The following is a 72,089-nucleotide window of genomic DNA, read 5'->3' as shown; positions in this document are numbered from 1 at the left end:
TATAACTTGGAAAGTCTTTCAAACATCTAATTCTTTTGATTGTAATTCCATGGTCACCTGGTAGTCAGCAGTTCATTCCATTCCTTTTATTCAATCATTCATTTAAGTGAATACTTATTCAATGACTGTCAAATGTTGATCGCAGTGCCTGGCACATAGATGAGGAAGGAATGACACCCGCAAGGTATTGGGCTCCCTGAGGACAGAGACTCTATGTAATATCTTAAGCTTGTTAATAAAAAAGAGAATACACAATTCGTATACAAGTTTTCTGATCCACAGGGCAGTTAGGGTTTTCATTGCAAATCAAAGAACTAGAATTCTGGTAAATATGTGCCTTTTTGAGCGAGAAATGACCCATCTCAATGTGCAGTCATCCAAAATACATTTCCTAAGTGACATAAGCTGATTTTGGAGGAAGGAAGGTATGAAGACAGAGAGAGAGAGAGAAATGAAGAGAAATGAAGCAATTTCTATACTAATGGAGCATGAAGTATATGCTGTTTCCTATTCTTTGATGAGGAGGATAAAAAGTGGAAACATACCAACAGTGCTGAATGAGGCATGAACCATTTTTTTTCTGGAGTTGGGTGGGGATGGCAATATTTACATTTCCCAAAACCCAAAGTTAAAATAGTCCCTACCAAAATAATAATTATCTTCTATAGATTATTGTAAAGGAAATATAGTAACGTGTAATATTGCCACCTGTGTACCATGCAAAAAAAAAAAAAAAAGAGAGAGAGAGAGAGAGAAATTATTTCCTTGCTCAAATATTTTAGAGTGGTAACAAACCTCCCTCACTTTTTGTTGACTAAATGATATGACCCAGTCTCCATTTTTATTTTTTAAGGTTTTATTTATTTGAGAGAGAGAGAGAGATAATGCAGGAGCATGAGGGGTGGAGGGAGAAGCAGATTCCCCACTGAGAGGGAGCCTGATCCCAGGGCTGGATCCCAGGACTTGAGAGCCCAAGGTAGCCACTTAACTAACTGAGCCACTCAGGCACCACCACACAGTCCCCGCCCCCACTATCTCCATCTTTAGTTCAGTAAAGTCTTTCTGGGTCTAAAGGTAAAACAATAATGTACATAGTGTCTTCTGAAAGACCGAATTGAAGTCATAATTAAAACCCTGTAACTTTAAACAGGATAACAAGCCATGAAAAATATAGAGCATTATCTCCTGGGCTAGCAAGAAATAATTCACCTAATTTGTTCCCTATTAAGTCTAACTGATTCTATTAGTTAACAGCCTTAGGGGGGTTTTATGAGGGGAGCTAGAAAGTATTATTTTGGATTTTTCTTCTGTAAACATTTTGTAGATTAAGGTAGTGTTTAAGGCAGTGGAATACTAGGTGATTCTGAGTCACTTAGATAACTAGAAAAGTAGAATTTTAAAAAAGTCTGAAGACATTAGAAGATACCAGTCAGGTAAGTGAGGAGTTAAGGGATCCACTCTCAGGTGGGAGTGAAAGCGGGGAGCAAGTCCCGCCTATGGTATGGCATTTGCAACGAGGCACTGATGATTTCCAAATATCAGCAGAAACACAGAGCTCAGTGGCTTCATGTGGCTGGAGAGACACAGAATTCTGGGCTTCTGAAGAGGAGGGGACTTGGTGGCCCCATCATGGTTTCAGTTAGAATCCCAAGGGAAACCCCATGGATGCTAAGACAATAAGGACTAAAGTAGTTTGGGAAACATGTGAAAGACAGTTTTGAATCACCTGAAATATTAATTGGATGAACGTAACACGGAATTACTAGAGCCCATAGTCCTGTTGCTAGCCAGAAACAAACATCGATTCCCTCTAGAAAAACATGCTCTCATCCACAGTGGTCAAACTACTTCTACGATATTGGCGTACATAAGGCTCCAATTTAAGTTAGGCAAACATACATGAGAAAAAGAAACAAATAATGTGACAGAACACAAGAACCACTAAAAACAAAGAACTGAAACCTAAAATAAATAAATAAATAAATGATTTTATTTATTTGAGAGAGAGAACAAGTGGTGGGGAGGAGCAGAAGAGGAGGGTGAAGCAGGCTCCCCGCTGAGCAGGAACCTGATGCGGGGCTCCATCCCAGGACCTGGGATCATGACCTGAGCCAAACACAGACGCTCAACTGACAGGTACCCCACAAACACATAAAACTTAATAGAAACAGAAAGTTAGGCGGATAAAGAGAGATGTAACAGCAGATAAGATTCAGCTAAAGAGCAAATTAGTTAATTTAGAGGAAAATTGGACAAAACTATGCAGAATGAGGATATAATACAGTTTTGGGAGCACCTGGGTGGCCCAGTCGGTTAAGTGCCCAACTCTTGGTTTCTGCTTAGGTTGTGATCTCAGAGTTGAGATCAGAGGCTGGGCCCTCCCCCAGGCTCGATGCCCAGAGTGGAACCTGCTTGAGAGCTCTCTTCCTCTCCCTCTGCCCCTCCTGCTTGTGTGCTCTCTCTGTAAAATAGATACCTCTTAAAAAAAAAAAAAGAGAGAGAGAGAAGACATATAGTTTGGTTAACTATTAAAGCTAAATATATACACACCCTATAAACTTTGGTTCTACCCTACGTATGTGCATCACATAGGTATGTAGATACGTATACATTATGTACAAGGTTATTTATATGATTATATTAGTAGTACTGGTAACAGCCAAAAATCTAGACACAAGTTGGTATAAACTATAGTCTGGATAAGTTAAATCTATAATCACACAATGAAGAGTACACAAAATAAAAATAAACAAAAATGGAAATACACACCACTCCGGATAAACGCCACAGACATATTTATGAACAAATTAGCCACTAACAAAAGATACCATACTCTGCGATTCAACCTCTATGATTTCAAAACCAGGAGAAACTAACCTATATTTTAGATAATAAAAGAGCAGTTAGTTTGGGGAAGAGCTGGGGGAATGATTTGGAGAGGGACAGCTGGGATCACTGGGTGCTTATGACGGGAGCATTACCAATCTGTGAAACAGCACTGAGCTTACACTCACGGTTTGTGCACTGTTCTGTAAGTATGTTTCATATAGATAAAATATTTTATTTATAAAAAAAAAGGTAAATGCAAAGTACAAATTAGGAAAAAGTTCTTAAGGAAGTAGAATATAGTTATGGGACTTAGACTGTCTGGAATCAAGACTGATGTGAGAGCACTAAGAGAGAGTGGTCCTGGCCCAAGGATAAGGTAAAGAGACCCATGGAAGAAAATAGACAGAAATAAACAAACCAGCATACCTAGTTGCTTTTTCATGACAAAGATTACTTTGCAAAACAGTGGGAAAGGATGATATTTTCATAATGTTGTTGGATTAATTCATTATTGAAAATGGAAAAAAAGGAATTTGATTACTACTTACCTTGTACTATGCACACACATATATACTCCCCCCCCTATAAGAAAATAATGAACTGTAGGTAGATTTTAGGTCTAAAATAATAAAGCCACTACTAGACAAATGGCTAAACAAGGCCTCTGACTTTGAGATAAGTAATGTTTTCTTCTTAACAGGACCCAAGAAAAAAAATCAATCATAAGGTAAAATATGTATAAATTGGACTACATTAAAATTAACAATGTCTATTCATTCAGAGTACATTAAGGAAGTGAAAAGATAAACCATACAGTGGGGAAAAGGCTTGTAACAAATATAATCGAAACAGGCTCTATTTCATTATATTTAAAGAACTTTTACAAAGGAATATAGCAACCTAAGTTAAGCACTGGAATAGAGACTTGAATGGCTCTTCATTAAAGAGCCCTACGGTAGGCATTGCATCAATACTTGCTAGATTTGTAAATGAAAAAATAATAGTTATAGGATAGATAAATGCAGAGACTACCAGAAATCTCCATAACCTGCCTTTCACATGGGCTATCTCTCTGAGGCATGGAGATCCTCTTCCTTTTTATCTAGGGAAGAATTTGGTACTAGAAAACTTCTCTTGCCAACCTCTTCTGCATAATGTGACCCTCACTCTAGCATCCGGGTCAGGCGCCCTCTGCGAGGTGTAGGTCCGGAGGCCAGCATGAAGCTCAAGTCCCTTTTATTACTCTAAGTTTACCACCTTAATAGAGGCCTTTTGTTGTTGTTCAAATACACTATCACCCTGATGCACGGACTAACTGCCACACAAACTGATATATTTTGTCAATCTACGTAGTAACGTGTGTGTATCATAGGGCTTCCACACCAGTGATCTTACAGTGCACCAACTTCTCTTTGATACACGATATTAATTGATCTCATAAAGAAGCAAAGTCTCAGATATTTGGCTAAGACCACTCTAGTGTGACGCTGTCAGACTCCAAGATTATTGCAGTTTCCATTCCACTATGCTGCTTATTCAGGAATTAAGATGAAGGGACAAGAGGAATAACAAAGTATGTATATAATCTATTTACTGCATAACAAATTGCTTAAATATCCCTAGTTTTTTGAGATTTATCAACACTGACCTGAAGACTTAACTTTATTATTATTGTTACTTTTTTTTTTCTTTCCACCCCCAATGTCGCTGTCTGTGACAAAAGCCCATGAAGAAGTGAGTTAGGAAATAAGGATCGGAGAGGAATGTGGAGGGAAAAAAACCCAAGAGAGTAGCCAGATAATCCATAAAATGAAACAATCAGCCCCTAATTGAATGCACATGTGTAAACTGAGCTGCTTCCCTAATAGTGAGGCAGTAGGCAATGATTAATGACGGGGAAAAATCAGTAAAAAATTCTTCCTGAGGTCTGCATTGTGCCTTGAATATCAAAGTCTGCTGGAACAGGTGACATGTCGCCAAGGGTTCTGAGGAGCAGACGGAAGAAATTGCAGATCTGCCAACAATTTATTTCCAAAGACAGAGAGAAATGGTGACGTAGCAATGTCACAAAATAAAACAGAAGGCTTTTCTTTATTTTTCCTTCTGTCTGAAGAATAGTGAGCCAGACTATAGTTTTATTATCTGAGCTACAGAGAAAGACAAAATGCAATAATTAAGAAATCCGAAGACTGTCATAAAAGACAATATAAAGCAGGAAGTTGAACAATTACTTAAAGTACTCAAAAAGCTCTGCTCAGAACTTCACTGCTCTAAGTGTTTCGGGGAAAATGAGGAGTTATCTCAGGAAGTAGGAAATATTAAATTCCTAGAAAAATAAACATGATTGCATAAGAAATTTCAGTCATCCATCAAATATATATTGAAACCCTACAAAGCCTTCAGATGTAAATTTTGCAAGAGAAGAAACCTGAAGAAACCGGTCCTTCTCCATCCACTAGAAAAGAGTCTATTACATAGAAGATGCTTCAAAAACGCCTAATCAAAAAATGAATAAGGGGGTGGCACCGCTCCCGTGGAGTTTACGAAGGAGTAAGACAGATGTTTGGTATAGTTCTAGATTTTCCTTGTGACTTATGTAATTGTAAAGGAGAAGGAGAGGTACGTGCACGTGCACCTCATACCTACCCACACATCCGGATCACCTGGAGAACCTTGTAAGTAATACCAATGCCTATTCCTCGACCCTCATGAGCTGGATTTCATGTGGCTGCATTGGGCCTGGGCAGGGGTATTTGAGAATCCTAATGTGCAACGAGGGTGGAGAAACACATGTGAGAGAGGAACTGACCTAAGCAAGAGGTTCTGAGAGAACAGGAAGGGTAAACCGAGGCACATGTAGCGTGTGGGGGTGTAGAAACCCAGGCACAGTGACAAATACGTGCAAGGACCCCGTGGCTGGAGAAACATGGCACTGTTAGCTGACTTTAAGGGCAGCCTGGATAGGACACAGAGGGAAGAGGCGCGGGATGAAGTTGATGATAAGACAGACAGATGCGGGAATGCACAGGTTTCTGTCTAAGTCTCTAAAACCTTAGTGTCTTGTTATTAGGATCAAGGAAGTAGGCGGTTGCTGAGAGGGATCTTGGTTTGAGAGTCTTCATGTTGCCAGCAGATTTGAAAACAGAATAGGAGGGGTAAATATTTATAGAAAGAACAGTTAGGAGACCATTGCATTTTTTTTTTTTTTTTTACAAGAGCTTGGAGTGGACATAAGGTGGAAGTGAGCAGTATTGCTCGGTATGAGTCCCAGGTAACGGATGTTCTGGGTCCTAGGTGCTCTGTTCCCCACCAACTTCGCTCTTCCCCAGAGACCAGCCTTCCTCAAAGGCCTACCTCCTTCCTCCCTACGATCTCCGAGGGAGGTCCCATGACTGGTGCGAAGCTGCGCCGAGGGGCTGCTGTTCGTAGTAGATGGTGTGATCACATACACGTGCACTAGCTCCTTGAGATGCGGGTTAGAGCACAACAAAAGTAGATTAGGCTTTGGGGTAAGGGTCAGACCTGTAGCTCATATATTCTGAGTACAATTTTGTCAGTGTCCCTGCACATACAGTAAGGGCAGGTCTGGCAGGGAGGAGACAGAGAGATAATAGACAAGTCCATAATTCATGGAAAGGCCAAACACACAGCAGCTTCATCCTTTGAAATAATCTTTAAAAAAAAAAAAAAAGCAAAAACAAAACTCAACATTTGCAATATCCCAAGCTATTTTCTTACTCGTATTTTCACCAATTATTCTTGCAACAGTCCAATAAGTTAGTCAAGACAGGCGTTATTTCCCCCATTTGCAAATGAAGAAATAGATATTTCTATAGATTAGGGATTGGAAGACGCCTTTTTCGATAAAAGGCAAGATAGTAAATATGTTTGGGTTTTCAGCCTCTGTGCACTCTGTCATCTCTGCCATCGAGGCCGCTCATTTCTGACACCGGAGCTCAAAAGTAGGCAGACACACGATGCAAACAAATGGGCGTTGTTTAGGCAGAGGCAGCGGGGCAGGTCTGGCCTGTGGGTTTGCAGACTCCTGAGGAAGGTGGTTATCAGTTCACTGCAAATAAGCAGCCCGTGGTCGACTAGAAGTCGGATCCGTTGGCTTCTGGTTTGTTCCGGCTGCTTCAAGCGCTTACATGATGGAGACATGGAATGCCACGTCCAAGGGAAGCAGAAATCACCTCACCTGAACTTATTTTACAGATGAGAAAACTGAGGAGCAGAGCAGAGAAGTGATCAAGTGAGTTGCTCCCCAGGTTTTTCGGGGCCTGAGTAGCCTGAGTAGAAGCATGAGCAGCACTTAGGGCTTTTTAATCCTGCTCGTGCTCTTCAACCCACAGCAAAATCAGCGACCCCGTAAGTGAGACCTGAGCCAACCTTGGGCTTGCTGTCGTGTTCTTGTGTTATGATGTCTCCTTAAAGGAGGTGAACCAGAGGCTAAAGAATACGAGAGCAAAATAGCAACAGACTGGGAAGTTGGGAAGGACTTTTTTTTTTTTTGTATCCTCCAGGTTCCCCAAGTGGTTCGTTCTGGCTCTGAAATGCCTAATTCTGCTAGTACTTAAAAAGTACTTTTTAAGCTAAATCAGTCAGAAAAGCACTTCAGATTCCTATTTCCTTGAACGCCTGCATTTTATAGCAGCCTAGGTTTCCCTTGTTGTGTCTGTATCTGCTGTTGTGCTTGTGCGGCTCTGACTGAATGAGACAGCCGCTCCTGCAACTTCCTTCAAGCTGTAGACCCCTTGATCCAAACTCCGGGCAGAGCTGCGCTCTAGAAGACACAATCAGGAAGGTGGAAATAATTCCGAGTTAGCCCAAAGGTTTTGCTTCCACGCCCCAAGCATGATATAGGGGACCTTTTTCAATTTCATCATTTTCTCTTCATCACTTTCCACATCAGTCCATGTGTCTATGTCCCGTCTCTCGCCATCGCATTTCTTCATCTTCCTGCTTCTTCTGTTTCCAGATTTTGCATCAAAATGCAAACAGGAAGCAGTGGCAAAATACTTTGCAGAGAGGGGGGGGATGGAAATAAACAGAGGAGGTAGATAAAGCCAGGATCTTCTTTAGAGAAGAGAGAAGATAAAGGCCGGGATTACTCATACCCAGATAATGTTTGCCCAGACACATTTAAAAAAATTACCCTTTTACTTAGAATGCATCAACGTTCATAGTTGTTTTAATGAATGTACCAAAGGCCTCTTTTTGGAGACATCGGGTCTGTTGGCTGACGTAGAGCATTTGATAATAAAACTTGAGAATGTCAGACATAACTGATAGCCTTCCTTCCCTCTTGTTATAGTTGGAAAGCAATTCAGAAGGTGTAATTTATTTAGAGTTTAGCAAACCATTCAAAAACGTTCTACTGGGAAATCTAATACAGAAATTAGAGGCCTTCTGTCTGATTGAAACTACCAGCGTCTGTCCACATAAAACTGACTGACAGACAATAAAATAGGTAATTACCGTCAGTACAACATCAAATGTAAGATAAGAAGATTAGATGAGAACAGCCACCTGCAACGGTAGAACTTGGAATGTAAAATGCATCTGTAGCCAGACAAATAACCATTTAAGAAACAATTTTATATATTTCACTTCTATTAGCAAGTGAAACACAATGAAATACCAAGAAAAATGTTTTCAGGTTCAAGATTTTTCTTAAGAATAAAAAGAACAAACAAACAAACGAAAAAGAACTAAAACCATGTTCACACAAAAAATTCCACACAAATACTTAGAGCAGGTTTATTCAGAATCACCAATAAATGGAAGCAACAAAGAAGTCTTTCATCAGTAAAGGGATCAAACAAACTGTGGTACATCCATACAAGAGAATACTAGTCAGGGATAAAAAGGAATGAGCTTTCACGCCCTACAAAGGCATGGGTAAATCTTGGCTGCATGATAGTAAGTGAAAAACAAAACAAAAAATACATCTAAAAAGGCTATGTACTCAGATTCCATTTATAGGACATTCTGAAAAAAGAACTCTGCGGCCATAGTAAACTGATCTGTGGTTGCCAGGGACCAGATGGGAGAGGCTAAAACCCCCTGAAGCACAGAGATTGTGGTGGCACAACTGTTCTACATGATGCTGTGTTGGTGATACAGGCACTGTATTTGTAACACCCAGTGAAATTTATAGCAAAAGAGTGAATCCTAATATATGCAAATTAAAACAAAGAGTCATTTAGAAGATTGAGGAGTCTCAGAATGGAATGTAGAAGCGCAACCAAGGCGTTGAACTGTAGCAGAAACGTATAAACAACCTCATTGATGGGGTGAGGAAAAGGAGGCTGGTCTCAGTAACTCTGGAAGTAAACGGAGTCTGTAAGAGTACAGGCAGACAGAACCATGCGAGCACTGTACTCTAGTTGATAGAGTCCCTCCTTCCCCACGGTGGTGTGGGTGACATTTCTAAAAACGATGATGCGTGCATACTGGAATTGGACGCTTAAGTGAACAGATGGTGGCTGGTAGGGTCCCGGCTCCCACTGCTGGAGTGAGAGGTTGCAAACAAGCAAGGATGGCAAGGGAGAAGGATCTAGGTAGGAATGGTTTCGAGGTGGAAACATCAACCTCCACTCCCGTGTAGTCTAACGTACACACGGTGATACCTACTGACACGTGGGTTAGCATATATACTCGTATCCCTTCACTCTGTCAGCTGAGAGATCCTACAAGCAAAAACATTCCAGTAGCAATGAACATGCTAGTGTCTAGAACTTTCTTTCTAATACCACTTTCCAAAGAAGGGAGCCCAGGGGTCCTTGAGGAAATGGCCGATTCTAAGATGAGGATGGGATAAGACAAGATGAATCTGGAGCATCTTATAATTCCAGAAAGGAAGTGAGTGTTCATCCGTATATGATGGTGGAAGTTTGACGAAGGGATACAAATGCCAACTGAAAGAGCTCTCAATGGCAAAGTTAGGATCATTTGAACAACAAAATAAATAAAGCCATATTGGATTATGACCCGAAGTATAAAATAAGTACCCGGGAGTCTGTACTGTTATAAATAAATGATTGAATTTCCAAAAGTTGGAGAAAAGACAAAGGTCTCCCATGTAGAAGTACTCTAGGTAAGGTATGCCGATAGCTCAACCTTAAGGAAGTGGAGCGGGGCATCTGCGTGGCTCAGTTGGTTGCGCACCTGCCTTTGGATCTGGTCACCATCCCAGGATCCTGGGATCGAGTCCTGGGCCCCCTGCTCAGCAGGGAATCTGCTTCTCCCTCTCTCTGCCCCTTCCCCTCTGCTCATGCGCACTCTCTCTATCTTTTCTCTCTCTCTTGCTCTTTCTCTATCAAATAAATAGATAAAATCTTTAAAAAAGGAAGTAGAGCATAACTCTCACTGTGTGTATTGCCTTCCTTCCAAAAGCACAGAATGGAAATGGAAGAGAAATATTAACTTTACATTGGCCAAGCCTCCCAAGCACTGCATCAGCCAGTAAGGCCGATGCTAACACCAACAGTGGTAAGTCACGTAAATAGGATGTGCACTTGATATAATATAAAGAGAATACGTTCCCATTATAATCTTCCTTCCAAAACTCCAAACACCGGTCGAATAATAACAAAATACCAGAGAAATCCCAGCTGAAGGACATGCTACAAAAACCTGATCAGTTCTCTAAATTCCAAGATCATCAAAAACTTTTAAAAAGCCTCAGAAACTATCACAGCCCTAGAGGAACCTAAGGAGAACTGAGAACTAAATCTAATGTAGCACTTTGGACAGGATCCTAGAACAACAAAAAAAGAACATTAGGTAAAAACTTTGAAATCTGAATAAATCATGGATTTCAGTTGATCCTGATATATCAATGTTGGTCAGTTAATCGCGACAAATATATTCACAGTAATGTAAAATGTTAACAATAGTAGAAAGGGTGTGAGGTGTATGGAGCCAACAAAACTGTGCCAACCTAAATCACCAACATAAATGTAAATCTTAACCTGTTGTAAACCAAAAACCTTACTGGAAAGCTATAGAGGATTTTGGTTCAGGTATATTTTTATTTCATAAACAACCCAAAGCCAGGTACTACGGAGCAATGTGTAACTAGTCCATAGGTCCTCTCTGTAGCAGGTGACAGTTTGGTTTTAGGATCTCTAACGTCCTTTCATCTGAGACATACATTTCAGGACAGTGGAATGTATCTTATCCGTCTTTATATCCTCACGGGTCTAGCACACTAGTTCACAAATGTAAATGCTCAAAGGTTTGGGGAGAAGTGAAGTAGCACATATTAATGGTCCCACAGAACTAGGTGATGAATGAATTGGGAGCAAAATGAGTATGAACATTCGTGAGTGCTGTGAAAATTCTAAGAGCGGTCGTTGATGTACCACCTGGGTTTAGTGGTCAGTACGGTGACCAAGGTCCCCTGCTGGCTAAAGCGAGATCACATTTTAGCTGGTTCCTCAAAGTGCTTCGAAAACATTGCCCAATGCTTGGTTCCAGAAAGAAGTGTCTCCTGTGTGTACCCGGCGCGCTTCAGTGAACGTTCACTCACACAGTAGACTTGCAACGCTCATCCACTTAACAGTCACCGTCCCTACTTCTGCAAGTCACTTGAAACATGTATGACATAAAGTCAGTTTGAGTCAAGTTGATGCCTCTGTACGCCTAAGAGCGTCGTGTGGTTGCCCAGCAGAGTTCTCGGAGCTAATCGGGGCGTCTAGCTCAACACTCGACATCTTCACAACAGACCAGTCTTACGCTAAAACCAAGAATCAGAGGCTTAACCTACTGAGCCACCCGCGTGCCACTTTTTACTTTTGTTTAATAGTCACATTGCCTCTTATACCTTCTGCTTACAAACTGTCTTCTGGGTCATTTCGGTGGATGTTAAGCAGCTTTACAAAACAGCAAAAGTAAGTTTTGCACACACACACACACACACACACGAAAAACATTAAAAGAAGTGCAAAAGTGTGTTCGATGAAAAAAGTCTATTTTCTGAAACAGAACCACAGCACACCTCTCTATATATAACCCCAATGTTTTATGTTCCCAGCCCATGCATAGAAACTTGATTTCTTTGAAGGTGGGTACGCTTCATTATTCCTTTTAAATAAATGGCTGTATTCTACTGTGTCACTATTTCCTAATTTATTTAAGTACGCCCCCAGCCATGGATACCTATCTTCAGTCTAATGCTCTTGCCAAGAGTGTGGGGGGAAACCTTCCTTTACTTACAAATACGTGTAAAGGTATATGACACATGTATATGCATCTGTAGGAAAATTAAAAAATGTTTTTGCTCGTAAAAGACCACATGTGCATTCTAATTTTGGAGAGATATTGCCAAAGTGACCTCAAAAGAGATTGTACTAATAAATAAATAAAATCTAAAGTCCAATGCTTGACTGTAAATACAGGACGGTGATCTCCCTGGGGCCTGTGAGCTCTCTCTCCACCTATTCATGGAACGGCTTACTCCACTGGCAGGAATTGACACTTGTATAGTGAAACATTCCTGTTATGGTTGATCCTTCATGACACCTCTTTTCTGGGTAACTTATGGTTCTTTTGAATAAATACAGTGGTGATCTGTAATGGAATAGGTGAACTAATCTTAGTCTACTGTCCTGCCAACAAATCATTTTCTGCACAGAATATTGGTTTTCCACCAAAAAGTGCAATAAAGATTTTTCAACTTTAAATAAGTCACATATAGGTGCATGTGTGTATACATATGTGTATTATATGTGTGTGCGTATTTTACTATGACAATAAAAATAAACAGATTGTATCATACAGTAAAATATAAATATATATTAACTCTCTTTAAGAACAAGCAAATGACATTGGACATAGATTTATTTCATTGCACCAGTAAGTACTGTTGGTTGGAGTATCAAAAATAAACTGAAAAATAAAATAAACTGAAAAATTCTTAGAACGAAGAGATCACTTTCACATATTGCCCCCCACCCCTACACCTTCCACTAATTTACACATGAGAAAATTCAGGAGATTAGGGTAAGAAACTCTGATTCTCTGATTTGAGAATTAAAATTGAACTTTACAAATATTTTCCCATGCAAAGGATCTAAAAGTAAAAAAAAAGGTGGGAGGAAGGGAGGGAGAGGTGTGAAATAGTCCAAAGCATGTCTGCTGCATTGGGTCGTTCGGTGGTGGAGAATGTGGACCCAGAGAAACCAGCTCCGCTGTGGGAAAAGATACTGCGACAGAGCAGAGAAAAATGTACCCTGAGACACAGGGAGTGCTTACCAGCTTTCTGGTTCTGGCCCCTGTAAATCCTGGTGGTACGTCTGTTCCCAAAGCTATAAAATATTATTGAAGCCATGTTCTCACATATATAATTGAGCAAGCTTCAGGGAGTTTCTAGTTTTGATATTAAAAGAGATTTGACTGATACAGAAGTTCTCTGTGTTCCCATCTGACATTTTTCCTTGTATTCTAAATTTTGGTTACACCAAATGTAATACTCCACCTTAAAAATGTCTAATTTTTAAAGAGATCTACAGCAAGCCGATAGAAACCCAAGAAAAATCCATGTATTATTGTAGACATTAGCACACGAAGCAGAAGTGACCTCCATTAAGAGTGTATTGGATCCAGACTTTTTTTTTCTATGAATTTTGCTCTATCTACTGCAAGTATTTTCTAAAATCCAATGAGCTTATGTGTTTGTTTGTTATTTTTAATTGTCTTTCCCATTATCATGTTATCATGTCCTAAAAAAATTTTTTTGAAGACAGGCCCTTTGGAGGAGTAGAATTACAGATCCAAAAGGTCTTCATGTCCTCTAACATCTTGTGATCATCATACATGTTTGAAGGCTTTGATGAATAGTCAAAAACAAGATTAGAGAACCAAGTTGCCAGGAGCTCTAAAATCATTTAAGTGCAACCTCTTTTTGAATTCAGCCACTATTCGATATAGTCAGGGTCTAAGAAATACTAAAATTTTAGAAAATCTCAACCATCCATCAGCTGGAAAGTAAAGGCTCTAAATTCTATGCCTGTTACTCTTCTCCTGGGTCTCCACCCACAGATTATATGGTAGTTTGGAGAAGGCGGAAACATGCTTACACTCTCATTTGAAAAAGAGAGAAAGTAAATGAAAGAAAAGGGGTGTGTGTGCTAGACTTGGAATGACTCTCAGGACTCTTGCAATACTTTCAAACATCTTCCATTCCCCTCAAAAGTTTCACTAATGATCAAAGGCTCAGAGAATGAAAGGCATTTCCCCCCAGGGTCACACAATCTTTTCTAATGATAAGATCTCAAGTCAATCTGGTTGCATGGCATGATTAATAAGGTTATGCGCTCATGCCAAGCCTGGATGGGTAGCACAGGTGCCATTTGACTCAGGTGTTTAAAACAGTCAGCTGCCCTATGCCTAAGCAGAAGTGGCTCAACGAGAAGTGTGTAACTAAAACTCATCCAACTATGCGTTTGGCTTTTGTTTTTGTCTTAGTTTGTGTTGTTTTCCCCCATTCTATCCTTCCACTGTATTACTTGGTCCCGATATTGAAAAAATAGAGGGATTGCCCATAAAAGTCTGGGTTTCTGGAGTAATCCCATCAACACCAAGCCAGCAATGCTGACTTTGAGGGGTAGCCACTCAGGTGAGACAGGAGATGCACGACCTCAGACCTCTGTGCTTCCAGCCTGCTTCATTCATCGTGCTTAGCACTGACATTTGATGTTCCCTCAGGTTTCGTAGTAACAACATCACATCACTTTGCCCTTCTACACAGCAGGCTTCTATAGACAGTGCACCACGTTATATTTTTGTGGCTAAGAATGCAGACTTTGGAATCAGTCTACTTTGATTCAAATTTGGACTTTCTCACTTCCTAGTTGTGTGAGTCGGGCAAACTATTTAACAACTTGCTGCCTCAGTTTTGTCATCTCCAGAAAGGGTTTTGTGACACCATCAAGCTCATTGGGTTATCATGGGTGTTCAGTGAGTTAATAAATAATACATTTGCCAGAAAATGTCCAGTATTTCTAAACATCTGCTTTTCTCATTTCTGCATTTATAAGAACCTAATATATGCACTGCACATAAATGGAGGCAGGAAAACACACAGAAGAGATGAACCTTAAACTAACTTTAAAAAAACAACAACAGCATTTTTTTCAACCTAGGTAATTCTGACCGAATATTGAGTGGAAGGGAATATTAAGACTTTTGATTGAAAGGAATTTTATGTATAGTCAATATTATGTATTTTTAATTATTCAGGTTCTGACAAACAAATCTGGAATTACATTTGACCTAATAATAGTTATTTTAGTTTGAATATATATATATATATATATTAGTGCTTTAATTTTTCTTTATTTTTAAAATATAAAAGCTTATCTCAATATGATACCAATAAGAACTGTCAATTTGAAGCATTACTGGAACTAGCATTCCTACAATTGGCTCAGGATAGCAAGTGGCCTCTAGTCTTCATTTCGAGTTAATGAGGGCAAATGCTTATCACTCACTTTGCTTGCTGTACCTCCAGTTTAATTTAAAGTAGGGCAACCAGTAAAGTCATAGATCAAAGGATCACAAGAGAAAGAGAAACATAAATCAGCAGCTTGCAAATTCTGGTATTGCCAATGACTCCTTTCCTCCTTTAGTCTTAATAAAACAACAAAGTGTACCAATGAGGGATTTTATTTTTTAGTTAACAATTCAGAAATTATTCTCAATATTGTGTTTTTTTTCTTTCAAGTAATTTTACACAAATGTACATGGCACAGATATACCTAACACTCTTCAGTATTTCTAAATAGGTAATAAAATTCTGTTTTTCTGAATCCAAAAGTGGTATGATCCCATAGGGAGCTACCTAGACTTGGAGCTAGAAGAGTACATTCTAGCTTGAGTATTTACTAGCTATGGGACGCTAGGGAAGGAATGAAGTTCCACATAGGTTCTTAGAGCAGAGACCTGGTTACTAAAGCCAGTTTACACAAAGCAAGGAAAGAATCCATTTACTCAACTTGGACTACAAGGCAGGATACGAAGGTAGGACTTTGCCTGTAGGTACAGGAGGGAGATGGGTCACAGTCTTCAGCGTCACCTCCTATACTGTCAGTACACGCACATACACATCCATTGATGTGATTTCCGTAAGACATAGAATGCATTTTACACAGGCAAGCTTTCTGTTCTTACAATTTCACAACAGAGCAGGAGTCATCACGGCATTTCTGCACGACTCCGTTTGCCTCTATCCTGGAATTGTTGTACTTTCAGGAAGGAGATTGTGATGATGTAAGATATTGGTTTTACATCCTTGGTTCAGTGGTTAGATAAGAAAATGTACAATGAATTAGAATTTTAACAAAATTGACATGATGATTATATACAAATGGGACCAAAATGGCTAGAAGAAAAAGAAACTGGTTTGTTATCCACAGTTTGAAAGGGGGCAACGTTGTGTACAAGTGACATGAGCTTAATAGAACCTGCTGGAAATTTTTGTACATTTTCCTAAGATACTATTGTAATGGACTTTGGATTCTCGGGTAGTGTGCTCAATAGTTCATAAAATACGGTATCAAGTGGAACTCAGCATAATTTCATTAAACAGAAATGAACACTTAAATGACTAAAAAGCCAAGACACATGGCTAGATGAGGAATCCACCACTCGTGGATATTTACACATTCTGGTAAACTCAGGGCGATAATCATCAAATGCTCTTTTCAAGGAGTTACAACCAATATGATGTGCAAGATTTGGAAAAAACAACATCGAACTGTTCACTTCAGTGGTGTCCTCAGGCTGACAAAATTCTTCTCGGCTTAAATGTTGTCAGTGTGTTTCCCTCTTATGCTTTATAGGTTTGCAGGTCATCATAAATATAGGGTATCCATTAAGCAGTCTTGCTGCAAATCAGACAGTACAGATGATATTTGAACATTTCCACTACCTAGTACTTAAAATGTTAATTTGTTCTTTCCCAGGAGCAACCGAAACATCTGGTGCTACTTCCAAGCGAAGTGACTGGTGCAGTTTGCTTTCTGAATGGGAATGTGCTAGGTGAGCGAGAGGGTAACCCAGTACCACACGTGACAGAAAGCAGGCACATTGGAAAAAAGCAGCAGGTATTTTTTAGTAGCATAGTTTCTATAAAAAATAGCTGAAACAATCACTAAGTTATCTCACTTGCAAATGATTCTCATCTACTTCAAACACAATTCTGTAATTTTGACCTATAAATATTAAATAAATAAATAATAAATTTATTTTCTGCAGTGAAGGCTCTAACAAAAGCACCATGAGGTGGCAATTTACATCTTCCTCAACGTATGGCTTTGTCGCCATACTCAAAGTTGGATACTTGAGGTTAGCCCCACTGTAAGAGACTTAGGCATTATTAGAGTAGAACTCTGAGGTTGCTCATATTCTCCGAGAGGAGAAAACAAAAAGAGAGCTTAATATTAAAGGTATGAAACATTGTAGATAAGATTAAAAATTAAGATATTTTTTCCATCAACTCACAAATCCACACTTCTATTTCAGACTGAGTACAGTCAGTAAGATGCATGCTTGTTCATGCAACACGTATCAGAAATCATGGGACTAAACCCTTGGAATTTCTGTAAAAATGTATTGAGAGCAATTCTATAGTATAGAAGTGGAGGACGGTCTTTCCAAAATAAGAAAGGAGCTCATTTATAGCTCTTTTTTCCAGCCCTTTGATGGTTGATGCTGTGAAATTATATCTTTAGACACTGTATGCTCAACAGTTTAATAATCATTTAAATTCATTAGTTTCTTAAATTACATAGAGAACAAGATTTGGAGTTACAAACCAAAGCTACAGCAGTACTAGCTTTACACTAATGTTTTCTCTTCTTTAAATGTATTAGTTTCTGAAATCATGGAGGAAACAAAAAGTGAACATACAAACCCCTGTTACAGTAATGCCACGTTTTGTAATGGTCCTTGCTCTTAGTTTTGTTGAGATCTTTATTTCTCCATACAGTTTCCAGTTACTGTCTAGTGTGTTTTCAGTTCACCTTGCAGGACTCCCTGGAGCATTTCTTGGGGGGCACGTAGAGAGGTTGGGGATTTCCTCAGTTTTTGTTTTTCTGCAAATGTCTTCATCTCTCCCTCACTTTTGCTGGATATAGGGTTTTTGGTTGACAGGGTTTTTTTTAAGCTTTATTTTTTGAGAAAGAGAGAAAGAGAGAGAGAATTAATACAAGCAGGGGGAGAGGCAAAGGGAGGGGAGACAATCCTCAAGCAGACTCTGCACTGAGCACAAAGCCTGACACAGGGCTTGATCCCAGGACCCTGAGGTCATGACCTGAGGTGAAATCAAGAGTTGGACATTTGACCAACTGAGCTACTCAGGTGCTCTAATAGGTTTTTTTGTTTGTTCATTTTTGCTTTTGCTTTTGCTTTTCCTTTAGCACTTTGAATATATCAGCTCCCTATTTTCAAGCTTCCAAAGTTTCTAATGAAAAATTTGTGGATACTCTTCCTGAGGATCCCTTATATGTGACAAGTTACTTCTCTCCTGCTACTTCCTAGACTCTTGTTTTTGTTTTTGTCTTTTGAAAGATGGGTTATAATGTGTCTTGGGGCAGGTCTCTTTGACCTTATCCTGGAGTTCATTCATCAGCATGTGCTTATTCATGTCGCTCATCAAATCTGGCAAGTTTTCTGCCATTGTATCTTCAACCATTCTCTCTGGTACCTTCTCCCCCCTTCTCCTTCTGAAGCTTTCACAATGCACATGCTGGTACTCTTGATAGGTCCAGAGATTTCTCGGGGTCTGTTCTGTTTTCTTCAATCCTTTTTTCTTTCAGTTCCTCAGTCTCAGTAATTCCAATTATACTATCTTCAACCTCACTGATTCTTTCTTCTGCCCAATCAAGTCTGCTTCTGAATCCCTCTAGTGAATTTTTTTTTAATGTTTTTTACTGTGCTTTTCAGCTCTGGGATTTCTCTTTCTTTTTCTTTCTTTCTTTCTTTCTTTCTTTCTTTCTTTCTTTCTTTCTTTCTTTCTTCTTCTTCTTCTTCTTCTTCTTCTTCTTCTTCTTCTTCTTCTTCTTCTTCTTCTTCTTCTTCTTCCTCCTCCTCCTCTTCCTCCTCCTCCTCTTCCTCCTCCTCCTCCTTCTTCTTCTTCTTCTTCTTCTTCTTCTTCTTCTTCTTCTTCTTCTTCTTCTTCTTTCTCCTTCCTTCCTTCCTTCCTTCCTTCCTTCCTTCCTTCCTTCCTTCCTTCCTTCCTTCCTTCCTTTTTTCTTCTTTCTTTCTTTCTTTCTTTCTTTCTTTCTTTCTTTCTTTCTTCTTCTTCTTCTTCTTCTTCTTCTTCTTCTTTTTCTTTCTTTCTTTCTTTCTTTCTTTCTTTCTTTCTTTCTTTCTTCTTTCTTTCTTTTTCTTCTTTTTCTTTTTCTCTTTGTTGATATTTCCATTGTGCTCACAAATTGTTTCCTTCATTTTCTCCACATCTTATTTTGGTTCTTTGAATATCTTTAAGACATGTGTTTTCTTTGTCTAGTATATCTGCAATTAGGCCTTTTTGTTTTTCAGGGATACTTTCCGTTTTGTTTGTTGTTGTTATTATTGCTTTTTTCTTGAATAGGCTATACTTTCCTGTTTCGTTTTATGTTTTGTTATTTTTCTGTTGAATACAGCATTTGAACTTAATATGTGGTAACTCTAGAAATCAGATTCTACATCTTCCTATGGTTTTCTGTTTTTTAATTGTTTTTATTTATTGTTTTTGTTTGATTTTTGTGTGATGTCTCTGAGCCTTTCCCTGAATGTGTACAGCCACTTTCTAATTTTCCCTGTATATGCATCTGATTTGATGGACCCAGTGTTTCACACCTAGCTTCTGAAAAGGCAAGAAACGGCAGGGGGTGGAGATGGGCAGTCCTTGAAGTCACTGGAAATACTTTAGTTCGAGGGAGGGGTGCTTGCAAAAATGGAGGGATGTGCAACAACGGCTGTCTGTGTCTCTGCACCTCTGTGATCAGAAGCAGCAATCAGTGATCAGAGCAGAAATCTCAAATATTTAAAGGACAAGGCCTTTTTTTTTGTCCACGCTGGTTCTCACAAGCTATGTGTAGGCTGCTCCAGGGATGTCTGTACTGCTTCCTGCCTGACATGTGGCTGATGTTGGAGAATGGGTAACTGCTATTTTGCCAAGACCTCAAACTGACCAAAACTAACCATAATTTACCATCAAAGCCTTTCCCTGGAAATTTCAAGCTTTTGACAAAATCCAGAGTTCCAAAGTAATTAGAAACATTGTGCTGGTGCAATTGTGGTCTAGGTGGGGAGACAGATTCCTCAGGCTTCCTGCTTTGCCATCTTCCCAGAATCCTTTCTACTTTCCTCATCTTTTAAGTTGGCATTTATCTGTGTGCATAATAAATGCTAGAGATGTGATTCCACAGGACTAAAAATAATTGGGACTGATCTCATCTTTTCATTTTTAAAACACTGAAGGTGGCCATTAAAAATCAAATGTAGTGGAATACAGTGTTAAGATTTCATTTACTGATAGTATCACCTAAATTTGGTTACCAGTTTAACAACAACACTCATATACTGCGAATTTCCAAGGTAGATGCCACTGAGTTCAAGAATATATATCTGTTTCCAGGAATCTTATTTGTCATAGCTTAATTGTAGAGATTGGTCTCTTAAAAGGAGAAACAATAATTCAGAGCTATATGGGCTAAGTGTTTAGTGAATAATATATGGTTCAAAACTGAGATGAATTTCAGAAGGCAGATTATTAGGAGAAGAATTTATTGAGGAAAGTGATGCTTGGTCCAGGTCTTAAAGGATACAATGTGGAGAAAGCATATTGCAAATGACATCTGAAGTATGCCACTAGTGTATAAAAAATGGCATTGCTAGATTGTTTATTGTATGCTTTCTTTCCTCCTTCAAAAAACAGAGTGTACTCTATTTTTTTTTCCTGTTTTACCATCACAAGAGTATCTTTTGTGTCTCATGAGTGACTAGCTAATCTTAAAGTACAGGGACTTAACAAAATAGAAATGTGAATTTAAATCAGGATTTGGCTGCATTTTGCCTGTGTTATCATGAACAAGTTGTTCAACTGAAAAGCTGATCAATTGCATCTATCCCATATGTTCACTTGAACATAAAATGAAATAATGCACCTAACTTACTTGGCCAAGTGCCTTCTATGTATACATGTCATACATGAGCACTGCATGTTTTGGAATTTTGAGAGGTAGGAACATTAATCTCTAACAGCATTTATGGGAGATTTAAAAAAATAAAGACAGATACTCGTCTTATTTTCATGTGTTTGAATTACTCTCTTCTTGAGCATGGCATAGTAGACTAGCCAGGCTGCCAAGAACTCTGCCAAAAAGAGGGTCTGCTTCTGATAGCTCCATAAAATGCTAAAATTAGGCATGTGAGGAATCAAGGCAGGTGGGAAAGTTATGAACTATAGAGGGGAGCCTAAGGAAGAAGAATCCATGAAAACCTTTTGGGTAGATCCAAGGATAGAAAGGACAAAGAAGTGATAATGCAAAATCATAGACCAGGAATTCAGTATAGTAAGTAAAAACAGAATTTCTCAGAAACAGTCATTCCTTCATTATTTCCCATAGTACATAAAAGCTGACTGTGTTGCAAATGCTAGGGATAAAGGGGAGATTTACTGAAAATAAGTGTAAATAAAGAATATAGCATACAGTGAAAAAAAGATAGTAACTAGTTTAAAAATAACAATTTTCTATGGCAGTCAAATGCTAAGTTGTAGCCAAATCTCCCTAAATGTCCACAGCTGAAAGGATGGAGTATAGTCTGTGAGTCAACAATCTTACCTGAAGCACCTTCCAAAACTTCTAGAATCTACTGGTAACTATGTTCTTTATGTCACAGCCTCCACTCATTCTTCAGAGCCTTTTTCCAAAGAAAAAAGAAATTCCTATTTCCAAAAAGTGCATTTCCTTATTTGTCACCATCTTTTATTTTTTCCCCATTTTACTGCCCTGAATTGTTCTTTGTAGGTTTTATAATTGTTTTCTTTCCATTGGGCAACTTCTCTTTCCAATCAAACCTCTGACATACCTATTCTAAATATTCTTATGTTCTAGGTATGTTATTGATAGTAGAAATTTATAAAATGTTGCTTTTTGTTTCTTTCCCACTTCTTCATCCTTATCTTCTCTTAAGTATATTTGGAATGGATGAATGATGAAAATCTCAGAGAGGCTGTTAAGAAAATCTTTCTATGTATAGGAGAGAATAATAGTCCTCATAAAATTTATCGAATTTCATATGCCTAATAAATATTTTCACTCATAATCATGTTTAATATTGAAATAATTGTAAAAATTTTATGAGAAAATTAAAACATATATTTATAGGCAGAAATATAATTATATATTTATAGTTTGATCAATGAGTTCATATGCTATATGTCACTGTCTTTTTAACTTTCAGATTAAACACTGGATTTTGGTATCTAGAACATGAAGTACATTCAAATGATCCTATTTTGTAGTACAAGGGGCCTCTTGAAAGGAAAGAGTTAAACATAGGAGTTAAAAATATAGATTTTGGAATCATTATTGGGTCATAATCCACATTTTGTTACTTACTGATGCTGTGATATTGAATAATCATTAACTTCCTTTGAGACATAGAGTCTTCATATGCACATGTAAGGAAAATAGTTTTGAGATAGTAAGGGAAAATATATAAAATAGCTCTAATTTCTTGCTTTCCTATTCCACAATTTGGGCAGAAGAACAGCTCTATATTTATTGCTTTGGGGGAGAGGAAAGGGGCAGGAAGGAAGGTAGGAAACTCTTCCAGTCTTCTGTCTTTGGTTTTCAAAATCTTAACCTCTTAGGAGAGTATACTTTGTGGCTCTGAGACTAAACATGAAGATAGAGAGTGATAATGAGTATAAAGAAAAAAATGAGTGAAGTTTAATAAGAATTTGAGGCTTATATGTGGCATCTAAAAAAATCAAATGAACAAATAAGCACACACAAAAAAGCAGAAACAGACCCATAAATATAGAGAAAAAAACTAATGGCTGCCAAAGGGAAGAAGGTTGGGGGATGGATGGGCAAAATGGGTGAAAAGGAGCAGGAGGTATCAGCTTCCAGTCATGAATGACTAAGTAACAAGGATGGAAGGTCTGGCACACGGAATAGTCAATGGTATCATAACAGTGCTGTATGGTGACAGATGGTAGCTACATCGGTGGTGAGCACAGCATAATGCATAGACTTGACACATCACTAAGTTTTATACCTGAAACTAATGTAGCATTGTGTGTTAATTATACTTCAATAATAGTAATAATGAAGAAGAAGAAAGAAGAAGAAAGAAGAAGAAGAAGAAGAAGAAGAAGAAGAAGAAGAAGAAGAAGAAGAAGAAGAAGAGGGAGAAGAAGAAGCTTATTTACCCTGAAGACTGGGGACCTACACTCTACCTTTATCTTTCAGGCTGGTGATTGAGGTTGGGGATGGGTAGCTAGGGAAGGAAAATAAGCTAAAATAAAAATATATACGCTTACAGATTAAGGGATATAAATATACTATGTATGTAGAAACAACTAGGAAAATATCTGCAAGGCTCGATCAGGAATTGGAGCTAGATCAAATTTCATAGATGGCTCAGCCTTCCCCAGACAATTACAGCCAGCTATCTTTCATAACAATGACCTGTGGCCGGAGGAGCCGGGACCTTGCCTGCTATGATACCCAGCCCAGTGACACCAGCCTCACCTTGGGATTCTGTAAGAGAGGGTAGCCTATGTAGATACAATCACCTAGAGAATGAATAGAGTCCTAATGTCATAATAAACCTAGAAGATATGTTGTTGGCTACCAAATAGGAGCAAGGGACGCTCTCCATCCCTAGCTAGGGTAGCACTGTGGGAGTGGAGCTGTACAACTTAAGACCTCCACTGAGCTAATATAGTGGTTGAACTTCGCTTCTCCATCACTATCACCATCAACACATACATGAAATGAGAATGGGAATGCCATCCTAATGAGGGCTACAATTAGGATTACATAATTTTGAGAGATAGAAAGAAGAGTTGTAGATATAAACCAACATTCATATGTGGTGGCTGGCATAATGCCTTGCAGCATATATGTTCAACAAACAGCATTTGTTTTCTTTAATAAATTGTCTTTGCTATCATCACCATTACGATCATCATCACCATGACAAATAAGGACACTGAGGCTCGCAAAGGAGAAAAATCACCTTTCCAATAGCACATAGCATGTCGGAATACTTTTGAAGAGGAACTGAGCATTCAGAATAAAGATCCCTGAACTGGGGTGTGTGGATGCCTAAGTTCTGGTGGGCTGCACTTGGTGGCCTGAGAAATTACAAAGTTTAGCTTGAAAAGTAAGACAAACCTCTCAAAATACACTCAGATGTGCTTTATATTTGTTTTATTACTTTTTTTTTTTTTTTTTATAATGAGAGCATTCGGCTGTCATACCTGATGAATGCCAACATCCGCTACTCTGTATTTAATGTTCCTAAAAGGAAAGGCTCGGCTGTGTGCCAGGATGTCAGAAACACGAGGACTGAGTGTACGCCTCCGGAGGGCAACGCTGACCCTTGTCCCTCTGGTCAGGAGAACCAGCTTACGATGACACATGCATGGGTCAGCGTGTGGCTCCAACACAGCACGACTGGGGTGGATTTAATCAGTTGGATGGTACCAATTCTCATAGAGAATGAGATGGTAAATGTCAACGTGCTCCTCAGCTAACTCAAAACTATCCGTATTGGAGGTGATGTACACAGTAGGCATTGATTGTTCATGCTCGCCAGGATTTTCTTTTTACCAAATTGTGCACATTCTGAAGTTCTATGTGTGGCTTTCATTGTAAGAAGAAAAAAATAATAATTCCCAGCTTCCCTTAGAGCTACAAGGCAGACTTGTGAGTTGGGTTCTGCCAACGGGTCGCGATGGTATGAAACTTGACTTTGGTGTCAGTAAACAGGGGCAGTAGGGGCGACGGCAGAGGCAGCTTGGTTCTATGGCCTGTGGTATCGGGGACAGCTTCCAGTATGCTGCAGAGGCACACCATAGTGCTAACGGCTGCTCTGTAACCAGTTCAATCTCAAGCGTGGTTCCAAAGTTGCTCCTGTTAACTCACAGCAAACGCCTGCAGCCGTCCCAAAGATTCTATTGAGTATTCCATAATTACATTAAATTTCTCCCAGCTTGCCTATGTTAGGGTGGTTTCTTCTACCTACAAAGAAAAGTCCTTAACATATACTAGAGCAGTGATAAAGAGCTCCATCAACCAGAAATTATGAGCTGAATCCCTTGCATTTGCAAGAGAATATGGGATTGGATCTGGAGAGGGGGTAGACAGAGAGGAGGGAGAGACCTGGGGCAGGACTCTCCATCTTTCTTTCAGCTCCACTGACCCTCTCAAACCTGAAGTTATGAGACCCCCACCTGGACAGAGCCTACTTATATTCTCACAGTTTAGAGCAATCTAAGCAGAGAACGAACTTCCCTGGTAGTTCCGACAGTGGCCTACAAGAGCGTTCCTTTGGTCTCACCAGTTTTGCACACCAACCTCTGAAACAATTCAGTGTGGTCAGAGGACACAGATTCACACAAACTGCCTGGACGAAAGGTGGAGAAGCAGCTGTTGCCTGAGGAAAACTACGAGGCAGTTGGTGCTGAGCAGATCCGAATAACTGACTAATTCTAGGTGTTCAAGGAGGCCCTCTTCTTCCATCTTGACGGAGTCATAATATCACAGCGGGGTCCTGACCCTCATGGACACACTCTCTAAAACGCTATTTTTCAACAGGATTAAGGTACTATGTCAGACAGATGATTTTTAATGTGTGATTAAAAAAAAAAAAAAGAGACCAGATAAAGCACTTTTATGAGGCTGACACACTGCTCAGCGTTCCAAGACGCTTGTGTGATAAAGCAGTTTTAAAACAAGACTATGAGGCGTGTGGAGAAGCTGGTCAAAGGATGGCACTTTCCATAGCACAACTGCCGATCCCTGAGTACCAGCGATGCTAACTCCGCCTCCCAGCGTCATCCCCACTCTCCCCGGATTTTAGAGGTTGAATTAAGTCACCCCCTTCTTTCAGGGATCCGCTTCACATACCCTACATCCACCCATCCGCACCAGGAACCTGCGTACCCAAGGAAATACCACTGATCGGTGATAATGAGCCTATTTAAACCTAACTATAGGGGCACCTGAGTGACTCAGTTAAGTGTCTGTCCTTGGCTCACGTCCTGATGTCATGATCTTGGGTCCTGGGTTCAAGCCCCAGGTCAGCGGCTTCTCCCTCTCCCTCTGCCCCTCCCACCACTCTTGTGGGCGCGCTCTCTCTCAGATAACAATTAAATCATCTAAAAAAATAAATAAAAATAAAAATAACTGTGATCAGTGCTAATCACCACCCCCCAGGCTCACAGGTTAACGAGGATTTATTATTATTGTTGTTGTCGTTATTATTCCAGACAACCCGAGAAGACTGAGAGGTCAACTGTACTCAAGAGAGCTTTGTGTCTAGAAGTTAAAGCCTGAATTTATTAAGCGTGTACGTCTACACCGATGCATTTATGCTGACGTGCCCACTGTGACAGATTCCCATTCACGCTGGCGCGGCGGAGCCCATGGACCTGCCCACACTTTTCCATCAGATTTCTTAATTATTCAGGAGGAGAGGAGTTGCTTGGGGCTCCGAGGCAGGTAATCCAACTAACTTCTGACACCGTAACACTTACTGTAATTTACACTTTACAAACAAGCCTAAATAGATCCTCCCTTGAGCTGAAACAGTAATTGAGCTTGTGCTTACTGTGGAACTTAAGGTAACATTCTCTTCCTGAGGTTAGAAATTATGCCTAATATATGCAATGTTTCTCTTTTGTAATGCTAATTAAAACAAAGACAGAAGTAGACAACCGATTCAGGTTATTTCTGCTGAACTACCCGCACCGCCCTTCGTTTTCATCAAAACAAAATACCAAGCTGGTTTTTGTTTGCACCGAGGCCTACATCAATGTTCCCTACATTTTTTTTTTTTTTTTTGTATGTAACGCTTCAAAAAAGGGATCTTTGAATGTGATGTTAGTTGAACGTGGATTGTCAGGTTTAGTCTAGCACCTTACAGATATTTCTATACCACCGCGGTTTAGATACTCAATAAAATTTTAAAGGATGAACCCAAATGTCTCCTTTTTAAAGAAGATTATTTATTCATTCATTTGTTTATCTACTTGAGACCAAGAGCCTCATGCACGGGGGAAGAGGGGCCCAGGGGGAGAGGGAGGCAGGCTCCTGGCTGAGCCCGGAGCTGCACTGGGGACAGATCCCAGTGCCTGGACTCCTGACCTGAGCCAAGACCTTGACCTGAGCCCAAGTCCAGAGCTGTGCCCAGGCGCCCGCCCTGTGTCCTCCTCGCTCACAGGGAGAGCTTTACCGTCCGTCAGTCCGATGCGGTGGGCCCACCTCAGGCTTAGGAGAAAGGGAGAGAGATGGACGTGGTCCTGATATTTATCTTATTTTTTTGGTTAAACCAGAGACCTAGAATGAGATGCGATTGCTTGTGCTTGAAATACCTTTTCTATCTTCAGACTGAGGAATTACTGACGTGTTACTGTTACTTCCTTTTCATAAAGTGTGGAATGGGCAAGTAGTTTCCTTCTGGGTTGTTCCAGAGAGTTTGATCTTTAAATAGTGTCACAAAGGAAGGGCCATGGCGCCCCCGCTTCTGAGGGCTCCTATGCTCTTCCTGGGGGGGGGAGCAGGATGGGCCATTGTCTCCCCGGTGACAGGTGCAGGGACGGAGGAGGGGCGGCCTAGAGGCCCGTCCAAGCGCTGAGTGGACAGGTGGACAGAGGTTTCACTCTCCAGGCGGCGCAGCAGGTGGGTAGTCGCTTCTGGGTATTAGATGCCTCGCTTGGAGGAGACACTCAGTGTAGACATTTCCTTTAATAGGCGAGATAGACATTGTTTTAATTAATTTATTTATTCATCTAATAAAATAAGATGAAGATTAGCCACCCGGGGACCCGGGGGCAGGTGCTGGGAGTCCCTGTTCCTCCTTGCACCGCTGCCACAGGGCCACCCGGCCGCTGAGCTGCAAGCACAGGTGTGTGGCCCGGTGCCCGCAGCAGCCCCCAGCTTCCCAGCAGGACCAGGGCCAGTGCCTGGACGACCTGAGAGGACGCGGGTCCAGCTGGGGGCTGTTCTTCCGGGGCCGCCTCATGCACCAAGGGTGTGCAGGCCTCTCCCCAGGTCAGGTCTTCTCCTCTCCTACCTGCCTCTCCCTGGGGGGGGCGGGGGTCCCTTTAGCCAACCCCGCCTCTCCAGCTCCACATAATTCTTACGTTCACCTCTGATGCAAACTGACCTTCTAGCTGGAGGTTTGGAGATGGGGCTTCGAGAGCTCTTAGGAGCTGTCACCTCACCGACAGCAAACACTCCCGCTCTCTTTGGGGGATGTTTTCCTCTTGTGCATTTGAATAGCAGACAGTTGGAGGAAGTCTCCTATGATTTCTAGTTTCTGTTTCTTTCTCTCTCTTTTTTTTTTTTTAAGATTTATTTATTCATGAGAGACAGAGAGAGAGAGAGAGGCAGAGGGAGAAGCCGGCTCCATGCAGGGAGCCCAACGTGGGACTCGATCCCAGGTCTCCAGGGTCACGTCCTGGGCCCAAGGAAGATGCTCAGCCACTGAGCCCCCAGGGATCCCTCTCGTTTCTGCTTCTTATGCTATCTACATTCCTGCTCCTGAGTCACATAACGAATTGTAATAGCACCTAGATTTAAAAACAATAGCCAATATGAGTTGGTTTCTGTAACTTAGAAAAAAAAAAAACACACTTCAATTAACACAATTGATTTAAGTAACCTGTATTTTCTAAACTATTTATTATTATTATTATTATTATTACTATTACTATCATTATTACTTTGACGAAGACGCTAAGGCTTTCTTAATGATGCTTCCTCATCTTTTATAAGAATGTAAGGTAGGGAATCCTGCCAAGTTGTATAATAAGCAGACATCTGGACTACATAAATCTTATATAAGTACGTAAGATTAGATTCTGGAGCTTAATCAGATAAGGCTTATTCCTTTCAAAATGCGGCTTTACAAGAATTTAAGACGTGCTATATTTCACGTTATCAAATGCCTCACAACTCCTTACTTTACTGACTATGAATACATCATGAATGTGCAGTTAAAAAATTCAACCCAAGATGAAGAAAGAGCAGTTGACACAATCTATCACCTTGTCCAAGTATAAAGTTTGATCTTAATTATACTAATTAGAAAATAGACTCTAAAAACTGTGCATAATTTTCAACAGGATAGTAACATAACTTTTTTATGTTTCATAATCAGCTACAGAACTGTGAAATTCCCCATTGGTACCATTGCTAATTTATAAGCCTCATACTCACAAACTTACATGAGCTCTTATGAAAAAAAAAAAAAAAAGAACACTCGCCTTTCTCTCTTTCTCTGTGCGTTACGGAGGGATTAAAGGATGAGTATCCAAATAGACTCTGCTAGTTTGTGTTCACTGTGTGATGCAGTAGGGAGTCCTGAAAACAGCTATCCGTTGTTTGAGAATGAGATCATCTACAATTTCAGTATGATTGCTTGTTGACTCAAATCCAGGAGGACTGCCGGTCTTGATCATGCCGCCGTGTAAGGCTCTGACTCCCATCAGCCATGCTCGGATGCTTTGTGATGAAGACGGCGTGTGTGGTAGCCAATGGAGAGATGACCAACAAAAGTACATAATACTTAAAATTAGGTTTCTACTCCTTTGCCCATTATATTGAAATGACTGACGATGACCTCATATCTATACCTACCTATTTATCTCAGCCAATTCTGAAGGTATCGTTGAGATAGGACCTGACCCAGGGCCTGATCCTGGAGACCCGGGATCGAGTCCCCTCGTCGGGCTCCCTGCACGGAGCCTGCTTCTCCCTCTGCCTGTGTCTCTGCCTCTCTCTGTGTCTCTCATGAATAAATAAAATAAAATTAAAAAAAAATAAAAATAGGCAGGTTATAAAATACACCTGGAATTCACTCTAGTGCCGTGGTTCTCAAACTGAGGAGGCAATTTTGTCCCCTAGGGAACATCTGTCAAGTTTTGGAGACATTTCTTTGTTGTAACTGGAGTAGAAAAGTGAAGCTGGCTTCTAGTGTTAAAAGCCAGAGATGCTGCTAGAGCTCCTCCAGTGCACGGACTAGTCCGGCATAACAGGCAAGTCTTCCACCTAAAATGTTAATAGTGCTGAGGTCGAAACTCTGCTTTCGGAGGCCCTCCATCTTCCCTAAAGAGGTATTGTCAGTTATTTTGGTTGATGACTGAGTCAGAGGAAGGACCCCTATCTTGCCGCTGGCTGGGGAAACTCGCACATAGGCAGGTGCACGGTAATGTCAGACGTGAGCCCCTCGGACATAAGGGCGCTCCAAATTAAAGAAATTACTTTTTGATCAAGTGGCTGCTCCCATGGTCCCACCTTTATGATTTACCCTGGAATGAGAAGCAGCAGGTATGTGTCCCTTTAAATTCAATGATATGTATTGAAGTTTCTAGGCAATAGAGCGAGAACAGCTAGTATGATTAATCAATGAATTACATGATCATTTACATAGAATGCCATACATTTGTCTCAAAGTACTGAATGGACTTCAGTTATTTAGATATTATAAACTCTCTGAAGTGGGAGAAAAAGTGAGTGATTTTACTGTAATTTTGTATATGGAAATTATGTGTCTCGAATGAGTAAACAGCCAGGACCCTGAACTACTTCTGCAAATAGGGTAATTTAATTGTGTAACACTTGAGGTGTCATGGCCCTTTGCGAGAAAAGACGATTTTCATTTGAGACCCCATGCAAGCACTGACTCTGCCCATTAAAGGGTGAAACTGTAAACCATCCCCAGGGACCACATGGCAGAAAATGCTGATTGTGACAGAGAAGGTGACACACAGAGACAAATATTTCAGGGCGCAAAATAGCTGCAGCACAGGGAAGCCGTCCCGAGTCTTCTGAGACAGTCAGTCTGCATCGGATGAAGCGTACTGAAAGGAGGCAAAGGCTCCGTCCTAATCAACCGATAACCCCTACACTTGTAGGCCACTTTAAGCTGGTGTTGGTCACTTCCTTGTTTAAGTGTGCAATTTGCAGTGAATTCTCGCTCTTTGCTAAAGCTGAGAGAATGTGAAGAAAGAATACCATTAGCTTACAGTGGGAAGAATGCAAGTGGCCCTAGAGAAAGGGATCAGTGGGGCCCACCACAGTCCTCCTGCTCGTCCCCACGAGCATCGTTCTGATTCAGATTCTTGTCGTCCCTTACCAGGATTCCTGGACCACACGGCCCTAAGTGGCAGTCTGTCTCCAAGCATCCTGTGTTTCTCCTTTCCACCATCTACAAGCACGCAAGACACTCACAATTTCAAATTGAAAGGTAATTCTGCAAAGATGATAATGACAATCAAGAATAAACAATAGTTCCTTTGGGCGCCTGGGGGGCTCAGCGGTTGAGCATCTGCTTTGGGCTCGGGTCATGATCCCAGAGTCCTGGGATCGAGTCCTGCGTAGGGCTCCCTTTGGGGTGCCTGCTTCTCTCTCTGCCTGTGTCTCTGTCTCTTTCTCTCAATCTCTCTCATGAATAAATAAATAAAATCTTTTAAAAAAACCCAAAAATAGTTCCCTCAAATTCACTATTCTAATAAATTACATTTGTTTCCACTTTTTTCACTTCTTTTACTTATTTCTGATCTAACAATACGGTAATCAAAAGATGTAACTTTTAATCCTATTTGTCTCTTACCCTATAGTAACATTTCTATTTGCTTTATAATCTCCATTAGTAGATATTTTGTGGATTAATAATTTGCAATATAAAGTGTCACAAATTTTTTACTATATGGGACTTTTTTTTTTTTTATATGGGACGTTTAAAGGAAATCTTGCTTATTGCCTTTTGCTTTGTTTTTAGATGGAGATGCTCATTATAGTGTTTCTTATTTTGAGCAATTTGGATGGTTCTAAAGTTACCTAATAGCAAATCAGGATTACATGGTCAACATATAGAGCAATTTTTTTCTTTCCTAGCTTTATAGAAATAACCAACTGCTCTCCAAAAAATGTTGTAGTGGTTAACATGGAATTTTGGTAATGTGTTTTATATTATCTTCATTTGCCCTTAGTGTCAATCTTTATTATTGACTTTCATTAATTAAAAAATAACATATAAAAAATAAAAATAAAAATAAAAATAAAAAATAACATAAAAAAAAATAACATATAGTCACCTTATTGTTAAATTGGAGTTTTTCACAGTGAGCCTGATGGTTAGGTCTCTCTCTGAAAGGCTCATCCTTGCAAATAGTCAGGGTTTAGTTTGCCACAATTCCATGTTTGTGGTTATTCATTAGAAAGCTGAAGCTCACTTATATGCAAGGTTCAAAGCTATGTGTTCAATGTCTTCCATAAGTTTGTAATCGGTAGGAAAAAAGAAACAAGTTATGTGTTCAAATAACTATGTTAATGTCAAACACAAGAAATTACTGAAAAAGAGATGTTACAGAAATGGAAGTGTAGGAATAGGGAGTAAAATAGGGAAGACTTCAGGAAATCATGGCATTGCTGCTGGGCCTGAGGAAAAATAGTTTAGGAATGGAAGACATGCCTTGCAAGGTACAGAAATCCCAACAAAGGCACAAAGGCAAAAAACACAGAGCAGTGGCTTCTAATTTTCAATGCCTACACCCTCTAAAATTATAGTGCAGTTGTGTGCATATGTGGCACACGCGTGGTCCAAACGCTTTCGTCAGATTTTCATAGGATCAGTGACTGCTCCACCTCTAATTTTAATTTTTTTATTTTTTTTATTTTTATTTATTTATGATAGTCATCACAGAGAGAGAGAGAGAGAGAGAGAGAGGCAGAGACATAGGCAGAGGGAGAAGCAGGCTCCATGCACCGGGAGCCCGACGTGGTATTCGATCCTGGGTCTCCAGGATCAAGCCCTGGGCCAAAGGCAGGTGCTAAACCGCTGCGCCACCCAGGGATCCCCACCTCTAATTTTAAAAAGCAGATTTGAAGCAATAAGCAGAGGGAGGTGAAATCAGCAGTATATGGTTCTCCTTTATCTTAAGAAAACTGGGAATTCTCAAGGTAAGTATGTATTTATTCAGTATGCAAATCTGCAGGAATAAGATTAGTTTACAAACACCCAACATTCTTGGTGTATTTTAATGTCCACTATCTTTTATTTTAGTGATAATATTTGAGAAGCTGTATTGAAAGTCATTCTTTGGTGGAAATAATGTCTTATGCATGATAACCGTATTTTTTCCCTTAAAACTTACTTTTTTCACTTCTTTCTTTTTTTTCCTTTTTTCAGTGCTGATCTCTCAAAATAAAACGGGGATCAAATCCAAATTCTATGAAAAAGAACTCTATCACCTGCCCCAGAGGGTAAGGCTTCTTGGACTTTAGGAACTGGGGCTATGGGGCCATAATGCACTTAAAGGCCCCCTGAATGCCACTTCCCTCACTTCCCATTTCTGACAGCTGCTTTCCCTTTTTCTTCTCTCTTTTTCTGCTCTTCTGTGCTTTGCCACTCCTGTGTGTGTGTGTGTGTGTGTGTGTGTGTGTGTAGAAAGAGTGCATGCCTCTGGAGTGGGAAGGGACAGAGGGAGAGAGAGAGAATCTTTTTTTTTTTTTAAAGATTTTATTTATTTATTTATTCATGAGAGACACAGGGAGAGGAGCAGAGAGACAGGCAGAGGGAGAAGCAGGCTCCTCATAGGGAGCCTAATGTGGGACTCGATCCCAGGACCCCGGGGTCACGACCTGAACCAAAGGCAGACGCTCAACCCCTGAGCCTCCCAGGCGCCCCTGGAGAGAGAGACAATCTTAAGCAGATTCTGTGTTAAGCCTAGAGCTTGACATGAGACTCAATCTCAAGACCCTGAGATCATGATCTGAGCCGAAATCAAGAGTCCTTGGGCACTTAACTCTGAGCCACCCAGGTGCTCCTGTTTTGGATCTTATTCTCGAAAATCATATTCCTTTTTTTTTTATTGTAGTAAGAAAACTGAACATGAGATCTACCCTCTTCACAGAATTTTTGATTGTACAAGACAGTATTGCTAAGTACAGGCACAATGTCATGGAGCAGATACACCCTAGAACTCATTCGCTTTGCATGACTGAAGCTTCATAGTGGTCGAAGAGCAGTGGCCCCAAGCCCCTGGCAACCATCTTCCTACCTCCTCCTCCATGGCTGACTATTCTAGATATATAAGTAAATGCTAGTAGGGTTGGCCCATCTGTAGGCGACTTCTCTCAGCACAATGTCCTCAGGGTCCGTTCATGTTGTATATGCCAGGATTTATTTCTTCTTTTAAGGCTGAGGAGTGTCCTATTGTATGTATGTCACACATTTTTTTTTTTTTTTTTTTTTATCCACTCACCCACTGCTGGACATATAGGGAAAAAGACAGGAATTAAAATTATTGTACTGGTATGATGGTGTCCACTTGTCTTAGTAACTTCCATTTGACTTTTATTTCCCTTCTCTTTCCTATGACCATGCTGTGTGACGATGGATGATAAAAAATCCTAAGGCAGATTTCCTTTCATAAAATATCTGTCTCAAAATACACATTTCTCCTTCATTTGTAGGATTCCTAGAAACCAACATGATGCATCTCTTTATATTTTAGATGTGGATAGATTCCAGGGGTTACATATTTGTTGAATTAAGGAATTGAGCAAAGGAAAAGAGAAAAAGAAGAGACCTGATGTGCCACCGAAAAATATAATGGAAACACAATTACTAATTTCTAAAGTGTCTCAGATATAATAAGGAGAAGTTGCCTCTTGACAATTTAATGATGCAGAATAGAGTAAGTTGGTAGAATTGTCATTTGAAAGTGGAAAATTAGGTTTTATAAAAAATATTGTATCATCTTGATTATTATTCAGCTCTAATGTGAACTCACAAGATCTCTAGCAGGCTGGGAATTCCAAAGGCATGAGTTTTGTTGATCTTCAAAGGATTCCGATTTTACACTGATATTTGTCAATGCTAGTGTGAGGATTTAGTTGGACAGGTAGGTAGTCAGGGCCAGGTCCCCAACCAGAGAATATGGAGTCAGGACGGCTAAAATAAAACAGCACTGACATCTTGTTTTGCAACGTAGACGGGATGCACTAACATTCGGCTTTGCAGCCTTTGCAAAAATGACTTCTGCAAAACGTCTTAAAATAAGGCAATTAACCACAAAGCTTCTGTCAGGATCACCCACAAGGGGCGGTTAAGATATAAGCCCCCAGATGTCAGCAAAAAAAAGACCATCGGCACGTGGGCATTAGCCTAATAGGTAGACAGGTATGGGACCAGAGCCCTGATTGGCACGACTCAGGACATCCTGACTGCGTAAGGTATATGTGAGCAAAAGAGCTCATAAGAGCCCCTAAACATAGAAACTCTGGGGGTAACCATCAAGCCTTGCTCCCCCTCCAGGAGCTTTATACTTCTGCTCCATACACTGCCCACCACTCCTCACCTGGGCTACCTCTTCATCCTTTGGAGCAGTATGACCAAGAACCACGGACACTAAAGGCAGACAAATGCTGGAACACTGGGAACACGATGTGGAATCTTCTTCAGGATTTTCTTTTATGATTTTGGCTACAGCTTCTTCTCATATATATATTTTTTTCATTTTCTCAAGGGAGAAAACAACTGTTCTATGTGATTTAAACTATACATTGTCCAGATATTGTCAAGAACCGTTCGAAATGTTCAAAGAGTCCGAAACTATTTTAGCACTTCTGAGAGTGCTCACCACTCTCGGCGTATCACCTGGGTTTCCCCACAACAAGGACGAGATAAGAGGGTTTCATGTCAGACTGTGAGACAGACATGACCCTGACTGACGTTTCTTAACGCACTCTGATAAGACAAGCATGGGGTCGTTAGGTGCCACATAGGAGCCACGTATACCTAGATTAAAAGTTTAGCATCCTAAGACTTGGACTGGCTATGTAGCAGTCATGTCATCAAGCTCCAGATAAGGTGAACAGCTTGCCCTAATTTGCTGGGATTTTTCTAGTTTAATACTGAATATCATGTCCTGAGAATACCCTCGGCTCTGTTTAAATCAGGACAGCTGGTCAAGTTATCTCTACACCAAATATAAACTAAAACATCATGTAGACTTGCAAGAAGAGAATCAAAAGAATCCCATGACATGTATCCCACTTTGTAGCTCGTGTGAACACATTTTACCACCCTTACAATACTGTGCTATATATTATCACCTCAATTTTACAAATGTGAGCATTTTGGTAATTACGCTTACCTAAGGTGCCACAGTTATAAGGAGAGCCAGCTCTTGAACACAAGTGCTTTGGATGCCAACCCATGAAAAGTATACCCACCACCTTCTTCGCCCTGGTCAATGAAAGCACAAGGCAGATCCAGTCAATTGTACGGGCCCTTCTGTAAAAAACGAAATCAAAACCAAACCAAACAAAGCAACCTAGCACTTTAGGCCTGGTAGTTGAAGAGGAAAATCTGGGTATGCTGAAGTTTAAGTTGCCATCTCCTGTTGATTAGAATGAGAAAAAAGTAGTGGGCTTAGTTAGTTATACTATAAGCTCAATTACCCTTATCTTCCAAACCTCAAAATTTGAGGAAGAATAAGGGTGATCTTCAAGCAACATAGAGGTCTGCCCATCCCAGCAAAGGCTAAGAACATGGCTGAGGACCAAACTGTTTTGGAAGAAAGAGGGTGGGAGATGAATGTTTAGATTAAAATATATCACAAATATTATATATATACATACATATATATATATATCATAGGGTTTCACTCATATGTGGAATATAAGTATTATACTAATATAAATATATTTATATATATCATTATAACTATATATTTATATGCTTATATGATATATTAAAATATATATTATATATATAGCATCTCATACAGTTTCATATGTGGAATATAAGTAACAGTGCAGAGGATCATAGGGGAAGGGAGGAAAAACTGAATGGGAAGAAATCAGAGGGGGAGACAAACCATGAGAGACTCTTAACTAAAGGAAACAAAGGGAGGGTTGCTGGAGGGGATGACGGGGTAACTGGGGGAGGGCAATAAGGAGGGCATGTTATATAAGGAGCACTGGGTGTTATATGCGACTGATGAAATCACTGAACTCTACACCTGAAACTAATGATGTACTGTATGTTGGCTGATTGAATTTAAATAATAGTAATATATATATATATATAGCACAGTGATTAAAAGCTAAAAAATAACAAATAAATAAAAGTAGGTTGAGTCCTTGTTAGGCCACTCACAAGATATATGATCCTGAGAATACTCCTTAAATTATTTGATTTCAAGGTTTTTGCTTGGTTTTTTTTTTTTGTATTTTTTAAAAATTTGAAATGATAATATCTGAGATGTTTTCTCTGATAATTTGAATAAAATGATATATAACATATTTAGCAGAGTTCTTATCCTTTGGTAATACTGAATAAAAATAAATGGTTATTCTTAGTGTTGTATTGAAAGGTCAAAATTTACTTAAAATTCATATAAATACATATGGGTAAATATGTGTGAGTACATATATATACAATAGTCTGAAAGAACATAGAAAAATATAACTGTCATTTATAATAGTTGGGCTATACATTTTCTTTTGTTTTATTTTGGGGAAGGAGAAACAAAAGTAAATGAATATTTCTTTAAAAAACAGTATTTGGGGAACAATTTAATGTTCTAAACAGTGGCAGATAGATGGCATGTGTTTTGTGGAAAAGCTTATATTCATCAGTGGTATTTTCTTTGGTAGTGTGTAAATATTTTTCGTAAGAGTTTAATCAATATTTACATATTTATTTTAATTGACAGATTTATCTATTTATTCAGTTCTAGCAAAGCCAAGCCCAGAGCTGGTGTGATTTCTGAGCTATCTGGTCATGCCCCCTAAAGGGGACAAATTTGCTTTTAGTCAGCTGTTGGATTCTAATGACTAATGAGTCTTACTTCCTATTTGGCTTTGCACACATCAATTACTCCTTGGAATCTCAATTTCCTGTCTGTTAAAACATTAGGGTTAGAGTAAATAGGTTTCAGAGACTCAGACATGCCATTCTGTTTTGTTTTTCTGTATTTGTGTAGAAACATATGACGAATCTCTTCATGTACACCATCCAAGAGAGGAGCAAGGAAATGGCTCTGGGGAGGGATGGAAGCAAAGAGAATAAATAAAGGTCCCATAAATCATGCACAACAGAATGTGCTGGTAAAAGGCATCTGGGTGAGAAAATCGCCCTTAGTGTGGGCAGGATTTGATCTTCTGTGCTTTGCTGCAACTTCAATGTCAAGTCTCAAGTTCACAGAAAAGCATGATCCTTCCTCCTCTACTAGAACATTCTAAAAATGTGTTAAGTAATGGGGTTGTCACTGAGGTGTAGAGGTGCAGAGGCTCCAAGAGTTCAAAGATGCAAAGAAAGAAAGGTGACTTCTCTGAGGCAAAAGACTACGGTGATTCGGAAAAGACTTCCTGAAATTCAGCCTTGGATCTAATGCACTTGAAGTCCGTCCACTCTTTTCTTCAGGCCAAAACACAACAGAGGCATATGGTGGAAATAGAGGAAGGGGAAAAGGTGAAGTTCCTGACACACGTGTTCCCTGGTCGTTGGGACACGCTGATCCCACATCAGAGTGGAGGTTTACTGTTGCTATGTGTTGGAAACGTTCATGTATTGGCTATTTCGTTCATTCAATAAACACTTATTGAGCATCTGTTATGTTCCAGATATTATGCAAAGTGCTAAGGATACAGATACCATGGAAGACTTTAAAAATCTGTGGGATGAGAAAAGAAGCTAACAAGCATAATTACATGGATGCATTGCGAAAACTGGGAGAAATTAAGAATTTTCGAATTAGAAATTTGGAATATAAGAGGGAATTGGGAGGAATAAGGGTTTCTGCCCGGAAGCTGTTATTTTGCAGTAGTAAGAGGGAGAACAGATCAATGATGTATGCTATGGTGGTGGAGACAGTAGTCAACCCGGGCAATTTGCTCCAGGATTCATGTTCTGAGTCACTCTGCTATGCGGCTTCATGAACTGTCAGTAGCTGTCATTTAAATAATAATAACAATAACAGCTAAAATGTATTGAGCACTTACATGTACACTCACTCTCAATTGTCACATTTAATCCTCAATGCAATTTTATGATGTAGGCATCACTTTAAATTTTATTTTACAAACAACCAAACATATTAAGAAAGATTAAATAATTTGCCCAGGGGTTGCAGAGCTGGAAGTAGCAGATCCAGGATCCCAGCCCAGTTCTGATTAACATCAGAAACTATGCTTTTAATCACAACTTATATTACGCTGCTGGCATGTCATTTCTCCTCATAATCTATGCCTCCTTCCCTCACATTGAGCATATGTCTGGTGGGTATTTCAGATTCTGATTTCCCAATGAGCCAACATCTTTTTAAGAAAATATTCGTTCAACTTTATAGTATATAATGTTGTTTGTTATAAATTAATCTTGCTATTTTAATAAAAATACATTTTGTTTTGACTCTTTTTTTTTCAATAAAGCGTTCTGTGAATGAGAACTTCACAAACTGTCAATGTACACACATGACTCCTTTTGCTTTGAGTCAAGACCAAAAGAGGCCACGATGAATGGGTCAAGAATAAACAGGCTTTAATCTGTGACCATAGTCGTCAGCTATGAAATAGAAGACTGGAAATGCCCTGCTCCAGCCATCATGGGAGTAGCTCCTGTCCCTTGTGACACCCCTTGGATCCCCCTGAATACCTTCCAAAGAAGACTTTCCTGATACTCATGCTTGGTTGTTCAGTTTCCATTTCCCCCACCTAGCTAAGAGTCCTGTTAGCTCTGTCTGACTTGTTTCGGGCTTCATCTTCAGCATTAACACCTAATGTGGTATCTTAAAATATGCTTTAAATCTAACCACATCTTACCTCTGTCACATGATCATCATTTCTCATCCAGTCTCTATTTCTACTCTTACGCTTCAACAGTCGCTGGTCTACAGAGTATCCAGAGTGATTTTTTTTTTTTTTTTTGGAAAGTTGATGCTACACCTAACATGGGGCTTGAACTCATGACCCTGAAATCAAGAGTTGCATGCTCTCCTGACTAAGTCAGCCAGGTGCTCCCAGAGTGAAGTTTTCAAAGCACAAAGCAAATCATAACATCCCCTGAAAAGCCTCTGGTGATTTCCATTTGCACGTGGCATAACACCCAGCTTCGTATGCTGGTATAAACATGAAGGGTTCCCTTGTTCCTCAACTTCTTAGCCTCCGTATCGCCCTTTTTCACAAGTATTTTCCAGTCATTCTGATTCCTTGAACGGACCAAAGCCATATCCTTATCTTGAAACATTTAGGCCTGCTGTTTGCCTCAAAATCGTCTTGTTTCAGATCTACACGTGACTGGGTCCCTCGTATCATTTCATTTCACTAGAATGTATTCTCTGAAAACTGAAAATGTGGCTATTTTCTATGTACGCGGAACTAAGGAATAATAATGCCTAGCAAATATTCAAGTATTAATTGAATCACTGACGTATGCATGTTAGTGTATCGTAGACGGTGTGCCTACGTGGAGTATCATCAGTTAAGAGGCCCACGTGGATAAGTGGTGATGAACATTGGAAATAAACTGGCTTCAACAGCTTAATATATCTTTTGGGGGAATACGGGGTGTTACCTCTTTTCCCAGTTCACTTGACTCTGTGTGGGCCTATAATACTAGTTAGTTTAATTATATTTTACCTCCCAGGAACATAGATCTGATGGAAACACACAGTTACAGACGACATAAAAAAAAAAAAAAAAAAAAAAAAAAAAAGGAAAGAAAGAAAACAACATCTGATGGAAGTGAAAGCAAGTGGAAGTTCATGGACAGGTATCCTCAGCCAGTATCCTCTTTCAAATGCCCTAACTTTCCAGGGCCTACCTTTTGCTTGTGGAAGCTTATCAGTTGCCTTCTGTTGCCAAGAGCCACAAGACTGCCACCTTTATGGGAAGGATATGATCTCAAGAGCTTAAGGTGAAGCAGAGGAATTGAATTCAGTCCCAGGAAAGTGGCATTAGAGCAGCAGGTGGACTGTTGCAGTCTTGTTGGTGGGTTCCGATGACTCTAGCAGATGTTTAGACAGTCCTTTAACAAACAAATCAGGTTTATTTAAAGGCGAGGAAAGTGATGGATAGTGGGAGGTATGGCCTCTAGTCAGTGTGCCAGGGATGCTATAATTTTTAAAGAAAAAAAAAGATAAAGAATAAAACCATTTTGAAGTTTCCAGTAATCTCATATTGTCTTTGTATCACTCTGACATTTTAAATATTGCTGCTGAGTAAATTTCTCCTAAGGTATTCTATTTACATTTTAAAAAGCCAAAGCATGCAAATATCTCTATTTTGAATCTCTAAGAATGTAAGTTACACAATCAAAATGAGGTTCCTTAGGGCCCATCTCAAATGTCTCTTCTTGATGTGTGTGTATTTCCCCAAAGTCTCTATGATTTGGGTCAATTGATTATTGACGCTTAATATCTTCATTCTTCAAATGGGGATTTGTTATAAGCGGACCCCAGTTAGAACAAAGGCAGTTTCATTACACTGGATAATTATACTTTTGGATATAATTGTCTCCATTGGGATCCCATGAAAACTTAAAGCAACAGAAATTTTTAAAGGCTATGGATATCCTTCTATTAATTGAGAATATGATTTTTAATAGAGAAAATCCCATAATAAAAGAAAATGTTTCCTTGTATTATATACCCTGGAAACAATGGTTTTCCTATTTATTTTATTTACTCCCTTATACTTTTATTCAGTGTTTAGTTATGCTCCAGTTTAATCCCATTAAAACTATTAATACTGTTAGGTAATTAAAATTCACTTAACAAAAAATTGTCTTCCTAGATACATTTCCCTTTATACATATGCCTTTCTCTGCAATTGCAATATGGGAGATTACTGACCTTTAACATCAGTAATAACAATATCTGCATGGTGTTTTCTGGTTAACTAGGTGCATTCACTTCTGCTCACTCACTCGGTTCTGTACTACAATCTATGTTCAGTATCAACGTGTTCATTTTACAGGTAATGAAATAAGGCTCAGGAGTTAAAGTACTGACCCGGGGTCATGTGGTTAGCAAACAAAAGAGCAAGGATTTGGAGCTAAACCTGCAAAATCTGAAAGTGTATATTCTCTTCCTAAAAAAAATCATAGGAAATCTATGATCATATGAAGTTAAAGAGTATTTGGGGAAAGAAAAGAGTGGTCGATAAGGCAATTCTTCTCCCTCCACTCTGGAAAAAGTAAATTGCTATTTTCCACTAAAATTATCCATTATCCTTGTAGAATTCTGATTCTGATGCCCTGTCATAAACACTCATCTCCACATAGACTCAGGATCTCCAATTTTTATCTCCTCTTAGTCTTATTATCATGATAAGCAGGTGTAATATTAAAAGGGGGGTGTTTTCTCACAATAACGGGACACAGTGATGAGCGTGTTAGCCCCGCACGACTGGCAGGGAGAGGAAACCCAGGGAGCAGGTTGCTGCCCCTACTCAATCACACCATTTCAAATCTCCAACTGACTTTCAGGGCGCAGCAGCTTCTAGTGGTTCTCCGGAACAGAACAGTAATCCCGAATGTTATAAATAGGTTGTTTGGTCAAAATATTGACAACCTAATTGAAAAATATATATCCTACTGTTTCACTGTTTGCTAGCCAGTGAAATGAGACAGAAACCCCAAGGAATCACAGAAGGCTTCATATGACCTGCCACTTTGACTTATGTAACTGCATCGCCCCTGTGAATGAAAGTCCTCGTTTATTTTTAGTTTCTTATTTTTCCCCATCAATTTGGTCTATGAGGCAACTGTAAACAACAAATGTTGAGAAGACAAAAAAAAAAAAGTTGTTAAAACTTTCTCAGCTTAAGTCCTCATCTGGGTTCTTCTTAAAGAGACAGAGAAGAAAATTCCCCCACGTAGCTTTACCTGGCCCCAAGTCCACACAGTAGAGCCACGGCATTCCTAGAGTGGGAAATAAGATATCCAAGCAGCTAAGGAACAGAATTAAGGTTGTTTCACAGGATGGGGGCTTGGGGAATGTCCTTCACATCTGCCGCCCTGAGTTGATTAATGATGGATTATCTACAGTTTATGTATATTACAAAAGTGCAATTTGCTGACTTGACTCCTTGGTTTTGTCATCGTATTAGGTCGAACGAACACTGTTTGGGGCAAAGTACTGAAGAAGATCCAAATCCGAATGAAAATGAAAGACAGGAACGCTCACGACCTACACTGATTGCAGCTCAAAGTGGGGTCTGTGGAGGAGCAGCACAGACACGTTACTCAGGTAATCTAAGCTTTGGCTTCCTCTTGTTAAACTGGGGATAAATTGCTTTACTTTGAATCTTATCCTTAGACAAACACAAATACAACCCTCCCAATATGGTCCACTATTTCTCCATCTTTAACTCAAGGCTAATCCTAAGCCTTACACTTTTTTTTTTTTTTTTCACCACATCATACTGTATCTTAAAATAATAATCTAAATTCCTTTGGGGCATGGCTTCCCTTCCCAAAACTTCTTACACATATTATCCTGTTGTAGAGACTACGAAAATCTCTATTCTTCTAATTAACATTACTGGAGTTTGTAGAGAAAAGTCATATGCTTAATTAAAAGAAAACAGAGCCAAACAAAAATACTACATTTAAGGAGATTTCCTGAAAGTCCGTTCCAGGTGTGCCTCGTATTACCCATGACTTTAGTCATAGTCACATGCTCCTCTCTAACTCTCTAACAGGGGGTGTAGGAAAACGTACAATATTTTTTGGTTGCCACTATATTTTTCACACTGATATGATGTTTTCAACTTTTTCTTGAGTAAATAAATAAATAATGTTACATGCATTTTAGTACAGTAAAAAGAAGCCAACATGACTAAAGTAAAAAAAAAAAAAAAAAAAAAAGTAAAAAAAAAAAAAGTATTGAAGCTTGAGACCCTCTAAGGAGAAATTGTATTTTCTTCAGAGAAGTAGATGTAAAGAAAAGTCTTTCTAAAAGACACCACTCCTTCCCTTGCTTTGCATGGGAAAGGATGGAAACACACCATCCTTTGCTTTTTACAGTGAGTCAACCAAAAGGAGGCAAATTTCAGTTATATGAGATGTTGATCTTGACCTCAGCGGCCACTGAACTGCTGATGTCAGCCGCCCCTTCAGAATGCACGTTGTAAGAGCAATAAGCCTCAATTTATTTAAACTACCAGTTTTTTGAAGTTGAAACTGTCCCTAATGAATACACTCAAGTCATTAGGGCTGTGCTGGATCTCAAACGAGCTTCCAGTTCCAGAAATAAATTCCAGATTCTACGCTATGCTTATGTCATTTACTCTTCTTTTTTTTGAAGTCCCTCAGGTAAGGTGCCTATCTCTCTGCCCTGTTGCTGAATTTTAAAAGCCCAGTAAGTAAGAAAATGGATATGATTATTTGTCCCTTGCAACCTAAAGAGTGTAACAGAGGACACCTTCAGAGTTGGCCCAGCGCCGTAGGACAGGCTCGAGGAGGCCACTGAGCCTCAGGGCCTCGTGTAGGGGAGGCCTATGCGGTTCTCTAATCCAGTGTTCCTCACACCCGGTTACACACAGAGTATGCTACGGAGGAAGAGGGGGAGAGAGAAAAAGAGAGACACAGAGAGAGATTTCCTGGCTTCTCTCCAAAGCAACAGAATTTGTGGTAGGAGGAGATAGTTGATGGCAGCCAGTCTGAAGGAATAAGATACGCATGTATTTTTACATGAACCTCTCCAGCTGGATCAGTGATTTCCAAGGTCAGTTTCACAACTGGAGGAATTCAGGTCTCATAAAGGAAATGACGCGTTGGGGGTCAGAGCCGTTGACCTGACTGATGGCACAACCCTATTACGAGGCTGCCCATCCCAAATTCGTCCCACAGAGCACCTGCCTGAGGTCCTGAGATAGTTCTTTCTGGCTCTTTCTCTATGAGGAACCTGAAAACTGAATATTGGGCAACCTCTTTGCACATCCCCCATGTGTTTCTCATATGCACAGACTGAGACTCATTTTTCTACCCACCTATAGATAGAAAGTAAAGGGAGAAGGAAAAAAGGGAAAAATGTGAAGACCCACTAGGTGAGGTATAGATCTCATTCGTTCCTTTTTAGGGGACCAGCGTAAAGTTCAGGGAGTTTAAGAATTACTTAAATGCACAAAGCTCTAGAATAACAGAGCTAGGATTACAAATCATCTGAGTGCCTTCAACCTCCATGTTCATTGTCAATATTGTGCAGCTACTGATGAAGGACGTGCGGCTTGCTGCACATGTCGTTTAAATAAATAAAGGACTTTGGAAACAAGGATTTGAAATCCAAAACAGCCCTGACATTCTTTACTTGCAGGTGTCTCAAAGCCAACTAATGCCTAAGTGTCAGAGTAAGATTTTAGAGTTGGTTTTGTCCAAATATAAATCATACACCGTTTTTCTTTAACAACATTTGCACTGAGCTTGAAAAAAAAAAAAAACTAGAAAAAGCAGAAGCTCCATATTGATGCCGTTTTCAGGGCCTCTAATTTAGTTTCTATCTCAAATTCTCCCCTCCACTGTAGCCCACGGTTCTTCCAACTGCAGAGAATTTGTTTCAAAGCAGGAAGATGAGAAAAGACACTGTACCTTAGGTACTGATTCCAGATTCTCTCCAAATGAAAATGGTCAAATATGAAATTCTGTACAGAACAAATATGCCAGGGGCAGGAATAAGACAGGACGATCAATTAAGAGAAACATCTTCCTAAGCCTCGCGTGCCGGTGTTACACCGTTGACAATCCCCTCTAGTCCTACACAGAATCATGGAATTATTTGATGAATGAATCTTGATTTCCCCTACACCCAAAGAGAGTCAACCTCGGTGATCTCCGAGGCTCCGTAAGGGGAGGTATGTGACCTACCCAAGTCGTACGAGAGACCTGTTTCTCTAGCTTTGGATGATAAAACAGAACCTAACTGGAGTCACTGGTTCTGCTCTTGCTCTCCTAAAACTCTTTCCATAGCAGCAAGAGTTTAAAAAAAAAGTAAATCAGATCTTTTTTCTTCTCATTTAGCCCTTGAGACTTCCCTTGCCCCCTTATCTGGGGCCCCACCTGCTTCTTACGCTCTGGCACACTGGCCTCCTCTGTTCCTCAACACGGCAGTGTGGCCCTACCCCAGAGCCCTTCACTTGCCATTCTCCCGTCTAGGAAAGCTCTTCCCAGATCTCTCCATGCCTGACTCCTCCTGCTCAGGTCTCTGTTCCCAAGTTCATGCCTCAGGGACACCATCCCTGTCCAGCTCATGTCTCCCTTTAAAAAAATTCTGATAAAAAAAAAATTCTGATAAAGATACATAAAACACGAAAATGTTATCAACATTTAAGATGATAGTTCACATGTTGTGTATTCACATGTTGTGGAAATAATCTCCAGAATGTTCTCATCTTGCAAAACTGAACCTCTGTGTCCATTAAATAGCAATTCCCCATTTCCTTCTCTCATCAATTGGCAATCACCATTCCGCCTTCTGTTTCTGTGTGTTTGACTACTCTAGATGTGCCGTGTACGTGGAGTCATATAGTTATTTGTCTTGTGACTGGTTTATTTCACTTCGTGTTGGTCCTGAAGGTTCATCCTTGCTGTAGCATGTGTCAGGATTCCCTTCTAATTTAAGGCTGAATAATATTCAGTTGTACGTATATATCACAGTTTGTTCATCCATTCACCTGTCAATGGACATCTGGGTTACTCCCACCTTCTAGCTATTGTGAACAATGCTGACGTGAACAAGCGTATACTATTGCCTATTGGAGAACTTGTTTCCAATTCTTTATGCCCAGAAGTGAGCTGCTCAATCATAACATTGTCCCTCTTTTTTTTTTTTTTTTTTTTTAGGAATTACCATACCTTTTCCCATTATGGCAGCACCATTCTACATTCCCACCAACAGTGCACAAGGTTTCCACTTATCCATATCCTTGCCTATGCTTATTATTTTCTGTTTTTGTGATAGCAGCCATATTAGTGGATGTGAGCTGAGACCTCTTTATAGTTTTGATTTTCATTCTCTTAGTGATTAGTGATGTCGAGGATCTTTTCCTATACTTGTAGGCCACATGTATATCTTCTTTGGAGAAATGTCTATCCAAGTCCTTATTAATAGATTCTTAATATTTCATGTCTAACCTACATTTGATAAATGTAGATTGTTTACAAAGTTCTCTTATTATGATCATTGATGTAAAAATACCATTGTACATAAATATTGATTGATAATTCTGATTTTTCCCTCAGGAAAAATTTCCTAAGAGCAGAACTACAATTACTAGGTCAAGATGTATGAACATTTTATAGGCTTTTGATTTGTGCTTCCACAGCTTTCCCGAAGTGATACACCAATTTACACTCCCACCAGCAGGGTATAAAAGAAATATCTCCACTTTAAAGACACAGTAATAAGGGTGTTATGCACAAAACTGAAAAAAAAAAAAAAACAGAAATAAAGTTACTAATTTGAGAGCTAAATGTCCTCCTATCCTGCCTTGACTCACTCACTAGAATGTTTGCCTTTTGCTCTGTATAAATTGGCTTTATTAGCTCTCATAATGGAGAAAATGTAGTGCTAAAAGTCTTCCCAAGAGCTAAAATTCACACATCAGTCTTTTCTGTGCTTATGTGTCATAATTATTTAGACATCATTTCTAAAGAAAACACTGGAGTGTAACTATATCACCACTTGGAAGACAGTAATGACTGATACCTTCTCAACTGAACATGAGGTCTCTCTGGTCTTGATATGGGTCAAAGTCAGAGACTAGTTATAAGGCAATTCCGAGAACTTAGAGAGAATCTGAATATTACAGACTAGTGTTCTTCAGCAACTTAGGATTTGAACTTTTGTGTCTGTAGCACTCTTTGAAATATTGTTGTAGAACTTTCTACGGCATTGTGGGAGTGATTCAAAGCCATAGACAAGTCAGTGATATTAAAATATAACTTCTCTCTTATTGTCTATCGAAGTAATTCATGGCTATTTCACTGTTCTCTTGGTTGTCATAATGCCTTATGCAGCAGTGAGTCTTCAGCCAAGGCATTAAAGAGCTCTACTCACACTATTTCCCCACCTGTAAAATGTGACATTGAACTGCATTCATGATTCTCAAACTGAGTTCCCCAGAGTCACAAGGGTGCTGCAGTAGAGCAGTTCATTATCTTCTGGGATGGGGTGGGGGTGATCTATTGTAAGATTCCTTACAATATACAATCTTTTAAAAATAAAACAGCAAGAATCTTGGACTAGACTAGGTATGTGTCTAACCCTGAGTCTATGGCTCTACCCTTTCCTTTCCACGCCTCATTACACTTAGCAGCTAATGTTCATGATAGTTACAGGCAATAGAGAAAAGATTAATTTCTAGTTAGTTACTTTTTTCCCTTTTGAACTCTAATACATATTTTCACAATATTATTACTAGTATAAATCATATGATACCTGAGGTTTTCTGGCCCCTTTCAGATTGATCTATCTACTAAAGCCCCTCTTTTAATCCCTATAGAACCCCAAGCTCTCTAGTAGGCAGATTTCAGCAAACAAATGTTAGGTAGAGAATGGGGAAGGGTAGAGAGATGCCCTCCCTTGATCACTCTGTTTCTATACCAGCATCTGTGTGTTCTCTCTGTTCTGAAAAGTATCAAATGAAATCATTTCCTCACATCCCTTAAAAATCCTTTTTCACAGAAGGCATTGTGTAGTGTAATGTACTTTATGGAATATAGAAGAATGGGCTTCTGCTGGGATTGTGGGAGTTGGGATATAATAGGAAATTGGCTTACATCACAACCATAACAACTTCAAAATCCACATTAAATAGATGGTCTTTAAAATAGACTTCGGTTATCCCACCACGAAAAAATTTAAACTATATTTCAGTCATAATTGCCTACTTCAAAACCTCTCAAGATGTCATTCTTTTACTCTCTTTTCCTATTTCTCTTTTCCCCACTCCCACATGGACTGCCAGGGAGTGAGTAGAGTCTTCTTAGTGAATAAGGAGGAATCATTCATTTCTCTGACGCTCCTGCTGCAATCTGCTCCAGGCCCACCTTCATATACCCAAACCCAGCAGCACAAAGAGAATTTCCAGGTAACAGGATCCACTCTCCTACAAAACATTTTGTTTGAAAATAATTGTGTTCCCTTTATTTTTTTTTTTTTCTGTCTGAAGTTCTTTGAGGAAGATCCCTATATGACGATACCCATAATCACCTGAGTCACATGGGTACTATTTCATATGAGTCATGTTTCCAGTATGTTGAATTTTGTGCTACTCATGATTTAAATGTGTTGTTTCAAATAGTTTTCCAAAGGTATTTTGCTCTTCAGTGACCCAAAGTTGTTGTTCTTTTTCCCCAATGTTTCTTTTAATAACACTCTTCCCTGATCTCCAATGATTCAGTGTCCTAAGTGGGCATTCAACAGCTATGTCGAATCCATTTGTAAAACCTTTATTAAGTTTAACAGCAAAGTCTCATAAGTTTGGCTTGGCTAATCTATCAATTTAAGGCTCATTAAGATAAGGAATGACAAAGCTGGAAAAGAGTGCCTCTCTTTTCTTTGAAAATACTTATAAAATCAAGCACTCAGCTGTTTCTTCATTGTATGCTACTTTGGAAAAGTCAGGCGAGTTTGAACTGTCAAAGCCATCAAAAAACCTGCTGAAATGCAAAGGAAACAATGACTACCCAGGGAAAACAGTACATCGTAGGACCCAGGAGTCTGCTTTTCCCATAAGAAGGGAAGTAAATTTTGAAAGGGTGAAGTTGGAGCCAACTTATTCCATTTGACATCTGCAGAAGATTTCTTAGTTGTGGGGCCATGTGGTGAGGAACAATATATTCATTGCTAGAACAACTGTCTTGTAATGACTTCCCTTGCTTCTCCGGGATCTGTGCTTCTCCTGTATCCTGCCCACCTCTGCCAGCTGTATTGTCCCTAATGAATCAGAAAACCTCTCCTGGTTTTTCCTCAAAACCTTCAATCATCTTTATGTGGGTAACTGCTCTGATATGGTGATACAGTATAAAGAAGATGGACATCTGAGTGAAATAAAATCATGTTCTGAAGTATGGATGCAATCCTACTCAGGGATCCTTAGAACCATTACCCAGATGCTCTGACTACCTAGATTTCTTTGGAAAGCAGATCCTGAGATAGGGACTTAGTTCTTATTGTAGACAACTGGGGATCAATCCTCCTGGCTGTTTTTGAGGTACTATGTGGGATGTGTCATTCTGAAGGATGACACATAAAAAAAATGTTTGTTCATGATTCCCATCCTCCACTAGACATGTGACCACTAGGCATGCCAACCCCTTATATGTTTGGACTGTCCAATGTATTAGCTGAGCAAGTCGCCAGGATTTTTTTTGGGGGGGGAGGCATTCCAAAGTAGAAAAAAACAGAGATTTAAGGCAAAAACTTTAGATGTAGCACTCTTGTAATACATATGAACTGTCTGCCAGGGTTGTAGCCTGAAATCAGAGGTTGGTCTGAGACAGGTGACAGAGATGATCAAATGTGGCTGCTAGAGTGTATCTTAATATTATATCCATTGTAAAGACAATGAGAAACCATCTATCACTGTGAAACTTAGAAGTGGTTTGTGTCAAGTATTCACACGGTGAATTATACATGAAGGGTGATCAGGAAAAACTGGTTAACATGATAAAGCTGAAGTTTTGAACAAAGCATTCAAATTCCTCTGCTGGCTAACAACAGTTGCTTTCCTTCCTTATCTCTTTCTTGCCTCTTTAATGTCATCTTTGCTCCAGCCACATTAATCTATTAGAAGCCCAAGGTCCTTTTCCTTGACAGTATCGGTGGGTCAAGTCTCTTTCTAATCAAAAAGCTCTTAGTCTCATTGGACCCAATGGAGAAAGGAGAGTAGATAGTTCATAAAGCGAGCCTCATAATTTCTATTTTATAACCTTATTTGTTTTGCAAACACTAAGATATCCCATTTTGTTAATATCATATTCCTGAACACAAATACCACAATGACTGACAAAATTAATACTTATTTTTCATTTGTTTTCATGAATAGTTGGTTGAATTTGATTCAAATTGGCTGCATCTTTTAATTAAATGTCTTAATCTTCACTCTTTGAGTCTCTTTATTTTCAACTCACTGCTCTTTGTTTTCTTTCAGACTTCTTTCTTTGCCTATTTCTTAATAGTAGTGTGGGCCAACTTTCCATCCTGGCCCTTTGGACTTCTCTGAAAGTCCTTTCTTAGGCAACATGGGGAAAGAAGAGATCATCTGGTCTGCAGATTATTTGCAGATTTCACTGCAAACTGCCCCATACTGACAACAATGCACCAAGGGCTTGAACGGGTCACTTATAAGCTGAATCCACAGAGAAAAATGTGTCATTTTATCCATGCATGCTTCTAGCAGAAATGAAATATGTCACAAAACAATCCAGATTTTCTGTTTCTCAAGAAAAATTAGACAATCTGCAAAGCTAGGCCAGCATTTCTGAATATAACAACTGGCTGCAAAAGGTGAAAGTCTTCTACCTTCAGACTAGTGAGTTCCTAAAATATGTACACATATCCAGTTCCCACTCATGTATGCATTTGTCCTGCTCCATGCCACCTATTATACGTCTTCAGTTTATCAATCGATCTTCATTTCTTTCCATTTCAAAGTCGATATTGTTAATTAGTCCTTCTTTAAGTCCTGATTACTCTTAGATTCCTTTCCTTCATCTTTTCTTCCTAAGTCTCCATATAACACTGAAATTCTTTCTTCATGGTATCCTTCCTTTGCTTTTTCTTTTTAGGATATTATCTATTTATTCATGAGAGACAGAGAGAGAGGCAGAGATACAGGCAGGGGGAGAAGCAGGCTCTGAAGTAGGATTCGATCATGACCTAACCTGAAGGCAGACGCTCAACCACTAAGCCACCCAGGCGCCCTCTTCCCTTGCTTCTATCACGATACTACATTCTTAAAGACTGGCATTCCTTAAAGTTTCATTCTTGGAAAATCTATCATCTATCTATCATCTATCTATCTATCTATCTATCTATCTATCTATCTATCATCTATCTATCTATCATCTATCTATCATCTATCTATCTCATTTGTAGTAACACTTGCAGACAGCATGGCTTAGTGACAAGAGCACTGGATTTGGGGTTACAGATTGTGTGTCCTAATCTTTCCTGGGCCAGTAAATAAGACCTTTGGAAATCACTTCACTTCATTGGCTCTTTGCAAACATAGAACTTAATGTTGAACTAGATTATTCTGAAGGGCAGTTTTGGCTAAATTGTTCTAATTGGTCTGACTTTCCAGACTGGAGAAGCTCAGTTTTCAAGTGGGAAGATCTCCTAAGTAAATTCTGACCAGGTTTACAGTGCAATTTATTGTGCTTTTGACGACTTTATGCAACTTTATGTTTTCATTCTTAATGTCCTCTTTTAGTGTGTATTGACAGTTCAGTTATTTTCAACAAATATTTATACTCTAGTAAATATAACTGGGCTGACATGCTTTTTCAAAAACTCTTCCCCACCCCCACAGAAGCCTGAGGGAAATTTTTTCAGAAGTGAAATAGTGGGTCTCCAAGGAATTGAAGCTAAATCGTAAGTGTTAACTGTAGTAAACATTTTTTTTTTTAAACAGAGTTAGAATAAGCTAACAACTGCCTTTTTTCCTCCTGGTTTTCCCACAAGTCAATCCCAGCATCTGAGCTTGGATCCAATGGCACTGACCCTACTTGCTTTTCAACTCTCATTTAGAATATGTTGATGCTTCTGGGAAGAAGGTGATAGAAACGGATCTCCAGGTGTTAAAAAAAATTGCATGCAACATGCTTACTGCAATGCTGAACACAAACTAAGAGCAAGATACATGTAAATTTTGTCACTGAATTCTCTCCACCCACCCCCCACTCCTTTATTATATCTTTAGTCCTCTTTTACTCAATGACTACTGAGGTCCATTGCCAAGTTACATAACTTCTGTCCCCAAAATTTAATAATGTTCCTCTCCACCTTTTGTGAAGATTGAGTCCTAGGAATGGCAGGGGTTGAATAACACACACCGATTGTGGATTTGGTAGCTTAGTTAATATATTTGGGGCTCAGTTTCTCCAGGAGACACAATAAGGCACTTGGGAAAGATCTTTCATTCTTCTTCTGTCCCTCTGTAGTGTTCTATGATTTCAGAATATTATTTCAGGGGGTTCTCTCCTGGCAAGTAAGGAAGATTCATGCCTTTATTTCCTATTAATCCTGAAGTTCTGTGATTTATTCCCTCAAGTTTTATGAAGTAATTACTTGCAAGAGCTCTTCCTTGTATGAACTGTAATAAAAATGACTTAAGAAAAACGGTTAGTCCTTGCATAAAATTATGCAGAAATTAAATTAAAAGGCAGGACATCTGTTCATTTCACATCAAGCCTTTGAGGATGTTCCCAAAGAGCTTCAGAGATTGTGATAATAAGGAAAATTGGGGCACATTTAGATTCCTATAATCGACCTTTTCTGTCTCCATGCTGTGGGTCTCTCCATTCCCTATTTTTTGCCTGATGTGGGCCAAAAGTTCTAACTAGACACAGGAATTCCCATGATCTGATGAATCAACTGGCTCAAGAGGAATCTTTGCCTCTTCAAACAGACTTATTCAGGAGAATAGAGGGAAATGTGTGGTTATATAATGCAAAAATAATGAAATATAATATAACTTTCATTTATTAAGAACTTAATTTGTGGCAGGAGCTGTATTTCTATTTACCTTAAGTATTTCAGTGAGTCCTCAAAACAAACCAGAACATAATTACATAAGTCCAAGTGTTGGTTTGAACCATGAAGTCATCCTCTACAGAAAAGTTCTTAAAGACTGTGTAAAATATGGGCAATAGGATTTAAAGCTTACTGAGTACCTATTTTATGTTAAATAGTGTATGAGGTGTCTTTTTGACCTAATTCGTCTTTCTAAATCTCAGACAATCCTACGGGGTATAGTATTACTGATCACTGTTTTCTAGATTAGAAATATAAGCCTCAAAGTTATTAGTTTAAAGTCACATGGTAATGAAGCTCAATTGGGATTAAAGAGTGATAAATAATTATATATTGTGCCTCTTCAATTTTAGAAATAGATCCAGGTTCCCAGTGCTTTCCATTTAGGGGTTGAATGTCCCTTCAATATGAGGACATGTGGACATAGAGTTTTCTCTAATAAGCCAGACACAGAAACTCTTGCTCTTATGATCATGTTATTTTTTTTATGATCATGTTATATAATTTCCAGACAGACTAAAAAAAAAAAAAGCTGATCAGAAGATATTTATGGAATCGATTCATTTTGGAAGGAAGTAAAGACAAGTGTAAAACTGCTGTTGTATTCTAATATAACTAAATTTATATGTTATAGCTATAAAATAGTTAAGTTTCTGTATAGGTTTCTTTGTTTTCCCCTAGAATGGAGGGGGGAATTGAGCTTAGAGTTTATTTTTGTTGTTGTTTTGTTTTTCACTTTAAAGATTTTATTTAGGGATGCCTGGGTGGCTCAGTGGCTTGGCATCTACCTTCCGCCCAGGTCGTGACCCGGGGGTCCTGGGATCGAGTCCCACATGGGGCTCCCTGCATGGAGCCTGCTTCTCCCTCTGCCTGTGTCTCTGCCTCTCTCTCTCTCTCTCTCTCTGTGTGTCTCTCATGAATAAATAAATTAAATCTTAAAAAAAATAAGGATTTTATTTATTTATTTTAGAGGGAGAAAGAGTGAGTGGGGAGATGGATAGGAGAGGGAGAGAGAACCTGAAGCAGACTCCGTGCTGAGCACAGAGCCTGACGTGGGGCTCCAGATCATGACCTGAGCTGAAACCAAGAGTCAGATACTGAACTGACTGAGCCACCGAGGAGCCCCTGGGCTTATAGTTTTCATCAAACAATTTTCCTCTAGGTCAGAAAACCAATCACAGAGGAGGAGGCAATGTGACCAATAAACCAACTTAAAGATTGGATGAGGAATTTAGAAGCATGTCCCTCCCATGAGAGTAGTCTGCAGAAGCAAACACGGGTACACCAAGGTACATAAAATGGCAACAGAGAGAGAAGAGAGGGAGGGAAAATAACTTCAGGAAAGAAAGAAGTTGTACCTGCTAAGAACCCTGAGAGTTCAGGGAATGAACTGGCAATGGTCACCATCAAAGGATTAATAAAGAAGGCATCTGTTGGGGACAGGTGGCAGCCCAGCAGAAAGGGAAACAGAGACTTTTGGTATCAGGAAAAAAAAAATAAAACACAAATAAAAAACTCTTGGTTTTATACTTCCACTAAAAAAAAGCCCTATTTGGTGTGTATTAATTATAATATTTCCATGTTTAATGAGAATAGGGATGATGCAAGGTTTTAGCCTCCATAGGTTATCCTTATGTGAAATTTTGTTAAAGAAAAAGATGTCATCCAACATGTAGATTCATAATCTGATGCTATATATAGCAGGCATTCCCAGGAGTGTTGGGAGGAAAAATGTCACATTAAATAGAAATTTTTAGAAACTGTGAAGGAGAAACTGAACAAAATATGCTAGAGCAAGTTCCCGCTCATCAGTGAACCATGAGAGATAAAGGTGCTTGCCTTTGCGGAAGCGCATCGTCTCCTGAGACGTGAGGCCAAGACTACCCCTGCTGTTTGCCATCACAGAGGGCAGCGAACTCTATTCCTTCCTCCCATTACCCCCTCTGAGTCCCTTAGGTTTCACCAGGTTCCAGCCCCGTTTTCCTGAGGAAACCCTCTTCCAGTAAAATTTTGATTGGGTTTATCTATCACTTTAGTTACTAGATGCAGGAAGTGTAACAACTAATTAAATTTAAAAAACAGATAAGCAAATAGAATCAATTGAAGTATCATGATGGGGGATGGGATCATGGACAATATAAACTCTGCTTTTACCTGACATCGGGTTGATGCTGCTGCTACTGTGGGTCAAGGGACTTAGGTCACTCCCCTAAGTGAGTATCCTGTAGCTTTCAGGATTTTTGTTTTGCCAGTACTCACCCACCCGGCGCTGGGCCAAGGCAAGTGTGTTCCAGCTCTAAATACTGATTGCTGGGAGATCTCAGGAGCCTTTTCAAATATGCTTGCCTTTTTATCCCCCCATTTTTCTCTTCCACATTACCTGCTCGAACCTGGATTTCACAAACTAACAGCAGACACCAAATGAAAACCAAACAGACATATTGACGGTGTCTGGTGAGACATCTGTGTTTCTGGTATTGTTGCTTCTTCTACGGGAAATTCTCACACATGCCCTTGGGGTCGTGCACATGGTCAAAATATCCTTAGACTCAGGCCCGGGACTTTGGGGTCGAAGGCCTCTCTAGATTAATATGCAGTGTCTCTCTGTGGCAGGGGGAGGTCTGGTGAGGCCAGAGACTGCGTTCTGGTTTTTGAAACCTGCACTGAGGCCTCAGGGGGCCTGGGCACGTAGGAGTGCACACAAGCTTCCGCCTCCAGGATGGTGTCCTGGAGCCTGGGTCTGATGCTTGAGTGCTAGTTCTGTTCTTGAACAGAGAGTTTGTTCCCCTTTGAAACAGATATATGGCTGACAGGAGCTTTAGAAGTTTATAGGAACTTACGTGAGAAGGGTTGTGGTCACTACCGAAGTTTAATTGAAATCCTTGACCCTCCTTGAGCTTCTGGGTGCCTGGCTTCTCTAAACACAGCAGAGAAGGGGCACCTCTCTTTGGCTGGGCCAGGGTGGGCACCTTTGGCTCCATGGAGTCTGGGTTAAGCTCCTGCGTCCACAAGGTTATTGTTTAGGTGGCCCATTAGCAGCCTGCAACACACACACAAAAAAAACAAGTGTCCTCAACTCTGTCACGGAGCATCTTAAAGATTTCATATCTAGAGTGAAATGAATACTTTCTCTGTTTGACAATCTCATGGCACCTGAAAAGTAAGACTTTGTTCGTAGGTTAACCTTGACTTCTTTTATTTCTTTGCTTAGGATGAAGGGTTTTCCTCCAAAAGCAGCCCCGCATGCAAGTAAACAGTACACAGGTCCATCACAACTCTGTCCCATTCAGGCTCCTCTTGGGATTTGGAAATATCAAGGCACCGCGACACCACAAATGATCACATTTTCCCAGATTCTAGCTAAAGATGCAAGGTGTAAACAGAGGAAGAGAGGTATAGGGACTACAACTGGAGTTGCCAGAGTATACGAATGCATCACCGCTTCCAGCATTAACCACGGAAAGTCAAGGACTATGGACTCGAACGCATCTTGCTGCCTGGCAGATGGAGCTCCAGAGCGGAGGTGAAAATTCCAGGTCCACAAAGCCGGAGTAATTGCAAAGTGATGTCCCTGAACGACTGCCCTTTGTTCAGATTCCGTCATTGCCAAACCTCTCTCTAGTTACTTTCATCAGGCTTTTGTGGGTATAGAGGATACAGCAGTGAATGGCACAGACCATTCCCACCTTCACAGAATTTCCATTCTTCTGAATGGAACTCTCAATCAAAAAATACATGACCTGTTAGGCTGTGACCCACGCAACGGAGAGCAACGACATGTTGGAAGGAGGATAAAGAATGCCCAAGGCTGGGGGCTGTGGTTTTAGGTGTGGTCCTCAAGGAAGGCCTCACCACAAGATGGGCGTCTTAACGATGATCTGAAGAGGCAAGGAAGTAATCTTCGTCACTGTTTGGAGGAAGATTGTCTCAAAGAGAGGGAACAGCAAATATAGAGACCCCGAAGAAGGAAAAAGATACTTAACTGACTGAGCCACCGAGGAGCCCCTGGGCTTATAGTTTTCAGAGCATTTCTGGTAACTGAGGAAAAAGAAAAACAGTGTCAATGAGGAGAGCGGAAGAAAGGGTGGGAGGTTGGTCAGGTCAGAAAGCAGCCGAAGGCCACGTCCTGGGGAGGGCAGGTGACCCTTGTATAAATACGATGCTTTTGCCCCAAACAAGATGAGATTTTGGAAAGCGCTGAACAGTGGATTTGCATGATCTAGTTTACATTTTACCGGGATCATTCTTTCCAGGATTTGACACGAAGGCCACAGGTAAATGAAGTAGGAGATAAGATGAGAGACGGCAATAGAAACTTCTGTTGTGTGGAAATTAAACGTATTTTTTTCTGTGAGCTTGGAGAAAACCCACTCAATATCATAGAGGGGGATTAGAATGCAGCAAAGAAACATAGGAGGATCGCTCCAATGATGATAATTTAAGAAGAGGAGGGATAGGATCTAGGAGATTGGTGGGAAGATTGACTTGTATGAGAAGCAAGACAAATAATCCAAATTAATACGAGAGAATGCAGACCTACATATGGGACTGTACATAAAGGTGAATACACATGATGGTTTGGCTATGTGGATTTCTTCTATTTTCTTGGGAACGTAAGAGGCAAGATTACTAGCTGGGAGTGAGGACTCGGGAGGTCATATGCTTTTTTGCTCACTTGGCTTTTCTTCTTCCAAGCCCCTTCCTTCGGCCACGTCACCCTTCATGGGACGCATAACAGATCCGACCTGTCCTACTGCTGCTGCAACGCTGGGCCACCTGCATTGTTCAACAGTTTGCAAGCATCGCACAAGTTTGCTCAGGAAAAGTCAGTCGCAGTCACACTAGGAAACTTTTAACACAAAGTGGTTTTTATTTCCAGCCAGAGATGTCTACCCCTCTTTAAATGTTCTTCACAGAGGCAATCAGATCCAGAATCCAAATCTTTAGAAAAGCAGCCCTTCCTCTTTCTCAAAGCAAACCGGGCACGTAAGAGGGATTCTTGGGATCGCTGGCCCTGCTAAGCCACATAAAACTGGGCCATTATTGCTTGTGTCCTTGTAGGTATTTTAGCCTTTAAATGGCGATACTATCATTTTAATTAACGCTGAAGTTTCTTCAGCACTCAATTCAAAGGGAGACTGCAGGTTCTACAATAGAAACTAAATCCCCAGCCCAGGAGTAAAACAAAGTGTATGAATGAAGGTAGGCAGGTTTGGGAAGGCTTCAGAATTTGATGGTGGGAGATCATGTTACAGGCCTGGTGGAGGTACGCACAGAAGGAGGAAAGTTAGACTCATAAAATTCCTTTTGTGAAGCACAAGATGAGATAAAATAAAAGCTAAAACCCGGGGGGGGGGGGCAGGGTAGAGAGTAAAACAGACCTTGTAGAGAACCTTGACCTGCCTTTTGTTACATCTCTGAGTGATATGAGTAATTTAATTAATATGCCAATTTTACACAGAGAATATGGAGATACTTAGATCTTTCATCTACATAGTACTAGAAAATAATATGGCCCAGTGTTTTGCAAGATCATCACCATTACCATTGTGAGTTGGAAAACTTGTTGCTGGAGGCTATCCTATGTTTCACAGTTCCCCTGGCCCGTACCCAGTGGATGCCAGCAACACTCTCCTCCTAATTAACAAAACGAAATGTCACCAGACACTGACAAATGTCCCTTGGAGGGCAACATGGCCATTCCGGTTGAAAACCACTGATCAAAGTGCCAAAGTGCCCAGCAGAGTGCCTGGCACATAGTTCTTGCCCTACAGAAAATAATTTTATAAAAATAATAAGAGCCAGACTTTTCTTTTTCCCATTTCAGCACAACAGAACAAGGTTTGTTTGTTTTTTTTCCTCAGTGAAGTTTTTGTTTCAACAGTTTTAAAACTTCTATAATTGATAGAATTGTATATATTTAAAGTGTACAGTGTGATGACTGGACATACCTATATTGTGGAATGATTACCAAGATCAAGATACTTTATACATTCGTCACCTCATACGGTTAATTCTTTTGCGTTTGGTGAGAATGTTTAAGATCTGCTTTCAGCAACTTCCATGTACCGTATTATTTTTTTTTAAGATTTTTTATTTATTTATTCATGAGAGACACGGAGAGAAGGCAGAGATATAGGCAGAAGGAGAAGCAGGCTCCATGCAGGGAGCCCGACATGAGACTCGATCCTGGAACTCTGGGATCATGCCCTGGGCTAAACGCTCCACCACTGAGCCACCCAGGCAACCCACAACACCATATTATTGACTATAGTCATCATAACGTGCATTAGATCCTCAGAACTTATTCATTTTATAAATGAAAATTTGCACTCTTTGACCTATATCACCCCAGGGCCCCCTCCCTAGAACCCCTGACCAACCCCATTCTATTCTCTGTTTCTATGAAACTGAAGTTCTATGCAACATGTCTGCATTCCCGTAGATTATTTAGTGCCTATCTCTCTTACAGACTCATCAATTCTTGGATATAGTTTCCCTTGAACCTGGTAGGTGGGGCCCATATCTGGGGCTTTGTCTCTCAGAGGACTCCATACTCATGAATACCTTTTGAAATTTTCTACATACCCTCCAGTGCCTACGGACCACCAGGCTGGCAGTGACAAGTGGCATCGTGACCCTGGGCCAGACGTACACTGAGTCTGGTGCTCAGGGGCTTGCACAGTTCAAGGATGGCCTTGTTTGGGTATATGACAAAATTAAATCTAGGATCCTTCAACATGCTTGTCCCCACTTCTCCCATGAATCTTCTTTGGGGTTATGGTGGCCAATTACCGATACAAACTTTATTAGCAGATTGACACAATTATCAAAATTGTCAGATGATATATAAACCAGGGGTTATTCATCTAAGTGACACTGTGAATTTCAAGGTGTCTCTGAAGGCCCTGAACAAATTTGTGCATGTGTCCAAATATAAACCATATAAATTATTCTTGGGAAAGTGTCTATAGATTTCCTCCAGAAAAGAATTTAAATTTGGAAAATGGGAGTCCACTTTGGGCATCTATGCTCTTACATGTTAACCTTACAAAGGTGTTTATCTTCTGGGAGTTTTAGTAAATTCCAAAGTTCTCCGCAAAGGCTTTTAAGTTTTATGGGTAATTTGTGAAACACACAAAGACTCTGGCATGTTAAAGGTAAGCTAGCCGGCTTAAAGTTGCAATTACCTATTTTTCATCTCGCTTAGATCTCAGAAAAAACATTAGTCTGATTTTTCAGAAGCATTCCTAGTCCCCTGTCCTTTTCTGAAAAAAATCTCACTTTGATACAGGTGGCCTTATAGAAAGAGACTCACTGGCATATTTTCCTGTGACTTGTGGTTTTCATATCAGATCTGCTCTCTATCCTTACTAAAGGTCTTCGCTGGGCCAGATAATCTTTGCTTTCTTGAATTTTAAATGTTAACAGTTCATTAAGGAAGGTTTAATTAAAGTTCTCATGCTAGACACTTTGTGACAGTTGGGTATTTGTACTACTTAATCCATGACATTCTCTTTCAGTATATATGCTCATTATGTGAATAACATGTCTTAGTCGTATAGCTTTTATACATTTCAAATTCCATTAGTGTTCTATTACTAAATCTCCCTATTTTTACTAACCCATTTTTTTAAAGCACTTTCTTTTTAATCCTGTAAATGCCGGTGTTCCTACAAGACTTGTAATATACTATAGTTGATATATAAAAGGGTTATCAAAAATTTTGGAGCTAGAAGGAAAACTAACATTTATAAAACATCAACAACAGGCCAGGCAAAAATCTCATTTATGCTTGATGGTAGTTCCCTGCTGTTGTTACCAGCAATCCCATTTTAAAGGGGATGAAACTAAGGCCAAAGGAACACTAAACTGGTTATTTCTAAGTATAGAAGACTGCAATCGGTGGTTCACCAAAGAACACACTTTCCCTTGGGTTATTTTGAAATATTTCAAAAGAGAAAAGAAAATAATAAAACGATCCTTGTTGGGGAAATAAAGGTCAGGAACCACAGGACCATCTGGCCCTGGTCTTCCAAACCCATGAAGTTTATTAAATAATAATTGACTACCTATTTATTATTAATCAAAAACATATACAACCCAGAAATCATAACCTTTTTTTGTTTACATGAGAAAGCCAAAGTTTTCAGGCTTGGTTCAAATAAGAGCACTCATATTAACAAAAATATGAGGATGCTTTGGCTCGGGCAAGGATTTCCCCAGTTTATCTATGATTCTTAATAGATTTTTAAGATCTGTTTTTTAAAAATAGGGTAAAGAGCCTCATTGTTATCTCTTTGTTTTTTTTTTTTATTTTTAGAAATTTGGGAACTTAATTTGGAATCAATGGTTGGTTGACTTTCTACTTATTTGAGTAAAGGAAACTTATTTTCACTAAGTGCCATAAGACAAATTAAATGTAGAACCTGAATTAAAACCCATGTACGGGATCCCTGGGTGGCGCAGTGGTTTGGCACCTGCCTTTGGCCCAGGGCGCGATCCTGGAGACCCGGCATCGAATCCCACATCGGGCTCCCGGTGCATGGAGCCTGCTTCTCCCTCTGCCTATGTCTCTGCCTCTCTCTCTCTCTCTCTCTCTCTCTCTCTGTGACTATCATAAATAAATAAAAAATTAAAATAAAATAAAACCCATGTACTCTGTCTCCCTGATCATTATTCTCATGATTACTTTGTCCCTTTGTCTCTTCTTTCATGACCCCAATGCTATCTAACATTACATCTATTTTATTCCCTTAACCTCACCTCCATATATACCCTCTCCCCACCAATTAAAGTCTTAGTATAAAATCTAAAAGAAGAGGTCATAGTACTAGAGAAAGGGCATAACTAGCCCAGGGAATCCTGGATATTTATTACTAGTCATGTTGCTTAAGACAGTCTAAATAAGATGTCCTTCTCTAATGAATTAAAAAGTCTACTAATTTAAGAAAGTTGTTTAAAAATAAAATAGGACGAGAGAGTGAGAGACTTGCTGGCTTCAATAACTCAACAGTTAATGGATTGTCACTTCTGGCACAGCTGGATCCAGGTGCTCTCCACATGTTTGCAGAGCTCTGCATCTCCTATATTTCCTGGTGCTGCTCTTTTCTGTGCAGACTTCATTCTTGAAAAGACCTTACTCATGGAAAGATGATCAAAAGTAGGATTAGGCTTAAGTGGTTTTTCGAACTTCCCTTCCCAGATTTACTAGATTTTATACTTTGAAATGAATCTGAAGAGTACAGCTCTGGTCATGTCTACCATGTTCGGAATAATAGTTGTGGATGCAAAAGATACCATGTTTGCCCAACCCAAGTCCCTTTATCATACCTGCAAACACTGTCAGTCTCAAAAAAAAAAAAAAAAAAAAAGGATGGGCTAGAGGGAATAGGGGCAAAATAGGGGCAAACATCTTCCATTGCAGCTTTCCATGGGAAGGACCAAGGGTATCATAAAAGGTCCTTTCTTGAAAAAATCACTTCCCCAGCAGAGTCTCTGCTCAGTAACCCACATTTTGCTTAAGGTTAAACTCCAACCCCCCAAAAAAAATAAATACATAAACTTCCCCTAAAATAAAGACTGCATATTTTATATCCATAAGCAGTTTGAACTTATAATGTATGTCCTTTTCTAATGCAACAAATGGAAAATTGCTTGACTCCTCTTTCATGTAGTAATGATCATATCAATGATACTCATAAAATGAGTATCAATGCACTTTCCACAAGAGCAGCATAAGAATGTCTAGTTTCCCCCCTCAAGATGTTTTATACATTTCCTATTGTAACACGTAGTCTAAGGCATAGAAAGTCCAATTATATAGGTGAAAATCAGCCTCTACATGTGATTTCTGAACTACCTGCTTCAGATTCTGTTGGACTGATAGGTACAAGGAGATTAGAGTCCTCTGTCTCTAAATTCCTGGAGGAGAAGGGAGAAAGAATTTCCATTTTAACAAGTACCACTGTATAGTAAGCATCTGTGATGAGAAATAATATAAGTCAGATGAATAAAGTACAGGTTAGCTGTACTCCTCAACTTTCTATCTTTTCGATATGTTCATTTATCTGTATTTATTCATCCCCGTATCACTAAGCATCTAAAATAGCTCCAGGCATTTGATAGAAGTTCAATAAGATGTACTCACTTTCCTCAAGGAAGGAGAGATTGGCAAGAAAATCAATGATGATAATGCAAAATATCAAGTGCTTTGATGGAAGAAGTAGAACAGAGAAGGAGAACCTAATCAAGCCTCAAGAGGTGCCATGGAGTATTTACATAAGAGATATGGGAGACAATTCACAATGGACCTCTTACGCTCCTGTACATCTTTCTGAGTCTGTCAAAATTGCAGGGCCCCAATTCTGATGGTTCTTTCATCCAGATCACTCCTCAGGACTGATTATGTAGTTGTAAATCCTGAAAACGAGAAACCATAATGCACAGCACTGTGAGGTCCTACAGCGCTCCTGGTCGTCCTCTGTTAACGTGCCTGCTTACATTTGCTACAAAAGGAAAGGAAATCTACCCTGAAATTGTACTCAACAGTACAAAGAGACATGTACGCACAAAGTAATTCATTATAGTACAATTATTGCTTGTAATTGTTTATGATCTACTCTGTGTCCTTACACTGAGGAGTTGCTAATTCCATCACATCCACACAGTGGACTACTATCTGTCTATATGTGAGAAGTGAAATTCTATGAATCAAAAAAAAAAGAAAAAAAAGAGAGAGATTTCTAGGATATATTGTTAAGTGAAAAAAAAAAAACAATGTTAGTATCTTTATGGTGTTGTCTTTGTGTAAAAACAAGAGGAAATTTGAAAATATAAAAGTGTATTTTTTATTAAAAATAAAAATAAAAAAGAACAGAAAACTCCAAACTAGTGAGATTGCTTATCTACAGGGAATGGGTGGGAACAAAGTGAAAATGAGAAGGGGTGAGGGCATTTCTCTGAATATACTTTCAGTACAGTCCGACTTCTGGAATCATGTTAATGTGCTGCACATTCTAGAATGATGAGTTTTTTAAAAAAAATTAACAAGGCTGGTCCAAACCCCAAAATCACAAAAGCAGATGAATCAAACCAAATTTCAGATGAATAACACAATGGGAAACAAAATAACTTTGAACATAATATCTATGCAACTGTAAACAAATATTGACCTCTAGTTAGGAGGCTTTTTACTTCACAGTAATACACCTTAATGATTCTGACACTACAGTCTGTATATTCTAGGATAAAGCAAATTAGTAGACATATTAGAGATAGGTATCTTCCATTTCCCTTCAGATGGCTCAGAACAAAATTCATAGCTGCATATGTGCATGCGTGGATGCGCGTGTGTGCACATGTGCATGTGTGTATAGGTGCACGGATATGTGTGTGTATTGAAAGGGCAAGAGCAAATTACAAGTGAGAGGCCTAATCCTCCTGGTTGATAATAAGGGAGGGGAAGCCCTCCCTTTATCTTAGAGTGTTTACTTTAAAAAAAAAAAAAAAACAACTAGTCATTCTAAGTTCTTTCTCTGTCTTTTTGAAATGTGTATAAATCTTTCAAGAAGCTAAATATGTCTCTTGCTAGTTTTATAGCTCAGGAATGTCTTTCTCGAGAACCTGGGAACAATTTCTTTGAAATGTGATCATCAAGGAAGACAGATAGCAGCCTTATTTCTCAATTTCCGTGGTGGTGGAGAAGCCTAGCTCTGGTGGTCTCCTTCATCCCAGCTGTAAAACTAGCTCTTGTCATAAATATGTGAGGAACTTCTTTTTCCTTTAGTTAAAGCTAATTAGCTAACACAGATGGTCATCCCAATTACCAAATGAATCCAGTACGAAGCATGTGTAATTAACGGTGCTGTCAGGTCCTCTTACTTGAGGACTAGGTATTGATTGGGTGTCTTGAGAACACCTATGCAATGGGTTGGACCTCCTTGGCTCTGTGAAAGGGTGAGATCTCCGTCTGTCTAGGCAGTCCCTTAGCACGTTGCCTGTGATGCGAATCGCATTCTGGCTGCATGTTTACTCACAAGGCAATTGTTTTCTGTCTGAGGAGTGACATCAGCAAGATGGCCAAAAAAGACATCCTATACCTGTATCCCCCACTCAGCAACAACAATTTGGCATCCATCCAGGGACAAAAGTGCCTCTGTGAGAGCAATGGGATCCAGCACATAAGCCAAGGGACCCAGGAGGAATCTCACCTACCTGTAAAACAGGTAATAGCAGATGGACCTCAGTCCTGGCTGTGGACACTGCAGTGGCCTGTACACTGGCTCCAACCTCTCTGGAGCAGGCTAGGAGCCCCTGGAGAGTGCTGTCTTAGGCTGTCACCCAGAGGCGAGAGAGCCTTTGTGGAGGTCCCAGCACACTGTGAGAGAGGGAGAGGGAGAGAACACAAAGTCGAATGTAGTGAAGAGGGTAAGAAGAGCAATTTGACTTTGCCCATGTGACCTCTTCCCCAAAGAGGCACAGTTCAGTGCCAAGGGAAACCTTCTTGGGTCCCCAATTTCTCCCCCAGGGGAAAGTGAGAATGTGAGAGCATGAGAGCATATGCACCTGCTTCCCCAGCCATGTAGGATGCGGTCAAAGACACCATTTCTCCCTTGCCCCAAACCAGAGTACTAGGTCCGGAGGTGCTTCAGGGCCCAAAGAGGCGGATAAAAAGGCAGATAGGAATTTCAGAGAGCATTAAAGGGATATATTTCCTTCTACACCTCCCCTGTGGATTCCTCCGACTGGCCCTCAGGCACCCCAAGCACTCTGCATGCCTCACCCCTGCATACCCCCAACCTAGGGTCTACTCCTTGTGCCAGCCCTGGCCAGCAGAGAGGGGTTTCACGGAGGGGTAGTGAGCATGTGCAGAAAGCTGCCCCCCCCCTTCATCTACGAGTCAGGGAGAGACCACAAACTTGAGCTTTAGCGTCACATTTGGGAAAGCAGAGAGGAGGCATTGGCCCAATGTATTGCAGAGTACAGAATCAGTTGCCTTTCTATACACTAACAAGAAAATATATTGAAATGAAATGAAGAAAATAATCACACTCATAGGAGCATCCAAAATAATAAAATACTGAGGAATAAATTAAACCATGAGGTGAAATATCTCTACTCTCAAAATTACAAGAGTTTGAGAAAGACATTGAAGTAGAAACAAATGAAAGATATTCCATGTTCTTGGACCCGAAGAATGAGTATTCTTGAAAGGAACTCCTGTAAATCAGTAGCAAAATGTCCCAATTTAAAAATGGACAATGACACAATTAAATAATGACAGTTTTTTTTTTAAAAAAAAGGACAAAGGCATTGAATAGATATTTCTCTAAGCAAGACATACAAATGGCCAACAGGTGCATAAAAAGCTGCTCATCATCACTAATCACCAGGGAAACACAACATCTAAGGTATGGAAACAACCTGTCTCTGTAGACGTGAGTGAATGGATAAATAAGATGTGCTTCGATATATATGTATCAATATATTTACTATACTGTATTATATATTTGAAAGCTACTAAAAGAGAAGATCTTAAATGCCCTTGTCAGAAAAAAATAAATAGTAATTATGTGAGATGATGGATTAACTAATTAATTAACTAATCCTACTATGGTAATCATTTTGTAACACATAAATGGATCAAATCATTACTTTATAAACCTTAAATGTTACATGTCAATTATGTCTCAACAAAGCCAAAAAATTTCTCTTCAAATAATTTAGAATTTCTTCTGCTACCTAAACTACAGGTGCCCCTCCATAGTGTGGCCCCTCTGCCGTGCAGGATCCACATGGCCCTTCCCACCGACCTCTAGGGTCTGGGTTCAGGGTGTTGAGCATGAATGGACACCCATTAGGAAGATCATTGTAACTAGATAGGATGCTCGCATCAATCGGTGTTACTAGCTCATCTGTTCGTAAAGTGTCGTGATAAAGCAGGTACAGTGGGTGTGAGAATGCTCTCTTGGTAAAGTAGAAATCCTCAGAGAGAAAACGAGAATGTAGGATTCTGGACATATTCAATGTCCCGTAGTAAGCTTAGAAGGCTCTGAATGTCACTTATTCGAACCCAGGCAATGGTATGGCTCTAGTAGGGACTAGTGTCTGTGGTGAATTCATCAAGAGGATGAGTCAAGCATACTTTGTCAGGTGGGACAAGTTACTGGAAGAGCCAAGTGGTTAGTTACATTGTAAGTCACTCAGACCATCTCAAAAAAAAATTTTTTTTAAGATTTTACTTATTTATTCATAAGAGACATATATAGAGAGAAAGGAGCAGAGACCCAGGCAGAGGGAGAAGCAGGCCCCATGCAGGGAGCCCGACGTGGGACTCGATCCTGGGTCTCCAGGTTCACACCCTGGCCCATGGCAGACGCTCAACCACTGAGCCACCCAGGGATGCCCTATTCCTAAACCTCTTAAAATTCACACACAATGGTGAGAGAAAACACTTATAGATTAGGAAGCAGACTCAGAAATGTTAATTGATTTGCCCAAGGTTACACACTGATGATTGATGACGCTGGAATGTGGGTTCATATCTGTCTCAATACAAAGGCAATATCTGCCTGACATTCCACATATCTATACTGAACTGCATCATTATTCAAGGGTTTTACGCGGGCTGTGCGTGTAAAACCCTCCTCCCTCCCAGAGAGCTAACCAAAATAGCCTCAGAGTATTTGGTTTCCACACACACGAGCCCCTTCCTTGAAGCAGAATTGTCGCCTTAACACAAAATGAGCAAGCTTTCTGGTCTCACAAGCATATCTGGGAGGGACACCGTATAGTTCTGACATCTGTTACTAATTTGTGACTTTAGGCCTCAAAAGGCTGTAAAATAAATGAAGCTCCATCAGATGTGTTTAGATAAGGAAGCTGAGAAAAAATAGTTCTTTATCCCTCTCCCCACTACAAACCTAATATTTGATGAATAGCTGTTATAGATGAGTCCCCAGCAAAGGGTCTACGTGTCTTATCTCACTCCACGTTTCACAATTAACTTCCGACTCTGTTGTTTTACTAGAATGTCAACTACTTAAATGTAACACTCACACTTCTACTGATGGGAGTCAGAATCTTACTTTCAGGAATCACGTTTGTTGCCAAGTGTATGCACACACTCACCCACACACAGAGTAAAGAAGGATCCGGGATGCTACTTTTTCACATCAGGTCAAGATGGGTTGTGTGAGGCAAGAAGGACGAAAGCTGCCATTATAACATCCGATTGATCCTCATGTTCTCAAAAGACAGGCGCCCTTTCGCCTGGATTTCAGGTCACCTGCACCAGTTTTCATTATGAGTTGATTGAGACACATTGAGATTTCTTTAAACCAAAGGAAAGCAATCCTTCCAGTCTCCTCATCGCACTTCTCCTCCTCCTATCTCTATTCAGCTTTGTTTCATTAGGCATCCCTCTGGGTGACTGCGTGGGATAACGTAACGGGGCATTTATTCCATGTTTGTCGAAACCTTAACAAAACAAAGATGGCCGTTTCTAATCAGGGATCACAATTACAGGCGTGCAGAAAAAAACTCACTAATACTGCAATTCAGAGATGAGTACACACTTTTTTTTTTCACCTTTATTACTCTACGTTGTTATACATATCCTGGAAGATTGGGTAGAGATGTTAGGGGAGGGAGAAAATGCTGTCTGCCTGCCCATAGGTGAGAAACAGTAGGTTCTTGTTATTTATTTCTTTTAAAATTTTATTTATTTATTTATTTATTTATTTATTTATTTATTTTTATTTATTTATTTATGAGAGAGCGCAAGCTGGGGGTGAGCAGGAGACAGAGAGAAGGGGAATCCTAATCAGGCTCTGGGCTGAGCATGGACCCTGAGGCGGGGCTCAATCTCATGACCCTGTCATTACGATCTGAGCCAAAACCAAGAACAAGACGCTCAGCGGACTGAGCCACCCAAGAGCCCCTAAGTTCTTGGGATGTAAGTCTTGCTGGGTGTGCTGGGTCTCTTTTACCTGGCCGTCCAGACACTCTTTCTCATCTTTACCTTGATCTGTGCCGCAAAAGGCATCCTGCAGTGTCTCCGTTGGCTCTCCATGCTCTGGATCATGGCTGAGTTAGACCAGTGAGAGATTTGGGAAGGAAATCAGAGGGTAATAGGACAGTGGAGTTGAGACGAGTGGTCCACAGGTGCCCTGTGTGCTCTGTGTCTTTGGTGGGTGATTTCCTGGCCATAGCTTCCTAGCTAACCCCCCTCATCAGCTTCTCTGAGCACTCTGACCCAGGGGGTCTCTCATCCTGACCCCCTCATGCCTAGAGATGGCAATATCTTCCCATTGTTACAAGCCTTCTAGTACTGTAGCATCCATTACTTCTTTTTCTGAATGCTACTGGTATTCTTCCCAAATAGCCTGTTTTAGAATTCTCCTCAAGCTACCCAATTGGTGGGCACCACCTTTTCATGTCAAGATCATGGCTGACAGATTCAAACTCCTCCAAACAAATACAAAACCCAAAAGTCCTTCTTGGGGAGATGATAGTGCAATGGTCTAGGTGTTAACGGGTCTGTTTGATTTCTTGTTTTTTTTTTTTTTTTAATTTTCTAAAGCTATTAGTATAATGCCAGTCACCAAATGAATATTAATTATTTAGTGAATAAATTATTCATAAATGAATGAATGAGTGGATGAGTAAAGAGATGGATGAATAAGTAATGAGTAAATGAGATCATCATTTAGCAATTCAACTTCTAAAAGCAAATTCTGCTAATTTTTCTTATTTTTTTAAAAGATTTATTTATTTATTTTAGAGAAAGAGAGAGCATGAGCAGGGAGGGGAGGGGTCAATGGGGAAGGAGAGAATCTCAAGCAGACTCCTCACTGGGTGAAAAGCCAAACTTGGTGCTCGATCCCACAACCCTGAGATCATGATCTGAGCCAAGATCATGAGTTGGTCATTTAACTGACTGAGGAACTCAGGTGCCCCTATGCTGATTTTTTGCTTTCTTTCTCTTTCTTTCTTTCTTTCTTTCTTTCTTTCTTTCTTTCTTTCTTTCTTTCTTTCTTTCTTTCTTTTCTTTCTTTCTTCTTTCTTTCTTTCTTTCTTCTTTCTTTCTTTCTCTTTCTTCTTTCTCTTGCTTTTCTTTCTTTCTTTTCTTCTTTCCTTTTTTAATTATTTGAGTGACAGAGAGAGAGAACCTGAACATGCACAGGTTGGGGAAGGGCAGAGGGAGAGGGAGAAGCAGGGAGCCCCGACATTGGGCTTGATACCAGGACCCTGGGATCGAGACCTAGCCAAAGGCAGGTGCTTAACCACCAGGTGAGCCACCCAGGCGCCCCTGAGTTTTCTTATAATTTATGAACTTGGCTGCCTGTGAAAGCTGTAGATCTTAGACGTGAGTGTCTCTAGGCAGTTTTTGCTCCCTTCTGTCGCCAGTGGTTAAGTGACACATATTTTTCCTTGAGGCTTCTGATTCTATTTGCTCTCTCATCTTCAGGTATTTATTGTTACAGATGCAAACCTTTCAATAGGATTAAAATTAAGTTGGTTTCAATTAATGCTACACATTTTCAACAGGATAAGAGCTATTTTTTCTTAGTTTCTATTTTTTGACATTTATGTATTTGCTGTCTTTATTATTGGTTACATGAATATGAGTTTTATCTTGGTCTATAAGACACAATGAAGTTATGATATTTGCTTAGGAAAGATGTCATAACATATGGATGTGCAGATAATAACTTTCTGACCGAATATTCAGAGTCATTTAACTGAAATAAATCACTAGGGTAGGAAAATCGCTGGAAACCTCTACAGATTTATGATTCAAGTGTCAAAATCTTGGGGCGCCTGGCTGGCTCAGTTGGTAGAATGTGTGACTCTTGATCTTGGGGTTGTGAGTTTTTGCTCACTTTGGGTGTGAAGATTACTTAAAAAAAAAGTTTAAAGTAGGGAAAGCTTAGGGTGAATGCCTCTGCATGTATACTTACAATTGTATGATTTAATATCTACTTAGCGGGTATTTTTCATATATAAAATGTTAAGGATTAAATGAGATACTTAGGTAATATGTGTTGAGAAGTTTCCTAGCTATATGCACTATGTTATCATTATTATTGATATTGTTTGGCATTTTGTTAAATTCAAAATGTCTAGAGTCCTTTGTAAAAGGTTTTATTTTTTTTTTCTTAGAAGTTTTTACTTTTTCTGTTTTACCTAGAAGCTTTTGACATCTGTAGTTTCAATTTATTTTTTCAAAGCCATGAACAATTCT

The sequence above is a fragment of the Canis aureus genome, chromosome 3 (genome assembly GCF_053574225.1).
Source record: "Canis aureus isolate CA01 chromosome 3, VMU_Caureus_v.1.0, whole genome shotgun sequence".
Taxonomy (NCBI): domain Eukaryota; kingdom Metazoa; phylum Chordata; class Mammalia; order Carnivora; family Canidae; genus Canis; species Canis aureus.
Note: the sequence above shows the minus strand (reverse complement) of the source record.